We start from the raw sequence: 61,268 nt of genomic DNA, 5'->3' as shown, positions 1-61,268 counted from the left end.
ACATCTCACCACAAACACACTATGGCAATGCTGACAACATAATGTTGTCAGATGGCTGCTTTGTAAAAAGACCAGCTTTCCTGTTCTCGGTTATTATTCAAGCATTTAGTCAATTTTACATGTACATAAAGTGACCCGGTTTAATGCGCAAGAGTTTAAACCTTGTAACTGCAGACGACGACATAAATATATAGAACTCTGTAATGCACCAATGCGAAACCCATGGCAACTCGTATTTAGTTTCCTCCATTCGTCACTGAAAATGTGATTTATATCTCAGGATTAAGCCTTAAATCTACGTTTCTGTGTAACTAACATGCTCAATTTGGCTGGAAACCAAAACGAAAAAGTTCAAGTTGCTGCATGACCTAAAATCACACCGGTGAGATCCAATTTGAATTCAAAAGTATAGCGTTCAGTGCAAGCAAAATCTACGCTATGAAAATATGATCCCATTCCTGAAAGAAACTTCATTCATTTAGGCGTACATTTATGGTCATAAAATGACCAAAGGCAAATCTATTGACTAAAAAAATGATTAAGATTTATAATATATATATATATATATATGGAGAATACAGAATTGATTTAATGCTATCTAAAGTAGTAATTAATGGAATGTTTTTAGGAAATTCAAGCATTTATCACAAAGAGAGAGACTGGCCGTAAGCAACAGCTGAGGAAGCATTCTTAAACGCAGGAGGCTATGAAAACAACGTCTATCTCCAGTCAGAACAAACACGTGAAGTGGAAGCCAAGCTAAAGGAAGTTTCAAGTGGACTACGGTCACACAAACTTTTAGATATGCAACCAGAGTTTTTCAATTCAAACGTAAATGTAATCAGAAGCAGCAAAAAAAAAAAAAAAAAACTCTCCAGTTAATCTCATATGAGGTTTATCTGGTTTTCTTTATAGTAGTTCAGTAAAAGCCACTTTTATACATGGTACTTCAGCCCTGAAATTCCCCAAATGTTGCACATTGTGTCTTAAGGAGCAGAGCGGTGCAGCTTTGCGCCGGCCCGAAAGCTGGACGCGACATAGCAAACTCATGCATTCTGAAACATGACACGAACACTGTCTTTTTGGCATTACAATCAATACAGAGCGCGAAACAAACTAATTTCTGCACACATGCTGCCTCATAGCATCGCTAACATGTGGCCGTACCGGATAAACCGGCCACGGGAGAGACGAGATAAGCCTCTGTGGTTTGGTGGCAGCTGGAGGCCGGTCACACAGTCGTCTCATGGTCCTCCCTCTGGATCATCTGGAGGTGCTGCCGGTTTTCCAAGTACTCGGCCAACTCGAGGTCTTGAGCTCTCTCCGCGAACATCTTTGGGGTGTCACCCTGCAGGATCAAGGAAAGAAAGTTTTTTTTTAATGTAATTATTATTTTCCTATTTTTTGCCACTTTACACAAATATATGTTCATACAAATTCTGGCTGGATGGATGGATGGGTTGATGAATAAATAATGAAATTGATGGCTGGATGGATGGATGGATGGGTGGATGGATGGATGGAAGGGTAGGTGAAATGATGGATGGATAGATAGATAGATGGGTGAGTGGGTAGGTGTATGGATGGGTGGATGGATGGGTGAATAAATAATTAAATTGATGGATGGATGGTAGGTGGATAGATGGATGGGTGAATGAATAAATCATTAAATTGATGGATGGGTGGGTAGTTGATGGATGGATGGAAGGGTGGGTAGGGGTTGGATGGGTGGAAGGGTAGGTTGAAGGATGGATGGAAGGGTGGAAGGGTAGGTTGATGGATGGATGGATGGAAGGGTAGGTGGATGGATGGAAGGGTGGATGGGTGGAAGGGTAGGTGGATGGATGGAAGGGTGGATGGGTGGAAGGGTGGATGGGTGGATGGATGGAAGGATGGATGGAAGGGTGGATGGGTGGAAGGGTAGGTGGGTGAATGGGTGGAAGGGTAGGTGGATGGATGGATGGATGGATGGATGGAAGGGTGGGTGGATGGAAGGTTGGATGGGTGGAAGGGTAGGTGGATGGATGGGTGGATGGATGGATGGAAGGATGGGTAGGTTGATGGATGGATGGATGGTAGGGTAGGTGGAAGGGTGGATGGGTGGAAGGGTAGGTGGATGGAAGGTTGGATGGGTGGAAGGGAAGGTTGGATGGGTGGATGGATGGATGGAAGGATGGGTAGGTTGATGGATGGATGGTAGGGTAGGTGGGTGGATGGATGGGTGGAAGGGTAGGTGGATTGATGGGTGGAAGGGTAGGTGGATGGTGGATAGATAGATAGATAGATAGATAGATAGATAGATAGATAGATAGATAGATAGATAGATAGATAGATAGATAGATAGATAGATAGATAGATAGATAGATAGATAGATAGATAGATAGATAGATAGATAGATAGATAGATAGATAGATAGATAGGTGAGTGGGTAGGTGTATGGATGGGTGGAAGGGTAGGTGGATTGATGGGTGGAAGGGTAGGTGGATGGTGGATAGATAGATAGATAGATAGATAGATAGATAGATAGATAGATAGATAGATAGATAGATAGATAGATAGATATATAGATAGATAGATAGATAGATAGATATATAGATAGATAGATAGATAGATAGATAGATAGATAGATAGATAGATAGATAGATGGGTGAGTGGGTAGGTGTATGGATGGATGGATGGGTGAATAAATAATTCGATGGATGGATGGGTAGTGGATGGAAGGAAGGATGGATGGTAGGTGGATGGATGGATAGGTGAATTAATAAATCATTAAATTGATGGATGGATGGATGGATGGATGGATGGATGGATGGATGGATGGATGGATGGATGGATAGATAGATAGATAGATAGATGGGTGGATGAATGAATGAATAAATAAATAATTAAATAAAATAAATGGATGGATGGATGGATACATTTATGAATAAATAAATGGATGAATGAATGAATGATGAATAAATAACATCTATAATATAATTACATTTTTGCCTTTATACATTTCTCTTATGTAATGTATTTATTATTTAATTAATTTATACGTTTGAATTCTTATTCTTTTATTTATACACATGCTTTCTGATATATCTGATACTATAATATAAATGACCATTTTGCAATTATAGATAAAACAAAAACAATAAAAAAATGTAATGTTCTGCAGTGGAAATGGCCTCCCCTTAGATGTGGAGTGTGTGGAGTATTGGAAATGAAAGGGAATGATAGTGAGGTCTGCGGTCCATGTGCATGTTCTGACCTGTAGATCGGTCTTCATGAGGGACGCCCCGGCCTCCACCAGATAACAGCAGATGGTCCTCAGGCGCAGCGCGGCTGCCTTGTGCAGGGCCGTCTCCCCTCTGCGGTCAGAACACAGAGACACGTTATCATGCTGACTGTGGTTGCTTCAAATCAAAACTTAAAGTAAAAAGAGTAAAAGTGTCTACTTACGTTGATTTCTCCGTCACATCCAGGATGCAGACAGGAGCTGTTCCCCAAAAACAGCCATTAGAAACACGACCAAAGTCAATGTCAAAGACTGAAGTCCAACCAACTCACCATTATCAGTGATGAACTTCACGATATTTTTGCTGCCTGAAGCGACTGCGTAATGGAGGAGGGTGCAGCCGAAACGGTCCTGGACCAACAGACTCACCCCTTCTTCGTGCATCTGTACCAGCTGAGAAACAGTCCATCAGCTCTGGCAATGCACAGCACTCATGTATGATATCGCTTCAAGAGGTTATTTTATGAATACCTTTTCAATGTTGTCACACTTCACGGCATCAAAGAGCAAATTTATTGATTCTGAAAGAAATGGGGAAAAAACATAAGCACTTTTATTGTACTAAATTGGTTTGGTTAATGATAGAAAATCTATGAATATATACACCGATCAGGCATAACATTATGACAGGTGAAGTGAATAACACTGATGATCTCTTCATCACAGCACCTGTTAGTGGGTGGGATATTTTAGGCAGCAAGTGAACATGTTGTCCTCAAAGTTGATGTGTTAGAAGCAGGAAAAATGGCCAAGCGTAAGGATTTGAGCGAGTTTGACAAGGGCCAGATTGTGATGGCTAGACGACTGGGTCAGAAAATCTCCAAAACTGCAGCTCTTGTGGGGTGTTCCCGGTCTGCAGTGGTCAGTCTCTATCAAAAGTGGTCCAAGGAAGGAACAGTGGTGAACCGGCGACAGGCTCATGGGCGGCCAAGGCTCATTGATGCACGTGGGGAGCGAAGGGGCCAACAGTGGGCATGTGAGCGTCAGAACTGAACCACGGAGCAAGAAGGTGGCCTGGTCTGATGAATCAGGTTTTCTTTTACATCACGTGGATGGCCGTGTGCGTGTGCGTCGCTTATCCGGGAAACACATGGCACCAGGATGCACTATGGGAAGAAGGCAAGCCGGCGGAGGCAGTGTGATGCTCTGGGCAATGTGCTGCTGGGAAACCTTGGGTCCTGCCATCCATGCGGATGTTACTTTGACATGTAACACCTACCTAAGCATTGTTGCAGACCATGCACACCCTTTCATGGAAACGGTGTTCCCTGGTGGCTGTGGCTCTTTCAGCAGATAATGCGCCGCCACAAAGCAAAAATGCTTCAAGAATGGTTTGAGGAGCACAACGAGTTTGAGGTGTTGACTTGGCCTCCAAATTCCCCAGATCTCAAACCAATCGAGCATCTGTGGGATGTGCTGAACAAACAAGTGCGATCCATGGAGGTCCCACCTCGCAATTTTTCAGGACTTAAAGGATCTGCTGCTAACATCTTGGTGCCAGATACCATAGCACACCTTCAGGGGTCTAGTGGAGTCCATGCCTCGACGGGTCAGGGCTGTTTTGGCAGCAAAATGGGGACCAACACAATATTAGGTCATAATGTTATGCCTGATCAGTGTATAATCTAGTTCTAGTTGCATGTAAATGTATGAATGCGTTATAGATATATACAGTATATATATATGTACCTTGATCACTGTCATTCCAGGCAGGATCTAGCCTGTGAAATGAAAATGAAATATTAATACCACAATTCGTAAACAAAACCAACTACATGTGTGTGTCTCATCGGCGATAATGCTGAAATATTGTGTGTACCTTAGCACATTCCTCCCTGAGTCCTCATCAACTGTGTCTGAACGACTCATATTCATAATTTTTGCTCCTCTCCTTCAAGATGAAAGACATTGGGCAAAAACAAGCTTATGTAAGATATTCATGTGAAAATGGATATCTTCTGCTCTCACGAACAACAAATGACACTATCATGGTGCAATGCAGACGTATGAATATGGTAGTCATTCAGTACCACAGTATGTATCAAAGCACCGTGGTATTTATTGTACCGCCACAGTACGTTTCTGTAAGGGCTGGTGCAGTCTCAACAAAGCACATGGACAACTTTGTCAGCTTAGTAATGATGCTATAAAAAGACCATGGCATAATGTAACACATATAGTGTCTATGGTTCTCATGGAAACAATCAAAGCTTGAGACTTGAAGGTCTGAATGAAAGCCAGAAGCTCTCGGTTTGAGCTGTACCTGCACAGGCCTGGCTTTGTGGATGTCTCTGGATCACTATCCGGGTTCACACTTTCCACTTGGCCTTCAGCATGCGTCTGATGGACCCTGCGAGAGCATGATGGGATGGACAGACAACAGAGAGGACGATGACCCGTTGTCAATGCGTTAACAATGCTGTCCTCCCGAGCGGGGGGCGGGGAAACTCATTGTTTGTGAGATGTGTATAATTTACTGTAACAGAACAAGCGCTACAATGAGGTCTGACAGATGGGGTGTGTTTTTTCAGCGATCTGCTGTGTGTCAGGCAGGGGGAGGGTGAGTGTAAACACGGATAAATGAGTGTTTAATAGCAGGGGCCTTTATGAGGGGCTGTCCTGGATGGACTCGCATTTTAGTAACACACAGATACGTGCATGCTCACAGTAGACTTTGGCACAAAAACGTCGCTGTCTTTCACTCTCTCTGTCTCGCCATCAGATGCGCACGCAAATACACAGACAAAAAGACTTCCCCTCAGGGAATAGACTCAAGCTGAAGAGCAACTGTCATTCTTCGCTTTCAAACAGGAAGGAACGCGTTCGGTTCAGTCTAGTGTTGCACGTTTACTGCACACACACACACACACACACACACACGCTTCTCTGTATATGTATATATTTAGGACATATCAAGTACTAAAACATTCCGAAATTCATGTCAGTTAAACATATTACTCAAATTGTTATACTAATGTTATTTTATACATCTTAAACTGAACTAAAATAGATATTATAAAATATATTTTAATGTTTAAATAATTTATTATAATTCATTTTTTATATTTATAGTAGTAATAATAATAGGAATGTACTTTTTCATATAAATAAATTAATAATGTATGTATGTGTATATATATATATATATATATATATATATATATATATATATATATATATATATATATATATATATATATATATATATGTGTATATGTATATACATTTATAGATAGTTATTTATAGATATTCGAAAAAATATATTAATATAACAAATATAACAAATATAATTATTATCATAAACATATAATTATCATATAATATCAATTCAACTGTTTAATCAAATTGTTATACTAATATTAATGTATATATAAAACAATATATTTATAAATAATTTAAAATAATTTATTATTTTTTATATTTATAATAGTTTACTGTATTAATATTAACATGATTTCATATAAATAAATTGATATATTATTATAACAAATTAATATATATATATATATATATATATATATATATATATATATATATATATATATATATATATATATATATATATTATATCACATTTATTAGAAAATGGTTTAATTAATACAATGAACTATTCCAAATATAAAAATATCATTTAAATATATTCCGTTATATAATGTCAGTTACAAAGATTTATGCAAATCATTATTCTAAAATATTTTACATATAAAATAGATAATAAAATAAAATATATTTTCATATGTAAAGAATTTAAAATAAATTGTTATGCTAAAAATAGTTTTACATATAAAATACATTATATAAAACAGATAATAAAATTAAATATATTTTCACTTGTAAAGAATTAAAAAAATATATATTATAATTGGTAATTTGTATATGTATAATGATTTATTGTATTAATATTAACAAATTTTCAAAATATATCCATATATAAATAAATGATAAAAAATATATATGAATAATTGCTCATTGTATTATTATATTTTTTATATTTTATATATATATATTTATATATATATATATATATATATATATATATATATATATATATATATATATATATATATATATATATATATATATATATATATATATATATATATATATATATATATATATATATATATAATGTAATAATTCATTTAAAATATATTACATTAAAATGTATTAAATTATAAAATAATGCCAAATTAATTTCTTGTTTTTTTTCAAGTGGTCGCAGACATTTAGACCCCACTATATATTATTTTACTGTATATTATGATTGTGGACTTCCTACACTTACAAGAAAGTATTGTGATAGGACCACAGTGATGGTAATATCATGGTACTGTAAAATTAGCATATTCATACACCATGCCAAAATGAATTCGAATTTAATATGAAGACATTTCTATTTCTTTTGTGTGCATGCCTTCACAAGGGGTTTAGTGAGCTTTGCCGTTCTTCTGGGGACATTTTCAGAAATTTCCACGGGCGAAGCAAAACCTGCCCACGCATGTACTGTGCTAGACTACAGTGTTAAAATCATCTGCCAAAGTAAAAAGCGACATAAAATTGCACCTTGAAGCACTGCAAAAGCTGTTTGCAGCCCTAACAACATGAGTTGATTAAGTTGAACCACGCATTTTGTCATCGAAAGTGACTCGTTTCAATCTACCTGCACAGAGGAGAAGGCCCGGGAGAGCAGGCAGGAAAAGCAAACTGGTCTGAGCTGTTGGAACATCCCCCAACAGTTTCCATCGCCCCTGGCATTCCGGGCGACGTGCCCACCGTCTCCTTGGTGACCAGCTCCGGGTCCAAGATGAAAAGCTCATCCTGGGAGATCTCCGTCACATAGTTGAGATGCTCCTGCAGAGATATGCAATGCTGTAGGGTAAAAAGGCACAGTGTGACATGTAACACAGATGTAAAACGTCAAAGTTCCCTTTTGTAGGTACCTGACCGCGGTCTATTCTGTAGAAACGGTCAGCAGTCGTAGCTGTAATCAAACCAAAGAGGGAAAAATGTGATTATAGGGTATGTAAACATCACACTTAAAAGTTTTCGGAAACCGTTTTAAGACCAGTGATTCTCTCAAATATGACTCAACACAGAAAGCCCAAGTTATATTCTATACTATTGTTTCGAAAAGCTTGAAATGCTCTACTTACAGTCCAGGAAGCACCATTTTGGTGAAAGTTTTGGCATGTGCAGTGTATCTGTATTTATACCATCCCCCTCCTAAAGAGAGAGAGACAGGGAGAGGAAAAACACACTGAGAAAGTGCAAGTGAAAAATGGCTCCTGTCCAAAACGGCCTCACTGTGTGAGTTCAATTAGTCACAACGTGTTTTTCTGACTGTAATTGAACAGGAAGTCAACGTGCAATGGGTTTCACATGCACAACATCACATGGCCTGAATGGCTGTAATTATAATGGAAACTAGTGACTCTTAAAGGTAAAACACATCATTTGTGTCGCCACAGGAAACCGATTTCAAGCTAAATTAAATAAAAATGAACATTTACACAGAAGTATTCTAATATTTAGCCAGGAATGACGATGTTAAAGTCGCATAGCAACTCTTGACATATTCCTGAATGAAGAAGTATTTTCATAAACTAAAAAACTGCGGGACTGGATTTGTATCATGAAAGGAAAAAATGTGAAATGCCAAATGGGTGTTAAAGTGGAGCAGGAAATTCATTTTAGAGGTGGAGCAGGTTATTATATTTAAAAAAAAATGTAAAGACTCTTTTTATTTCATTTTGACTTGAAGCCAAACTTTGACATTTCGGATCCTCCCCTTTACTTTTGGTTGTTGCCAAATCGACATGTTGGCACATTTCTAACCAGCATTCAACAAGCTGAAAAGCACCTCATGTAGCTTCTCGATATGCAGCCGACATGTCTCCAAATCACTGTTCCCGGGAACTGTAATTATCCCCATAGGAATCGCTGAGAAGGTGAAAGAAAAGAGGAAACACAAGTTAAGATTGGTTTAAATTAAGTCGTATTTGAAAAGCGGAAGCTTTTTCAGGAGTGCATGAGAAGGTTCTTTTTAGAGCTGTGAAAAAGAGAAAGAAGAGAAGAGATACTCACAGGCCTCCCTGAGCTGCTCCTTATCATAATGAAGAGCTTCATAATCACACATGCTGATACGGTTCACCTGGATCTGCACTATCTCTGTGATGGGCTGCTGACTATATCCATAAGGAGAAGAAAAAACTGTCAGATTTCCTATAGGATTGAATGCAATTTGGATGGATGGATGGAACGACAGACAGACAGATAGATAGATAGATAGATAGACAGACAGACAGACAGACAGACAGACAGACAGACAGACAGACAGACAGACAGACAGACAGACAGATAGATAGATAGATAGATAGATAGATAGATAGATAGATAGACGGATGTAACGACAGACAGACAGATAGATAGCTAGATAGACGGATGGATAGATGAATGGATGGAACGACAGACATACAGACAGATAGATATATAGATAGAACGACAGACAGATAGATAGAAAGATAGACAGATATAGATAGACAGATGGATGGACGGATGGATGGAACGACAGACAGACATACAGACAGATAGATAGATATATAGATAGAACGACAGACAGACAGACAGACAGACAGATAGATAGATAGACAGACAGACAGATAGAACGACAGACAGATAGAAAGACACAGACAGACAGACAGAAAGATAGATAGATAGATGGATGGAACGACAGACAGATAGATAGATATAATGACAGAGAGACAGACGGATGGAACGACAGACAGACAGATAGATAGCTAGATAGACGGATGGATAGATGGATGAATGGAACAACAGACATACAGACAGATAGATATATAGATAGAACGACAGATAGAAAGACAGACAGACATACAAATAGATAGATAGAAAGACAGACAGATAGACAGACAGACAGACAGACAGATAGATAGATGGATGGAACGACAGACATAAAGACAGATAGACAGATAGATAGATAGATAGATTTAAAGAACGACAGACAGACAGATAGACAGACAGATGGATGGACGGATGGATGGATGGAATGACAAACATACAGACAGATAGATAGATATATAGATAGAACGACAGACAGACAGACAGACAGACAGATAGACAGATAGACAGATAGATAGATAGATAGATAGATAGATAGATAGATAGATAGATAGATAGATAGATAGATAGATAGATAGATAGATAGATAGATAGATAGATAGATAGATAGATAGATAGATAGATAGATAGATAGATAGATAGATAGATCTGTGGTTTGGATTGTACTGACTCGTACAGTTGTGGCAGAGAGATTCTTCTCTTGGTCTTCTGCAGCATGTTGGCCTGGTTCCTGGGGGTGATGCGTATGATGGATGGAGCCAGTCTGCAGGGTTCCCCGTCCACCTGCACAGGAATGGGTTTGAATGTGGTCAGGATCACCTCCTGACACTGATGAAGCCTCTCGCCGTGTCCTCCAACCTGCAGGGTTGCCTACAGAAAGAGAGCAGCAACATTCGGATGCATTCATGGATTCATGTCTAACAAATTCAGCAAGGAGCTACAGCCAAAACTCACCAGAGAGGTCATGGTGAAGCCGATGACCTCGATGAGCCCGTCGTCATGTTTCTGTGGCCCAAAGTCATTGTGCTCACTTGGGTTCCCCCATGGCATCGTACCAGCACAATATCTACCGAACATAATGCCGAGCTCAGTCAGGATAATCTTATTTTAATGAACTCTAGTCTAGTTTCTCATGTCTAGATTATATTTTATCCTGGAATAAACATCATTTGGAACTTGGAATCTCTTTTTGTAATGAGGTTTTCAGTCCGAGTTTCCGGTCATGGTTTGACGGTATAACATTTTGATTAAATTTCAAGACCAAACATGTCAAAAAAAAGAGGATCTATATCAAATAGCACATAAAATAATACTAGGATGTTCATAATGTTCTCTTATAGTTACATAATATTTGTGCACAGTTCCGTTCCAGGTCAGTTTACCTGGGGATGTTGAGGAACAGGAGGCACTGCAGTTTCATATCCTGCACTTTACTGGTTAGGTCAGTTCCATCACACTGGACAAGAAATGAGAAACAAAGCATGTGAGGGAACATTGTAAGTATATACGTATATGCACACCGATCAGGCATAACATGACTAATATTGTATTGGTCCCCCTTTTGCTGCCAAAACTGCCCTGACCCATTGCGGCATGGACTCCACTAGACCCCTGAAGGTGTGCTGTGGTGTGTAGTGTGTCCCACAGATGCTCGATTGGATTGAGATCTGGGGAATTTGGAGGCCAAGTCAACACCTCAAACTCGTTGTTGTGCTCCTCAAACCATTCCTGAACCATTTTTGCTTTGTGGCAGGACACATTATCTGCTGAAAGAGCCACAGCCACCAGGGAACACCGTTTGATACCCAGCCTTCGCTCCCCACGTGCATCAATGAACCATGACCCTGTTGCTGGTTCACCACTGTTCCTTCCTTGGAGCATTTTTGATAGATACTGACCACTGCAGACCGGGAACACCCCACAAGAGCTGCAGTTTTGGAGATGCTCTGACCCAGTCATCTAGCCATCACAATTTGGCCCTTGTCAAACTCGCTCAAATCCTTACGCTTGGCCATTTTTCCTGCTTCTAACACATCAACTTTGAGGACAAAATGTTCACTTGCTGCCTAATATATCCCACCCACTAACAAGTGCTGTGATGAAGAGATCATCAGTGTTATTCACTTCACCTGGTGTATATATGACAAATGGTCTTGGTGCCCAATACATTTAAATTAGACGTAATTGAGTCAGTTTCAAGCACTCGAGTCATATTACATAAAAAGTGTGTGTATAAATAAACTCAACTCACCACGACCCTGATGTGTTTGGACAGATCTTTGGAGCTGCCCATCAGAAAGTCTGAGAAGGCTGTCTGCATGTATTCGAACACACGCGTTACATTTTACACATTATTCAAAGAACGACATAAAACATCTACATGACTTTAATGGACAGACACACTCACCCCTGCATAAAACATTTTATTGCGAAGTCGACTGTTGAACCGCTCTGGTTTAGCCTCTGAGGAAACAAAAAAACATCCGTCTGAATCCTTTCCACAAACCACTGATTTTATATGTATGCAAACTTTCATTCGACAAACCATATTCAAATTACACAAGCGAGTGGACACACCTCGGGATTCGTGAAACTCCAATGTCACGTGTGCATCAAATCCGAGGCTGAAATAATTGTTGAAGACGTCAATGGGAAGCTGAAATAGACATGGAGTAGTCATTAGCTCCTCTAAATGGTCATTTTAACACAAAAAAACTTGATTTGTTGTGGAGACGCCGGAACCCAGCAAGCAATTTTGCATTTAAAAGACGTCTAATAGCCACCCAAACACAGCCCTGACGTCTAGGCTAAAACAAGGAAAAATGTGGGCTGTTAGTGAAAATCTAACCCTAGCCCAAGAATAGACTAGTCTAGAACCAAACACCTTGTAATCACTGTTGACTTTGCTTACATGATGGAATATCCAACATCTCGCAAGTTATTTTGGCAAAACCAATTCAAGGTTATTTTGGCTAGAAGTGGGTTACTCATAGCTGGACTATATCAGGTCTATAGTTAACCGAGACGGTGAAATGACGGCTATTGCTTGCTGGGAAGGATGGTGTTCTGCTGCTGAGGCCTAGCGCCCTCTACTGGTGTCAGCTGACCTTGTCGGTTTGGTGTTCATCTCTCTCCTCCTCGCTGGCCTCTAAATTGGGTTCCACGCTCAGGTTCCATCGGTCCAGCTGGACGATGTTGCCGTCTTCTACATGGGACAAGATCTTGGTCACCGGTTCATCTGTGTAGCCCTGGAGGTAAACAAATACACACATTTTCAGAAAATTTTTGTGTTAAAAAAAAAAACATGGGTACAACTGGAGACCCCTATTGGTTTCCATGCAATTTGCCTAAAATCAACACTATGAAAAAGCCTTTAGTCAGAGACTAAAAAAACCTGATAAAACAATTTCTATTGTATATTTCTATTGTATTAGGGGTCAATTTAACCCACATATTTTTATTAGCTCATCCATATTATCAATTATTTTAGTTTTTGTCATGACTACTTGTAGTGACTATTTGCACATTGAGGTGCGAACAACTACAAGTATAAATACTATTATTTAAACTGTGTATGTAGTATTTATTGCTATTCAAATATGTATATTTTTGTATATATTTCTCACACTTCTTTTCAGTGCTGCAACAACATCTTTTGACCAAATGAAACTCAACTACATAATTTTCCTTGGATAATTCACAAGACAACTCTTTAATTTTAATTTTAAGTCCTCATGTATTTCATATTTTAGTGTTTGACGAGCTATAATAACTGTTTTCAGTTTTTACTCAATGTTTTTCAAAGTGTTGACTTTTGGCAGATTGCATGGAAACCAATATGACCCCAACACAAAGGTTGTAACAACATTTGGCCAGCCTTTCCAAAACAAATCTGTGTCGAAATTTTGCATGTGTATTCATGATTCTATACGAGAAATATTCTCAAAATTTCAAAATGGAATAATTTGTTTAACCAGTGTTTCAAGCAGATCAAATAGATGTCAAATGAACACCAACACAACAGGATTAAACCACAAATCCTGTTTTTACATAGGAAAAAGTGACCTAATGCTGAAAAATGAGACATTATATTAAATTATATAGGAGGTTTATAATGTAATATACATTTACAGAGGGAGAAAAACTTCCCAATTCTCTAAAACAAGTCAATCCATTTATGAGAACATAACAACCAAGAGAATTCAGGTTCATACCCCGCCCCAGTTGAGAGTCCTGGCCAGGTCGTTTCCCGTCCCGAGGGGCAGCACGGCCACGGCGGGTTGAGGGTTCAGCTGGAGCTCATCCAGTACTGAGAGAATCCAGCCAACCTGTCCAAACAGAGCATATAGAGAACACAACACGTGACGGACCCCATGAGCTTCCTGACCAGGGTCAGCCTGATGAAAGCCATTTCAATTCAACAGATGTGTCAGTCTAGGCAATATTTGAAGGATTTGCTTGGATAAAGTGCATTTGATTCCTGCTCTTATTTTGCATCGGTATGAAATACTGCACAGCTACTTACTTACACTGTTAAAACAATATTTATGCTGCATATTTACATTAGAAAGTGGTGATAGTCATCATATCGCAAATGAAAGTGATTATTTTGCATTTTAAAGCCACAATATGTCATTTTTCGCCGCTAGAGGTCGCGTATTCAAAACAAAGGCATAGCTTGACGTAGTGTTCATTTCGTCAGACTAGACAAGACTAAATATGTTCGTCAACAACCTTTTTTTCCTTGGCGAAGACGAGACGATGACGAGATGTCCAAAAACGCTGACTAAGACTAAATTAGCATGCATTATTGTTGACGAAAAAGGACGAGACTAAAATGTTTTGCATAAAATAAGAACTAAGATAAAATCTCTCTTCATTTTCGTCTACAATCATCTCTACTTTTTCGCTTATATTATGGAGAGTGGTGGAGATGCAAAATTGTTTACATTAATGTTAATGTTTTTCTTTTATTTATTAATTGGTCACACTTATACTCTCTGGTGGTCAAATGTGACCATACACCTTAACAATTTTTAAAATAAATAGCCTATATTTTAGTTCAATAATATTTATTGAATATTTTGAGGAGAACTTTTGGTACTAAATACTATTTATGCAATAAGTATGGTCCATTAATGACCACTTAAAACATTTTTCTTCTAATATTTGTATTATTTATATTACAATTAGTGTAGTAATTAAGGTTAAAATAGAGAATTCCAATGCAAAGAGGAGAATTAAAGTCATTTTGTGGCTGGAAATACAAAATTTTCATTTGTAATGCCATTACCCACTAGGTGCCTGTATGGCTCTTAAATCAATATACTTGTAGTCTAGTTGCTCAAAAAAGTATTGTAGATCATAACTGCTTACTTATTTGTGAAATTTTAAAATGTTAATAATAGTGAATAGCAATGAATGCAAGCAAATATAATTTAACTTATTTTTCCTTATATGTACAGTAGGCTATATACATATGAATTCATACTAAATCAAGATTGAAATCGATATTTGTCCCCATCGTCTCAAGCTAATGCTGAATTTAGGCATCTACGCTGTAAATCAACCAGTTAGCTATGGTGTTGTGGCACATACATTATGCAGGTTATATATATTTTATGTAACTTATTTTGCCACAAAATATATTGAGTTTTCTTTTGACTAAAATTAGACTAAAATGACAAGACTTTTAGTCGACTAAAACTTGACTAAGAAACCTTGAGTTGTCTTTTGACTAAAATGACAAGACTTTTAGTCGACTAAAACTTGACTAAGAAACCTTGAATTGTCTTTTGACTAAAATTAGACTAAAATGACAAGACTTTTAGTCGACTAAAACTTGACTAAGATACCTTGAGTTGTCTTTTGACTAAAATGACAAGACTTTTAGTCGACTAAAACTTGACTAAGAAACCTTGAATTGTCTTTTGACTAAAATTAGACTAAAATGACAAGACTTTTAGTCGACTAAAACTTGATTAAGATACTTTGAATTGTCTTTTGACTAAAATTAGACTAAAATGACAAGACTTTTAGTCGACTAAAACTTGACTAAGAAACCTTGAGTTGTCTTTTGACTAAAATGACGAGACTTTTAGTCGACTAAAACTTGACTAAGATACCTTGAGTTGTCTTTTGACTAAAATGACGAGACTTTTAGTCAGTGGTGGTAAGTAATGAAGTAAAAATACTTTGTTACTTTACTTAAGTACTTTTTTCGGGGATCTGTACTTTACTTGAGTATGTTTTATTTGCATCTACTTTCACTCTTACTCCACTACAATATTAAAGACAAAGTTTACTTTTTACTCCAATACATTTCCCCATGCCCGCTCCAAGTATTTATTACACTTGCTTTCCAAACCAACAAAAAACGTGGGTGCAGGAGAGAATCAAGCTAGTAAACTGGTTCTCCCTGCATGCTGTCGATCGGTCATGGATGATCCAGTCGGGGCTAGACTTGGAAAAGCTGACTAGGTTTGCCACACTAACATTAGCTCAGTGTTTCCCAAACTTCTTTCTTTCGCGGCACACTATGAAAGCATCAGTAACACTTTACAATACGTGGGCAATAATATGCATTAATTCGTGCTTAACTAATGCACAGATAATCAAGAGTTAATGTATGACTCATGAAGAACTAAACCATTTATTAATGATTACTGCATCAGAAACTAATGAACATTCTAAATGATTAATAGGTTAAGTAATACATGAATTTCTATTAATTAAATATGACAATGTATTAATTCCCTAATAACATATTATATTAACTAATAAATGTAAATTAATCTGTTAATTATCACAATGGGTCAAAGCCATGTATTTCAATTTCCAGTTGTCTGCTTTAATTAATCATTAGATAACGATTTGCAAAGGTTTCATTATGTCATGACTTTACTTGTTGAGGCACATCACTATTAACTAATTGTTAAGTAATATGTCATTGTGGTTATGGCTTTTGAATTAATTTTAAATTAGTTAATAGTATCTTGCACATCTTCTGTTTGATGCAGCTAATGTTATGGAGCATGTCTATTTTAAGTTCAACCCCTATACTGTGTTAAGTTGCTTCATTGTCTCTTATGATTGCAAATCTAACAAATTCTTAATTGCAGTATCTAATCTTATCATTTGTTCAATTGAAGCATTGCATATCACTCCCAAAACAATTGATCTGCTTAATTATTGATATTTACAGTTAATTTGAATATTTACTTTTTACTTTCGGTACTTGAGTACGTTTTAAATTGGATACTTTTGTACTTTTACTCAAGTGATGTTTGAATGGAGGACTTTCTACTTTTACTGGAGTCATTTTTTATTTAGGTATATATACTTTTACTCGAGTATAACTTTTGAGTACTTTTACCACCCCTGCTTTTAGTCGACTAAAACTTGACTAAGATACTTTGAATTGTCTTTTGACTAAAATTAGACTAAAATGACAAGACTTTTAGTCGACTAAAACTTGATTAAGATACTTTGAATTGTCTTTTGACTAAAATTAGACTAAAATGACAAGACTTTTAGTCGACTAAAACTTGACTAAGATACCTTGAGTTGTCTTTTGACTAAAATGACGAGACTTTTAGTCGACTAAAACTTGACTAAGATACCTTGAGTTGTCTTTTGACTAAAATTAGACTAAAATGACGAGACTTTTAGTCGACTAAAACTTGACTAAGATACCTTGAGTTGTCTTTTGACTAAAATGACGAGACTTTCAGTCGACTAAAACTCGACTAAGATACCTTGAGTTGTCTTTTGACTAAAATGACGAGACTTTTAGTCGACTAAAACTTGACTAAGATACCTTGAGTTGTCTTTTGACTAAAATTAGACTAAAATGACGAGACTTTTAGTCGACTAAAACTTGACTAAGATACCTTGAGTTGTCTTTTGACTAAAATGACGAGACTTTTAGTCGACTAAAACTTGACTAAGATACCTTGAGTTGTCTTTTGACTAAAATTAGACTAAAATGACGAGACTTTTAGTCGACTAAAACTTGACTAAGATACCTTGAGTTGTCTTTTGACTAAAATGACGAGACTTTCAGTCGACTAAAACTTGACTAAGATACCTTGAGTTGTCTTTTGACTAAAATGACGAGACTTTTAGTCGACTAAAACTTGACTAAGATACCTTGAGTTGTCTTTTGACTAAAATTAGACTAAAATGACGAGACTTTTAGTCGACTAAAACTTGACTAAGAAACCTTGAGTTGTCTTTTGACTAAAATGACAAGACTTTTAGTCGACTAAAACTTGACTAAGATACCTTGAGTTGTCTTTTGACTAAAATGACGAGACTTTTAGTCGACTAAAACTTGACTAAGATACCTTGAGTTGTCTTTTGACTAAAATTAGACTAAAATGACGAGACTTTTAGTCGACTAAAACTTGACTAAGATACCTTGAGTTGTCTTTTGACTAAAATGACAAGACTTTCAGTCGACTAAAACTTGACTAAGATACTTTGAGTTGTCTTTTGAATTAAAATTAGACTAAAATGACGAGACTTTTAGTCAACTAAAACTTGACTAAGATACCTTGAGTTGTCTTTTGACTAAAACTAGACTAAAATGACGAGACTTTTAGTTGACTAAAACTTGACTAAGATACCTTGAGTTGTCTTTTGACTAAAATGATGAGACTTTTAGTTGACTAAAACTTGACTAAGATACCTTGAGTTGTCTTTTGACTAAAATTAGACTAAAACGACGAGACTTTTAGTCGACTAAAACTTGACTAACAAAAAAAGATATGTGAATGACTAAATATGACATTTGGCACAAGATTAAGACTAAATTAAAAATAGGTGAAAAAATTAACACTAGCTTGATGACAGCTGGATTTCGCTGAGCTTTTATAATGCTGCAGACGACACGTCCGCTTCTTCCGCTCATGTGTATGTGGGGTAACGCAGCGCTGTTTTATTATATTAGATACATTTGTTATATAATAAACATCAAGACCAAAGGTCTGCAAAGTTTAGTTTAAAGACGACAAATAAAGTTATTGGGCCCTATCATACACCCAACGTTTTACAAACAGCTATATTACACTGCAATATTCAAAAAAGCATAATTGGTGCACTATTCATGAATCATGGCTGAAGTACGTCTGCTTCATTAGTCACACTGAAGGTACTGTATAATGCACTGCATTGTGGGGAAATTTGAATACTGCGCAGATACTGCAATAAAATATTTTCAAATGTGTAACCTAATTTAATTATATATGATCATATATTAAGCTTCACCAAATAGTCTTGATGCTTAATACAATTCAATTTTATTTTAAGTCGAGTCAGTTTCAAGTAAATATTTTACATATTATATAAAAAGTGTGTATACACTTACAGACAAATTTTGGAATAATTAAGACTTTTTTATGTTTTTGAAAGTAGTCTCTTAGGTTCACCAAGACTGCATTTATTTGATATGTAAAAGCTGTAATGTTCTGATAATGAAGATCATGTTGAGAGCATGGATAATTTGCATACTGTGCACATACTGCATAAACAGTATGAGCAGCAATAATATTACCCACAATCCCATTTTACCTAGATAAAAGCATAGATATTTGACTAACCGTTCCATCTCCGCCACAAACAAGGATACGCAGGTTGGGCACTTTGCTGTACATTTCTAACCTTCAAAAGAAGAAGAGAAACTGTAAGAGGACACGCTCAGAGCGAAGAAAGAAAGAATGATCTATCATCTCTTACCCCTCTCTCGGACCTCCCTGAGTCAGGTCAAACACTTGCCGGGGGTTCAGATACCACATGAAAGAGCGGATGATTTTGGTTCCCTTCATAGTAAAGAAGAAGTGCTGTTATGTGGCTGTAAAGTAACGTTTCTATGCAATACAAACTCTGTGTGTCGGTTCCGACCTGGTTTCCGCCACTCTTCGGATTGACAAACACCAGCAGAGGCTTCATGAGCTGAGAAGGCATCGGCCTCACGACAAAGTGCTTCCATTTGCCATCATGCTGAGAGTTAAATATAAAAATCTCATCATATATATGGTATATATATGTCACTTTTAGTCAAAGTAGTTCAATGGTGTTTGCTACCTCTGTCGCTCTCTTGCTGGGTTTGGCCTTCAGAGATGTTTTCTTCTTTCTTTTACTGCTCTTTAATGATGCCTGTAAACAGTATGATGAGGTCAGATTATACAGGTTTATAGGTTCATATTCATTTATGTGTTTACATTTGAACTGCAGATGACCTATTTTCACTTTGATAAAAACATAAAACTGTCTGAAAGACTTTGTCAGTCGATGCATCATAACAATACATCAAAATGACATCACTATTAGCACTTTGGATCTTTATTTGTAGGATATAAATACACTATATTGCCAAAAGTTTTGGGACGCCTGCCTTTACATGTACATGAACTTTAATGACATCCCATTCTTAATCCGTAGGGTTAAATATGGAGTTGACACGCGCTTTGCAGCTTCAACTCTTCTGGGAAGGCTTTCCTCAAGGTTCAGGAGTGTGTTTATGTATTTTTGACCATTTTTCTAGAAGCTCATTTGTGAGGTCAGGCACTGATGTTGGATGAGAAGGCCTGGCTCGCAGTCTCCGCTCTAATTCATCCCAACTTTGTGTAGGCCAGTCAAGTTCCTCCACACCAAACTCGCTCATCCATGTCTTTATGGACCGACGCTTTGAGCACTGGTGTGCAGTCATGTTGGAACAGGAAGGGGCCATCCCCAAACTGTTCCCACAAAGTTGGGAGCACGAAATTGTCCAAAATGTCTTGGTATGCTGAAGCATTAAGAGTTCCTTTCACTGGAACCAAGGGGCCAAGCCCAACCCCTGAAAAACAACCCCACACCATAATCCCCCCTCCACCAAACTTTACACATGGCACAATGCAGTCAGGCAAGTACCATTATCCTGTCAACCACCAAACCCAGACTCGTACACGAATGGACTTATTACACAGATGTAAACCGATCACGGTACCACGCTTGAATACACTGAGTTCCTGAGAGCGACCCATTCTTTCACAAATGTTTGTAGAAGTGTCTGCATGCCTAGTGCTTGATTTTATACACCTGTGGCCATGGAAGTGATTGAAAAACATGAATTCAATGATTTGGAATGGTGTACCAATACTTTTGGCAATATAGTGTATATAGGCATACCGTTCAAAAGTTTGAGGTCGGTAAGATTTTTAAATGTATTTGAAGTATCATACTGTTTTAAAAATACAGTAAAAACTGTAATACTGTGAAATAATATTACAATTTACAATAACTGTTTTCTATTTGAATATATTTTAAAATGTAATTTATTCCTGTGATGGCAAAGCTGAATTTTCCGCATCATTACTCCAGTCTTCAGTGTCACATGATCCTTCAGAAATCATGATTTGCTGCTCAAGAAACATTTATTATTATTATCATTGCTGAAAAGAGTTGTGCTGCTTAATATTTTTGAGGAAACCACACGTTTATCCACATTTTTTTATGAATAGAAAGTTTTAAAAAACAGCATTTATTTGCATTCACTTTTGACCAATTTAAGTTTATTGTTCCAATTGCTTTGCTGATATTTATGTTAACATATTTTGTCTTTAATTTGTCAGAAGCAATCAAAAGTCCATGTAAACTACCATTCAAAAGTTTAGAGTTTGTTTAAAGGTTGTTTTTTCACATTAATATTGTAAACATTGAAAAATTTAGATTGAGGTCCTAATAGGACCAGAATATAACAAACACCACTTCCAGACAAAACGGAGTCATGTGTCTTTTGAATGGGTCTTTTATTATTAATATTGTTATTATTACTTTTATTGTTAGCATTGTCATTATTACATTTATTATCAGCATTGTTATTATTACTACTGGGTTTTTTTTTTCTTCTAAAAAGCCTCTCGTGGACAGGTGTTGAAAATTAAAACACTCAAGCAAATGCATATGGTTCATCCAATGTAATTGTGATGTTCATATCCTAAATTTTTTTTATAAATAAACAAATAAAGCCAGCTCTCTTCCGGTCAGATGGTACCTGCTGTCTGCGGACTCTGATGATCCAAGTTGGAGGGATGATGACAGCCGCGTGTGCGCCGAGAGAACACGTCTCATCGATTTTCTGCAGCATGAAGCAGGTCACCTTGTTGTGATACTGTAAGACACATATCAAAGTGCATTAAAATACATTTTATTATATTTGAAAATGTGTCAACATTTTATATACTACCATTCAAACGTTTGGAAGAAGTTGGTAATTTATTCAATCAAAAACACGATTAAAAAGTAATATTGTGATTGTGAAATATTATCACAATTGAAAAATAACTGTTTTCTATCTAACATATTTTAAAATGTAATTCATTCCTGTGATGCAAAGCTGAATTTTCAGACGCTCTGGTCTTCAGTGTCACATGATCCTTCAGAAATCATTCTAATATGCTGATTTTGGTACTCAAGAAACATTTTCTTATTATTTTATTAATGTTGATGTATTAATGTAATATTTTTCTCTCAGAATTCTTTGATTTGACTTGTAACAATGAAAGGTTTTAATGTCACTTTTGATCAATTTTATGCATCCTTGCTGAATTAAACTATTAATATCTTTAAAAACACCAAACTTTTGAATGGTAGTATACTTGTATATACCAACCATTTTAGAAAACTGATTTCAGATCAGATGTGCAACACTTACTGCCTGCTTACACCATGAGCAGCTGATGGCCACAATATCTTTACTGTGGAAGGAGAATTTCTGCTGGAAACCCTGAGGAAGGAGACTGAAATTAGGCCACAAATGCTTTCTGGATGATTACACGTTTCATATTTTATGAGTGTGGCACTGACCTTTCCGCATTGCCGGCATTTTCCTTCTTGCCGTCTCCTGTGGACCCAGTGATGTCTCATGTTTGGAGTCTGAAACACAAACTATCTCAGTTGTTTAACAAAATAATACAATGAAGCTTGTTTTTAAGGGACAAAAAGTCTTACCTCTCTGACATTTTTCATCCCTGGATCTTTAAATGATGGCTTACACCTGAAGTTAATCTGTGGACAGTAATTTCCTTTGTTGAGATACATATTTTTTTAATACATGGTAATTTTTAATCAGTTTTGCAACAGACGTCTAACCTTCTCCAGCTGATCCATGCATACAGTGTGAACAGCTATTTTGCAGGATGCACATTTGTGCCGTGGAAGAGATTTTTGCTGGGAAAAAGAAAATGAAACAATTGGCGATAGTACCAATGCATCTGAATATGTGCATACAACATCTGACCAGTAGAGGGAGCTCGTATGCTGGATTATAGAGGCACACTAGTATAAACAACTCATTTTGCTGTATGTTTTAAGAATAAAAAGATGGGTCATCTACCAGGGACTTTGCAAAACAATACGTCTCCCCCACGTAACAGAAATCTCCAGATGGACTGGTCTCAAACCACACGTGTTGACCAAACTGGGCATTTTCCTGTGGAAGACAATTAACCAGTAAGAAGTGACAAAAGATGAATGATTATGTGATATGAGTTGGAAAGGGGAGTTTACTGCCAACCGCCACACAGACGGATGAGAAATCTAATGGAAAAGTTTTGGGAACTTTGCCTTCAAAAGTGTTGCCTTTAACGGGAACTTGTTAAAATACAGGTTAGTAACTCACTGTCCAATCCACGGTGTTGCAGATCTCTTTGTTGGGTTCACATTTGGCAGGTATTAAGGCGCCGGATTGGGCCGCGTTATCCTGCACACCAGCCTTGGCAATGGCTTTCCTGGGAAAAAACACAATGACAGTGACATTAAAGACTGAACACACTGCAAGTCTTAACCAAGTCAAATAGAGCACTGATCAAAAAGGATAAAATGTGCAGCATTTACCCTGAAAGGCTGGCATTTTCCAACCATAATGCCTTGGGGTCTCTTTAAATTGCATCTGTTTAATTCCATATCAATCAATATGACTATTTTCACCAGCCACCTACACAAAGAATTATGGAGCATGGCTTGGAAATCTCTAGGTTTTTCTTGCCTTTAATCGGTTTTCTCTACTACCACATGAATGCGTAGCCTACATGATTTAGCTCACCAAATTTGCAAGATTCACCACACACTTTTATACTAAACAAAACTAACTCAATGTAACTGTTTAATACACCTCTATTTTGAATCTGAGCGCGCTATCAATACATCAACGTTAATGCTAAATGCTAACAAAATAGAGGAGCAGAAACATCAACGTTCATGCTAACATGCTAGACAAGAGAAGAAACAGATGTTGCCTCTCATTGTACAGGAACTCTGATGCAAGTACTACACAAGTCATTTTTCAATAACGTTTATGCAAAGAAAACAGGAAATGCCTTTATGAAGGCAGATAGCCACATATTTAACTTTGGGTGGGGCATTTCCAAGGTTTTTTGTAATCCTTTTGTAATCAAAATCTTGCTCGCCCTGACCTTTGTGTCCTAATCCCTACAGAGCGATTCAGTGAAGCTTAGCAACCTGTTGATTAGAAGCCCACTGGGTGATCAGTAGTGTTGGTGAGTCACATTACCTCGCTATGGTAGTAGCTGTGCTAATGAGCGAGCACCATGGAGCTCGTATCCACGGGACGGAGAATGAGAAGGTCAATGCGATGAAAAGCTGCATGGGAACTACCTGCTCTTGCATGCATTCAATGTAAATGTTTGTCTGCTTGAGAAATTACTAAAGATATTGCCTTGAAAGGGTTGTAAGTGGAGAATAATAGGCTAACATAGTTTCTAATCAACAAGCCTGTACATTGTGTCACATTTATTTGGTCTTCATTACAATATGAACTCTTTAGGGGCGTTCACACTGACAGCATTTTGCAGTGGCAAAGTGGCCGGATGTCATTCATCTTTAACCTTCATCCTTCCCTCGCACCCTGGAACAAATCCTTCACGCTGCGGGTCAAAATGACCCAAAGCCCTACAATTATACTTTAAATTGTCCCGTGAGGGCAGGATTTGTGACAACCACATAAACTCCTCGAATCCAGTCAATTTTTTTGTGTGTATTCGTGGTGCAAGTGCGACAAAAGCCCTGACTCCGACGAACACTCGATTTTTCAAATCTTTTGTGTCAAAATGACCTGAGGGAAGGAATAAGAGTGCAAAAACAACAGTTGAGCAGAGTTCAGGTTCAAGCAATTGTACAATCACATGATTCAGCAACTTCTTGACCTTCAGCGATATAGTCACTGTCGTTGTGAATGCACCCTTCATGTTACAAGCCTAAACCAACTACTTAACCAACTTTAACTGCATTTGTAACAGAAACCGTCTTCTCATAATGTACCCAAACAAAGCATTCATCTGGGTTCCTCAAATCCAGTCCTGGATGGCCACTGCCCTGCAGATTTTCGCTCAAACCCTGATCATCTACTTGTCAGTTTCCAGTAAACTGTGAATTAGCTTACTCGGATGTCTTTGATTGGGGTTGGAGCTGAACCCTTGGGCAGTGGCCCTCAAGGGCCAGATTTAAGGACCTAGGTCATGATCAGTTTCTTTGGCTATGGTTTGTAAAAACAGAGGTATTTGAAAACGATGGTGAATGTTTAGTCATGTGACGCATATTGTACCGATAGATATTCATGTTTATACCGGTATTGTGCCTGTTGTGTGCTATTTCACACAGTTGCTAAAATGTTACTTGTACACTCTTCATATCGCAGTCCTGCAAAGATGACCAAATTCACTCGCATTTGCTGTCCTGTGGCAAAACATGAGAGCAGTTGCGTTTTAGGCCAAACAGTAGTGAGTGAGTGCGACCTGGGCGCATCAGTGAATGGTGAGATATTTTTCTAAATAAAATGATCCCGCCAGAAGAATTGCCCGATAACTTTCTTGTATATTGTTCCATCTGTATCATCTCGGTGAGGTTTTACACATGTGCAGTAAGGTGAATTTAGCGTTTTCAGACATTTCAGTGTGGACGAGCAACTTTTGAAAAACGCTTGAAAATGCTAGTGTGGACGGAGAGCTTTTGGAAACGAAACCGTCGTTTTAAAATGTATGCAGATTGATGTAGACTGAGATACCTTCATCTGAATGATGACATCTCACTATATTGGTCTTTCAATTCCATGGCAGTTGAGCTAAAAATAAAGATAGCATCTGAAAGTTGTGGTTGGCAGGCCGTGACAGTTTGTGTGTAAATGTTTGTTTTAACCAACCTTTTCAACTTTTTTTATTTCATATCTATAGTGAGAAATTAGTATTGTAGTAATTAAATACTTGCTCAGGCGCTTTATACTTCAGACCATTATGCTGCCTCTGGAGCCCATCTGAAAGCAGTTTCGTGAGGTACCTTTGAATGCAAACGCTGCCTGCAAAGTCATTTGACTGATTGGCAGCGAGGCAACAAGTCAGCAAGCTGCCTACATTTTTGGATGCAGCCTTTGTGTTTTAAAGGGGTCATGAACTGAGAAATCAAATTTTCCTTGAGCATATTAAGTGGTCATCATACTATAAGAATATCCTTTAAGTTTCAGAACTAAAAACTTCTTGTTAGTCCAAAAACAGCTTTTATTGTAACCAAGCAGAGAGAACTACTCACTGTGGAATGTGCCTTTCTATGATAGGTAAAAGCAGAAGAAAATCAATGCCTACTTCATCATTGCAACTTTGGCCCCGCCCACTGGCGTGTTAGTGAGATGACGAGGAGAGATGAACGGACTAAAAATAACATTACCTTCCAAAAGATCCTAATGCTAGGAAGGTGGGTATTCATTTGCAACAATGTGAATGTCTCTGTTTACCATTATTTATTTGTATTTGGTACATTTCACTGTGGATTCTTTGGTAAATCAGTCACAATTATGGCTTTGCAAACAGATTTTTACGATATGGACTCAACAGTAATGCCACACCATGCAAATAACCGTGTGTTAATCCTAATGCCTGATCTGAGACCAGTGATTTCTGATATGTAATGATTCATCTTTGTCTGTGTCAGTAAATCAAACTTGTGACTAAACTCTCAATACATTGTATCTCTTAGTAGGGTAAAAATAATCTGTTATTTAAACCGTGATTCAATTTAATCTAGAAAGTGATCAAAGAACACTCTCCCTTTGCAATCGATGGAGCTGTCAATCAAACAGAGCGAGTTTATCTGTGACGGTGAGTTCTAGACTCAAAAGCAAAACTAACATTATAATAAACTAATCTTTATTTACATTGTGTTTGCACTGTAAGTTATGAAAAAAAGCATTCGTTAGTGTGAAATCAAGTTGCAATGACCAGATCACTGCATTCACTGCGCTCAACATGTCTGTGACTGAATGCTATAATCAACAGTTGATTAGTTAGTTAGTTGGTTAGTTAGTTAGTTAACCTTGAGAGCTGTAATAGTAAAAAGTAGTGATGTCTAATGTGTCGTTCATGAACGATTCGTTCATTTTGAACAAATCTTTAATATGACTCGAGAACAACGGGTTGTCTCAGAGAGCGATTCGTTCATTTTGTGTTGACTGCGCATTCGCAACCTCCCATATGTTCTGTACAGGAAACAGAAATGATTAGTTCATCTCTCGAGTCTCGGTTCGAGTGATTCGTTCATCAAGTCCCTGTCCCATAGGCAAGGCTATGCAGTCACCGGAAACAGAAAAGATTAGTTCATCTCTCGAGTCTTCTCGTTCAAATCGTTCGTTCAAGTCCCCATAGGCTGAATGCAGAAACAGCTCATCTCTCGAGTCTCGTTCTTTTGTCACGTGACGTGACAGCCGCGTTGGATACAGAAATGAGTTAATTCCTTTACAGTCTATGGTTAATTCACAATTCCTTGCAAACAAGTGAGTCGTTTTTTTGTTTGTTTATTTCAGTTTTTTAGCTAGTATAATAATTTATTTTCCTATGAAGCCTGGACACAATTGGTTGTTTAGAACGGATAGGCATAACAAAGGTTTATTGCACATATATTCTGATGATTTCATAATAATAAACATATTACAAGATGCAGTCAATAATACGACTGTAATGTATATGTTGTGAGACACTGAACCAGGAAGCGTCAAGTGAAAAAAGAACGAGACTCGAATGAGAAGACTCGAGAGATGAACTAATCTTTTCTGTTTCTGCATTCAGCCTATGGGGACTTGACCGAATGACTCGAACGAGAAGACTTGAAAGATGAACAAATTTTTTCTGTTTCTGCATTCAGCCTATGGGGACTTGAACGAACGACTCGAACGAGAAGACTCGAAAGATGAACTAATTTTTTCTGTTTCCGGTTACTGCATAGCCTATGGGGCTGGGACTTGATGAACGAATGACTCGAACCGAGACTCGAAAGATGAACTAATCTTTTCTGTTTCCGGATACATGTATTAATTTACATATGAGGCTGTCACGGTGACAAAAGAAAGGACGATTTGGACGATTTAATTTTTTATTCCAAAAGTTCTAAATGTGTTGAAAAATGTAACATGTAACATTTTAATTAGATTCCGCTGAAATGAACGAAATTAACGAAATTACGTTCCTTTTGCTGAACGAGATTCAAAGATCCGAGTCAGTAAAATGATCCGAACTTCCCACTACTAGTAAAAAGTGCTAAAAGTTTTCGAGAGAGTTCCACGTGTAATACTAGCTATTTCATATGGAAAGATGTCAGCCAATCACAGCAGTGGGCGTTTACACTGAAGTCTCACAGCAGCCAATCACAGCAGTAGGCGTATACACTGAAGTCTCACAGCAGCCAATCACAGCAGTGGGCGTTTACACTGAAGTCTCACAGCAGCCAATCACAGCAGTGGGCGTTTACACTGAAGTCTCGCAGCAGCCAATCACAGCAGTGGGCGTTTACACTGAAGTCTCACAGCAGACATGCCCCTTCAAACAGAGCGTTCAAATCAGAGGGCTAAAATCAGGGTAGTAAAAATGCCTTTTATATCTAAATTATGATTTTTTTAAATGTAAAAATCTTAGGGAAACACTATAAAACAATGCAGTTCATGACCCCTTTAATGGATGTTTTTGTTATTGTACGAAAATGTTATGAAATCCTACAGAAAAATGTCCTAATGTCATCTAATTTGTGAGCACAACATGATATAATTACAATTAGACCCAACAACAGAAAATATTTTTTCTGCATTTTCTGTGAAGCTGCTTTGAAACGATATGTATCGTGAAAAGCGCTATACAAATAAATTTGAATTGAATTGAATTGAATTTTACATACGACAAGAATCCAGTCCAAGACTCCAGACTGGGATCGTAATAAGCTCCCAAGAGAGGAGTGAGAGTCGCCTGAGCCCTGTTGCAGGTGGAGCTTCTTCGGTTAGGCAGCGGCAGGCCTCTTCCTGGCCAGGGGCTTCCCGCTTTCGAGATGGTGGAGACCCGACGGCGGCGCCTCCTCTGGCTGCTGCGGCAGTAGCGGACGTGCTGGCCCGTCTCGGCGTGGCCATAATGTGACGAGTTCCTCCTGAGGCAGCGTGGGACTCTCATCAGCGGGTGGGCCTGGATACGCTCTGCCACCACAGCCAGAGGAAGACAGTCCTGCTGGCACAAGACAGAGGACTCCTTGATCTCCCAGTCTGACACACTGGCCTCCTCCTGGTGGCCCTTGCGCAGCCCTGAGAGGTGACTCTCATCCGAGTGCCCGCTGGAGTCATCGCTGTCACTGTCGCCCTCTAAAAAAAGCACATCCGTGTGACTCCTGAACTTCTGGCAGCTGCCCTTGAGTTCCACCTGCCCCGGGAGTGGACTACGACCCTCCTCGTCCTCTTCCTCCTCTTCTGTCATCTGAATCAGGCTGGCCAGCAGCATGGAAGGGCCCAGGAGGTGTGTGTCTATATTGCGGAGCTTGCCTACTTTTTTCCGGCGTACGGCAAAGCGAGGATTGGCCTTCGGGGTGGTGGTGCTGGAGCGGCGCCTTCCACTGCTTTTCTGTACCGGTTGACTGCTAGCGATTCGGGGTAATGCCTGAAGTTGGACACTGGATCGGCGTCGCTGGGACAACGCAGAGGACGGAAGGCCAACGCTGGAGCGCCGACGGGCACGGCTGGTTGGCACTGCAATGCTCGGCCTCCGGTGTCGACAGGGTTCAGGTACATGCCCATCGTGCACGGCTTCTCCTGCCTCCTTCCTCTTAAAATGTCGTCTGAAAAAAGTGTCCATGGTGGCTGGAAGGTGGCTACAGTTCCCTTTCTAATGTTCCCCCTGAGGCTGTTGATTGAAAATGTAGCCTGTCAGCATAGATTAAGCAAGTTCTGAAACTACAGAAAGCTTGTCACACTGACCTCCATTGACCAAGATTTAAAGCTAATCCTTAAAATCGAGATAATCTAGCTCGCCCCAATACAAGCCAATGCTTCCCAACATCATCAAATTTAGGAAATGACATTGCTAAAACACCTCATCAACAACACGACTTAATATAGCATGAATAGCAGCTAGTGAATCTGGTCTACCAAGGATGTCTTTTTGGTTGGCTTAGTTAAAAAGCCTGATGGCGACTCCAGCATCCACAGCACATCACACACTATGCCGGTTCTTTCAGAAGGAACGACTAGACGTGAGTCATTAACACTGTTATGAATGCAGAAAGCTAACTCCGCCTGTCCTAGCACAGATTTTCCAGGGGTTTACGCCAGGACAATTTGCCTTCCAAATCGTGTTAATACTAGCAAAGCCAGTAGTCCACAAAGGTGCATTGTGAATCCACGGGCGATGACATCATGCCATAATGACGTGAAAGGCACTCAAGGAAATGAAGCTCTGCGCAGCTCATGAACGCCCTGATTATCACACGGGGATGTCCGGGGCAGATTATAAGGACTTTCTGACCCTTCAGTAGTGACTGCCTGTCCTAATTATAGCAACGTAACTAGTCTCATCTCATTTAGAGGCGGATATGACCTAGACAAAACTCTCAGGGTAAGGAATGATACTGCTTTTCTCAAGTACTGTACACTAAACATGGTATTGTACTACAGTAGGGGTGACAGTACATTGCAGTAGAAATATTTTGACATGAATAAATCATTGTAATTTGTACTAAAACGAACGTGTGTCTGCACCAAACACGTCTCCATAGAAAAAACTGCTGTTCTTGCTCATCAGGCAGGGTAAGGAAGTTAGACTCAATCAAGACTAATTACATTCAGCATCATCTTTAGCAATCATATGTAAATAATGAAGTGGGTTCATTTAGTAACAAAAGATGCACTTAAACCCAAAGTCTGAGTTTGATTATCTCCAACGAAATCTTAAAAAGAGGGACAATAATATCACGATTGTTCGTCACTGATTACATGATGATTAGGTTCTGTTTGTTTACGTGGCAACAGATTTAATTAAAAAGCACAGCCTTAGACTATTTTAAATATTTCTAATAAGAATTAAAATTTAAGGGAGATTATATATATATATATATATATATATATATATATATATATATATATATATATATATATATATATATATATATATATATATATACATATATAAAATTGACTATTATATATAGTAATTTACTATTCCATATATATATATATATATATATATATATATATATATATATATATATATATATATATATATATATATATATATATATATATATATATATAATAATTCATTTATAAATATAATATTACTTCTCAATATAAGATCATATAAAATTACTATTTTATTTAATATTTCTTCTGTTTTATTATTATTATTTTAATTACATTACTATATTTACTTCTTAATAGTATTCATAATAACGTAAATATTAGATTTGTAAAATTATAATAATATTTTTCAATATAGTTAAGAATTTGCACTACTCAGTTGTACATATCACTTTACCATTATATCTGCTACATTTAAATAGATTTATAATAATTTAAATTCATAATTTATATAAATTATAATTTACATATAATAATAATTAATTTATAATATAATATGATTTCGATAATGATGATGACAATATCTTTTATTTGTATTAATATATTATTTTATTTTATTACATACATTACTATATTTACTTTTTAATAGTATTCATAATAAAATAAATATTTCTCAATATAATTAAGAATTTGCACTACTCAGTTGTACATATCATTTCACTATTATATCTGCTACATTTAAATAGATTTATAATAATTTAAATAAATTATAATTTACATATAATAATAATTCATTTATAATATATTATTTCTCAATATAAAAATAATAATATAAAATTACTATTTTATTTACTATATTTTATTTGTATAAATATTATTTTATTTTATTTAATTACATTACTATATTTACTTTTTAATAGTATTCAAAATAAAAAAATATTACATTTGCAAATTTATAATACTATTTCTCAATATAATTAAGAATTTGCACTACTCAGTACATATCATTTTACTATTATATCTGCTACATTTAAATAGATTTACAATACACAAAGCTTTATGCAAAGAAAGTGAGTACTCAATATAAGAACAACAACTGAGCTCACTCACTGCTAAATGTCCACATACAACAAATACAAAACAGTACAAACAAAAGTTCTAAAGCTTAACTCTGAGCTTCTCTCCAAGTATTAGTCAACATACGACAACAACAACAAAAAGACATTATACGACCTGAGAGTTTAGCTCCCGTCTCCTTCCCTGACCGTCTCCTCACAGTGAACTGACAGAGAAAGTCCAAGAGATGAACAGGTGAGACAGCCTCCCCCAACACACACACACACACACACACACACACAAACAACAACAACACAGCACACAGACGGAGATGAACTACACACAACTCAAGCCTACAGGAAGAGAAACATCCACCCACAAACAACCCGGCTCTGGGAAGCAGCAGCACACATCACAGAGGAAAGAGCCATCGACTAGGCAGGAGGTAGACGGTAGGAGGGAATGCAGGGTGCATCGAAGCCTCCGGTTTAAAATAATGACCAATTATCAGCTTAACCCTGGGAGTTTGTGCAAGACATACACGAGCACAGACGTCTCCTGCCACGATCACTTTCTAGAGCCCTCGATCATGTCACACAGTCTTCCTGGCACATATGGGGGCAGACGCCAGGTGCACATTACAGGAACACAATTAATGCTTTTATGATAATGATCTCCCTCGTGAACATTTTGCAAAGCTGCTTCCGGTTTAAAATAAACCGTTATGCTTATTGCTCAAGAAAAAGAGGACATAGCACCCATACTGGCGCAAAACGACCTGCGACATGCAACACCCACAGCTGTGAATATGAGCTATGAGGTTTAACCCATGAAAGCAGTATCGGGTTTAAACAGCACAGCGTTTTTTTAACCATTGTAAAGCTAATCATAAAGATGATGGCTTTAGTGAGGACACCTTGTGTCTATTCAGGTCCCCTAATAGGACGACGCGGCGATGCCACTCCACCCCAAAAGCACAATACGTGTCATTTCCATTTCAAGGCCCTTGTGCTGTTGCATTATGGATCAGCGCAAGAGAACATGGGTGAGGGGTGAATGCGCTTGAATATCAATTCAACCTATAACAAACATCACAGTTTTGTTCGTATATTATCAGTCTTACTTTAAATACTGAGTGTCAATATGAGCCACTTGATCGTGCCCCTTGTTCTTGGGAGCACTTCTGAGCTGGCGACTGTGTGGAAGTAATTACTGTCTTTTAAGTGATGGGGGAGAGAGATCTGCTGGCCGTTACCATGGAGTGGGACATCATGGCAACCAAACCTGCCTGGATGTCCCTTAGTCACTGCGAACTTCGCCTGATGTACACTCTAAAAAAAAAAAGGTTCTATATTGCACCAAAAATGGTTCTTGGCTCGTAATCATAGGGGAACCTTTTTTAGTGCTATATAGCACCAATTTTGGTGCTTCAGTGGTTCTTCAGCGGTTCTTCAGAGGTTCTTCACCGGTTCTTTGACTAAGGTGCTATATAGCACCTCTGAAGAACCGCTGAAGAACCACTTTTTTTGTGTAGAAACACACCCCAGCTTTATATGAATTATTTACTAATTTGTCTTTTGATTGACATTTTATTGCTAAACAAATTATTGTAGGGAACACCCCGTTGTTAAAGTCAACATGATATCAAAATAAAACCTCATTTACAACACTTTCTTAAAAATTCTGTCGTTAATTACTCGTGTCGTTACAAACCCATGAGACTTTTGCTCATCTTCGGAACACAAATTAAGATCTTTTTGATGAAAAAAAGAGCCAAGAGCCAATGAGGTTCATTCTCGTGTTACGCATCACGTTTGAGCTTCTGCAAGAGCCAATGAGGTTCATTCTCGTGTTACGCATCACGTTTGAGCTTCTACAAGAGCCAATGAGGTTCATTCTCGTGTTACGCATCACGTTTGAGCTTCTGCAAGAACCAATAAGGTTCATTCCTGGTTACGCATCACGTTTGAGCTTCTGCAAGAACCAATGAGGTTCATTCAAATGTTACGCATCACGTTTGAGCTTCTGCAAGAGCCAATGAGGTTCATTCTCGTGTTACGCATCATGTTTGAGCTTCTGCAAGAGCCAATGAGGTTCATTCCTGGTTACGCATCACGTTTGAGCTTCCTCAAGAACCAATGAGGTTCATTCTTGTGTTACGCAGCACGTTTGAGCTTCTGCAAGAACCAATGAGGTTCATTCTCGTGTTACACAACACGTTTGAGCTTCTGCAAGAGCCAATGAGGTTCATTCTCGTGTTACGCATCACGTTTGAGCTTCTGCAAGAGCCAATGAGGTTCATTCTTGTGTTACGCAGCACGTTTGAGCTTCTGCAAGAACCAATGAGGTTCATTCTCGTGTTACGCATCACGTTTGAGCTTCTGCAAGAGCCAATGAGGTTCATTCCTGGTTACGCATCACGTTTGAGCTTCCTCAAGAACCAATGAGGTTCATTCTTGTGTTACGCAGCACGTTTGAGCTTCCACAAAAACCAATGAGGTTCATTCTCGTGTTACGCAGCACGTTTGAGCTTCTGCAAGAACCAATGAGGTTCATTCTCGTGTTACGCATCACGTTTGAGCTTCTGCAAGAGCCAATGAGGTTCATTCCTGGTTACGCAGCACGTTTGAGCTTCTTCAAGAACCAATGAGGTTCATTCTTGTGTTACGCAGCACGTTTGAGCTTCCACAAAAACCAATGAGGTTCATTCTCGTGTTACGCAGCACGTTTGAGCTTCTGCAAGAACCAATGAGGTTCATTCTCGTGTTACGCAGCACGTTTGAGCTTCTGCAAGAACCAATGAGGTTCATTCTCGTGTTACGCAGCACGTTTGATCTCTTTATGAAATTATTGAAGCATCAAAGTGTCCATTGCGCAGCTGTCAGTGAAGGCACAGATAACTCTCAAATTTCATCAAAAAGATCTTCATATGTGTTCTGAAGATTAATGAAAGTTTGGAAGGACATGAGGGTGAGTAAATAATGACAGCATTTTTATTTTTGAGTGAACTATCCCTTTAATGCATGTTAATGGTCTTAATTAATCAGTGCGCATCAATGATAATCACATCAAGTTTGTCCTCGTAATCTTTTATTCTAGGCCACAATGTCCTCTATTATAAGTTTACACTACCATTCAAAAGTTTGGGGTCAGTACGATTTTTTTTTTAAAAGCGAAATGTATACTTTCATTCAGAAAGGATGCATGAAATTGATAAAAGGTGACAGTACATACATTTTAATGTCATAAAATATTTATATTTCAAATAAAAATATAAGTTCTTTTGAACTTTCTATTCATCAAATAATAATAAAGACATGTATCCTCATAATTAAGAATGATTTCTGAAGGATCATGTGACACTGAAGACTGGAGTAATGATGCTGAAAATTCAGCTTTGATCACAGGAATAAATTACATTTTAAATTATATTCAAATAGAAAACACTTACATTTATTTGATCAAATAAATGCAGCCTTGGTGAGCAAAAGAAAGTTCTTTCAAAAAATCTTACCAACTCCACACTTTTGAATAGCAATGTACATCTATTTATTTGTCAAAAGCACAATTAATTTCCTTAACAGTGGAAAAAATACATCTGTTTCATGTTTGGAGAAAAAAGGTGATAACTAATGGATCAATCCATAAAGGATTTGAACCATCCATCTCAAATCTTTAAGTCTATAACAATTAAGCTACAGTCCACCAACATTATTATTATTAGAGATAGAGAGACATTTAGCATAATAAGAAGAGAAAAACAAAGTTTAGTCAACGTGAAATCAAAATTGACCCCATTTACATGCACATTCATGGTCTCATTGCATCCGATTTATCAGTCTATATTATTTCAAGCAACTCCCTCTTACTTTTCCCATCTTTCTGAGCAATCCTCTGATGTTGCAGGAAAGGTGATTGTTAGATCAGTGCGCATCAATGATAATCACATCAAGTTTGTCCTCGTAATCTTTTATTCTAGGCCACAATGTCCTCTATTATAAGTTTACACTACCATTCAAAAGTTTGGGGTCAGTACGATTTTTTTTTTAAAAGCGAAATGTATACTTTCATTCAGAAAGGATGCATGAAATTGATAAAAGGTGACAGTACATACATTTTAATGTCATAAAATATTTATATTTCAAATAAAAATATAAGTTCTTTTGAACTTTCTATTCATCAAATAATAATAAAGACATGTATCCTCATAATTAAGAATGATTTCTGAAGGATCATGTGACACTGAAGACTGGAGTAATGATGCTGAAAATTCAGCTTTGATCACAGGAATAAATTACATTTTAAATTATATTCAAATAGAAAACACTTACATTTATTTGATCAAATAAATGCAGCCTTGGTGAGCAAAAGAAAGTTCTTTCAAAAAATCTTACCAACTCCACACTTTTGAATAGCAATGTACATCTATTTATTTGTCAAAAGCACAATTAATTTCCTTAACAGTGGAAAAAATACATCTGTTTCATGTTTGGAGAAAAAAGGTGATAACTAATGGATCAATCCATAAAGGATTTGAACCATCCATCTCAAATCTTTAAGTCTATAACAATTAAGCTACAGTCCACCAACATTATTATTATTAGAGATAGAGAGACATTTAGCATAATAAGAAGAGAAAAACAAAGTTTAGTCAACGTGAAATCAAAATTGACCCCATTTACATGCACATTCATGGTCTCATTGCATCCGATTTATCAGTCTATATTATTTCAAGCAACTCCCTCTTACTTTTCCCATCTTTCTGAGCAATCCTCTGATGTTGCAGGAAAGGTGATTGTTAGATTGAAGGGAAAAAGGATGGCAATGCCACCACCTGCTGGATAGGAAACATTGAGACCACCATTAAATCTAAAGACTAAACACTTCTCAGACATTTATATAATCCTAGCAGAATATGAATTAAAAAGAGAGATTATAGGAATTGCATTTTGTTTTATATTTAGTACTATTCACATATATTTCACATGACAAAACCTCAAGTTTATACACCCTTTGTTTCCTAATGTTTTGTGTCACCACCTCATGCGCAATGACCGATTTCTGGATTCTGAGATTTTTGATTAGTGCAAATGTTGTAATTGTTTTGTCTTATTATTTTTGTTAAAGAAACTAAACATCTTAAAGATCCTGCAAGGGGAATGTGAATATGATCACAGTTGTATGTGGATAAAAGAATCCATGGCCACACAAAAGAATGACAAATGGTATTTGCACTCATGTCATCTGCTTTTGCAACATACTACAAATATTGTGCAAATTGCAAATGCCAACAATCGTGCCATTCTACTGATGATCACATAAAAATCCCTGATTTTGTCAAGGGTCTTTTTCCATTCCATCTTTGTTCTGCAAAATCGATCAGTTCCTATGACTGCACTTCCTCCACCACAACGGTCCGACCGCAGACACAACACAACATCTGTATGTCTCGCCAGAGAGCGCTTCACGAGCAGGAACACAGCATTTACTGTATGAGCCGAAGGGCCGTCTTTGCAACATTATACCGGTTATTTTTAGAGCCTATTTCAAATTCCAGACTAATTCCAGGTGTACGACATCATTTCCTGTCAGTCTTTCAAAGGGAAAAATCATAATCATGACTATTTTGGTCAATAATCGCAATTATTTAAGATAATTAGGAGTGGGTGATAATGACCAAAATCTTTTATGACTTTTTTATAATAGTGATATATATCAAGGCTATATTTTGGCAGAAACCAGTGAAATTTCACCATTTTCTATAGGCTACACATTTCAAAACCACAGCCAGAAGCTAAAAAAGTCCTCAAACAATTACTGAAGGCAAGTACACAATAAAAACAAGTACGCACATTACAACAGGACAAAAAAAGTCACAGAGAGCATGTAGGCTATATTAGGCTGCGGTCTCTTTAAGTGTGGATCCAATATAGTACTGATACACATCTGATTTCCTGTTTACGTTCACCTATGACAAACGACTATGTGAATACTCACAATTTATAGTATACTTTGCATAGAATATCCATGTCCGTCTCTTCTCTTTTAATCACACTTTTTTTCACAAGCACGTCCCGCAGTAGACTGCATGTTATGACAGTCATGTTACATGGTTTAAATTATTTTAAGTTCGGGTTTTTAGGAGGGGCGAAAGTGCTCAGCTGTAAGGAATATGGCACAATAATCATTTATATCTCATATATATATCTCGTTTATCGTGTTTTTATAATCGTTGGTACTTGGTAGTCGAGAAAACGATCTGGCATTTCACTAACGGTCTAATGCTGCTTTCACATGTTTTCGTTATTATTGTAAATACAAGATTCCTAGTTTAGAAAATGGACACTTAAAGGGTTTTTAACACTGGAAAGCTTGAGGATCATTTTGATACCCAAGTTCACAAGATGGGCATACACTTTTAACTTCCTCGCGGGTCAAAATGACCCGAAGCCCTAAAATTATACTTTTATTCCATATTTTGTCCAGAAAGCTGATATGATTAAATTTTTTTTAAATATTTTTTTCTATTTTTTAATGCATTTTTTAAGAGATATTTAATTTAATTTAAATTATATTAAATATTAAATTACTAGGTTTTATCAATAATTGAATTTAATAATATAATCTAAGAACATTCACATTGTAAAAGTGTTCAAATCATATCTGTGTGCAGTCTGCATTGTGACTGATAAATATTTATTTGAAAAAATAAAAAAACAACGAACAAAAAAACACAATTTCCTTCATTATATGACCCTCTATTCATTTGAATGGGAATTCCTAGGTGCGTGTGTGTTCTGCATTGGGGATATTCTATAGTCTCATGCCTTCATTTGCAAGTGTGTTTGTTCTAGATTGTGCCAGATTTTACAAAAAAAAAAAAGAAATGTCATAAATAAATAAAAATATTTTATTTTATTAAAACAAATAAAAAATAAAACCCTCACATTCCAATAATTCCTATGGGGGTCAAATTACCCTGCGAGGGACGGATTTGCTACTATTTTTATTACAACCACATAAACTTCTCGAATCCAGTCAGTTTTTTGTGTGTATTCCAAGTTCAATTCGACAAAAGTCCTGAAGTCTTGGACCACTCAGATAAACACAAAATTTTTAATTAAAAAAAATTAAAAAACACTATTTCGGGTCAAAATGACCCGAGTGGAGGATGAGGGTTTTAACAGAGGGGAGAATGATTGCTGCTATGACTGTTCTTTATTCGTTTTTTCCACAGCTACTTCGCCTTTTCTTGTCATTTAAGTGCATATTTACAAATATGAATAATCATTTGAAGCGTAGGCTATTGTATGTTTTACACACAGCGAAAATAGCCTATATTTGACCAAAATTCCAGAATCATCCGCAAGTCGGCTCTCAAGATAGTGTAGTGAATGTTTATATGGTTTTCAATGAATGGGACGCTAAACATAATTTTTGGCTTTAATAAGATTTTCCCAAAACATAAGCAAGAATCCTCCCCGAATCCTGTCCTTTCTGACAACAAAGCACTTGAATGTGACGAGCTCATAATCAAGACTTCAGAAGTGGGAAGTAGGAAATTTCCAAAAGCACAAGAAGACAGCAATACACACACATTCACTTTCACGCACGCATTCAGTCACCCACATATGCCTAGAGATCTCCATTAGCCCACCTTGAGACTCTGACCCTGATACATACTTAGCTCCAGCATAGAAGAGACGTTAAAGATAGCTGCAGAAATGGGCCTGTTCCTCCACGGGGCGGAACAGCGCAGCCATGCAAATGAAGTCGTGCGAGACAGGCCGCTGGGTGTGAGTGTGTTCAAGGAAACCTGTGTCTGCCTATGACCTGAAAAAAAGCAGTTGTTTGATGCAATCTGCACTTTTAAATGGCCGTTTGGATGCACAGAACTTCCTGGCCCTAGGAATCCAGTCGGAACTCTGTGTACCGCAGTGATACACAACCTGTGTGCCTCAGGTGTCCTAGCCGTGTATGGCATTATCAGATTACACACATCAACACAGCCGCGAACAGGTGCATCATCAGCACACAGAACAGGTGGAGTACACACACACACACACACTTCGATGGATGGGGGACTGGCTGATGGAGAAATAGTCATTTATTTTTAAGTCAATATTAACTTTATTTACACTTTATACTTTCAAACCAGATATTGTAGTGTGATTGTAGTATGATTTGACTACAAGTAAAAACAAATTTTTTTGAAGAACTGATGCTTGCCCATGCAAAATTCACCCACAGTGCTCAGATTGTTGGTGGTTGCTAGGATGTTGGTTCCTAAAATGAGTGGAGTTGTTTCTATGTGGTTGCTAGGATGTTCTGGGTGGTTTTACAGGTGATTACTAATTAAACCAACCCTAAAAGAGCCCCTCCAACAAGTCTCAATGATATTCTTGACTGTAGATGGTTTGGGTCCCTCTGTTCAATTCAAGCATCTTTTTTATTTATGCAGCACAAACATACCCCCCCCCCAAAAAAAGTAATGTGCCAAATTTTAATACTTAAAGGCAGTGTTCATCCAGAAATTAAAGGAACACCCCACTATTTTTGAAAATAGGCTCATTTTCCTACTCCCCTAGAGTTTAACAGTTGAGTTTCACCGCTTTCGAATCCATTCAGCCGATCTCCGGGTCTGGCGTTAGCACTTTTAGCATAGCTTAGCATAGATCATTGAATCTCATTAGACCGTTAGCATCTCGCTCAAAAATTACCAAAGAGTTTTGATATTTTTCCTATTTAAAGGGTTAGTTCACCCAAAAATGAAAATTCTGTCATTAATTACTTACCCTCATGTCGTTGGACACCCGTAAGACCTTCGGAACACAAATGAAGATATTTTAGTTGATATCCGATGGCTCAGAAAGGCCTCCATTGGCACAATGCACTTTACACTCTCAAGACCCATAAAAGGTACTAAAGACGTCGCTACAAAGTCCATCTCACTACAGTGGTTCTACAATAACTTTATGAAGCGACGAGAATAGTTTTTGAGCACAAAAAAACCTAAATAACGACTTATATAGTGATGACAGATTTCAAAACACGGCATCATGAAGCTTCGAAGCGTGATGATTCAGTTAGTCGATTCAGCGGTTTGGCGGTTTGAGACGCGATCCGAATCATGATTTGACTCACTGATTACCATAACGCTTCAAAGCTTCATAATGCATAATGTTTTGAAATCGGTCATCACTATATAAGTCCTTATTTAGGTTTTTTTTGCATACAAAAACTATTCTCGTCGCTTCATAAAGTTATTGTAGAACCACTGTTGTGAGATGGACTTTGTAACGACGTCTTTAGTCCCTTTTATGGGTCTTGAGAGTGTAAAGTGCATTGTGCAAATGGAGGCCTTTCAGAGCCATCGGATTTCAACTAAAATATCTTCATTAGTGTTCCGAAGATGAACGTAGGTCTTACGGGTGTCGAACGACAGGGTAAGTAATTAATGACAGAATTTTCATTTTTGGGTGAACTAACCTTTTAAAACTTGACTCTTCTGTAGTTACATTGTGTACTAAGACCGACGGAAAATGAAAAACTATACTCTCATTCCTGCGTAATGATAAAGGAACTGTGCTGCCGTCCCATGAGTGCAGCGGCGCAATGATATTAGCGCCTGCAAATAGGCTAACTTCCGTCAACATAACCAACGTGACAACCTGCTTGCACAGGGAGCGTGCCTTATAACCATGGAGACATTTGTGAGAGACGATTCAGAAGATATTTACATTGGTGCAGATCCTGAACCGTATCTATTTGAACAGGAATACCTGCAACTACACAAACTTTGGAAGTTACCTAGCTGGGGACTATTCTCAGGCGCTGCGTAATATCATTGCGCCGCTGCACCCATGGGACGGCAGCAAAGTTCCTTGATTATTACGCAGGAATCAGAGTATAGTTCGGCCTAGAACTTTTTATTTTCCGTCGATCTTAGTACACGATGTAAATACAGAAGAGTCAAGTTTTAAATAGGAAAAATATCAAAACTATTTGGTAATTTTTGAGCGAGATGCTAACGGTCTAATCAGATTCAATGATCTATGCTAAGCTATGCTAAAAGTGCAACCGCCTGACCCGGAGATCGGCTGAATGGATTCGAAAATGGTAAAACTCAATTGTTTAACTCTATGGGGAGTTGGAAAATGAGCCTATTTTCAGAAAATGCGGAGTGTTCCTTTAAAGTTCTGTCATCATTTACTCGCCTTCATGTTGTTACAAACCTGCATTACTTTCTTCTGTGGAACACAAAAGAAGATATTTTGTACACATAATACTGTTTTTGTCCATATAATGAATGTCAGTGTGGTCCGAAACAACACTGCCCCCATTGACTTTCATATAGTCGTATATGAGCAATAGCAACTGATGCTTGACTATATAAACGAAAGCGAATAAAAAAAACTCAACTACATGACTGAAGCCCTCATGAAACCAGACTATAGGTGCATTCTTCTTGAACTCTCACTTGGAAAAACTGGTTTTTCATGCTCAAAAATAGAGCAACGGAGATTCCATTGTTTGTAGTGGAATAAAAGCCAACTGCAAAACCTGCAAAAACATTCCAAAGTCACACGTGCAGAGTTCTGTGATGTGTCTGATAGGATACTCGTCTAATCAAGTTTTGTTTCATAGTGGAGAGCAGAAAAGCAGGATCTGCAAAAAGTTGTATTTAATCTTAGTTCAAATTTCTGGTAGGGCACGCAGTTCAAGATGTTTGTAAAGAACTGATTTGAAGAAATGTAGTGATTAAACAGCAAATGACGTAGATCCGCAATCCTGAGGCTGACGGTTGAACTTTTCTCTGCCGCCAACCCAAAACTACACATGCAAATTAATCAATCCAACTTTGAAATATTCTAGATAAAGTTTCTTTATTGGCAGCTGTGGTTGCATGAAGAACCTTTAACATCCATAGAACCTTTCCAGTGGACAAAAAGTTCTTTATAGTGGATTTTTCGATTGTTAAAATGTTTTTAACATCAACAAAAAACGGTTCTTTTAAGAACTATTTACTGAAAGGTGATTTGGGGAATCCTAAATGATTTGCAGCATTGCTGCAAAAACCATTTTGGCACTTTTATTTTTAAGGGTGTAAAGGTGAATGTATTAAAGTGTGTTCACACTTGTAATTCGGTTTGCCCCTTTGTCCTGGTCCGCTTAGCATTCACATTGGCATATTTAACACTAAACCTAAAGACAGAGATATGTTCGCAACCTGATTAGTCGGCTTCTAATAGGTATAGTCCACGATGGAACATCTCATTGAACATCCAAAAAAATGCTAAATGCGCTCGTTGTATGTTCATAGCCTACATACTGTATGATGGTATTTAGACCAACTCATGAAGAGCTTATAAAGTGTGCAAAGGAGTCAAAAACAGCGGCAGGAATCCCTCCGTCACACACACAAACCAAGATCTGCTGTGAGGAGAAGCGGTTCTGATGCCTGTACACCTGTAACGTATTGGTTCCAATGAAGATGAAGATGATTCAGAATCAAAGACAAGGTTTCATTTATTAAATTAAATCCACACGGTACAAACAAAACAAACCAAAATGAGGTACTTAGGCCACATCCATACGAAGCAAGAGCTTTCTCTAACCAATCTTTTTTTCCCCTCATCTCAAGAAATATCTGCGTACACACGAAACCACTGAAACTGACTCAAAACGATGTAATATACATACCAGACCAGTATGTGGCGCTGTAATTCTGCCACAGAAATATACTAAAAACTGAGAAGAAGAGGTCGGAACGGTCGGAAGTGAGGCAAAATCTCACGATAAAATAACAATAAATACATTTGTTACTTACCAGATTGTGCTTTATTAACACCTACATCTACCCCAACCCTAAACCTACCCTTACAATAATGCAGATACTGTAATTAAATGACGCAATATTGATGTGCCCTTCTAGTCTTTCCCATGGGACGTGGTGTAATGACATCACCGTTTCACAAAATATACGGATTGGCTGTACACACGAAAACGCAAGGGTGTCGGTTTCAGATTTATCCACTCCGAGACCCGGTTTAAAAAAATACCGGTTTCATGCTCCTAAAACGCCGGATCTGACTGAAACGAAATGCTGATACGATACAACATTTTAACGTATACAGCTAAACGCGTCTCTGTGTGGTCAGGGCCTTAAAAACACAGAGATAATGAACAGAACGCAAACAGGTGCGATCGTTAAATCAAATACCATGGTGACAAACTTTTGGCGGGAAAATGAGACCAAAGGAAACCAAAAGCAAAATAAGAGTCCTTGAAAATGAAAACCAAACACAATGAAATTGTGACAGTACCGAACACTGATGGGCATCATCGTGACTATGATGAGAAGCTTGAGCGTTCTGTCCTTTGTAGGGTCGCATCTTGTAACATCGTTTTTGGTTTTTGGTTCGTTTAGATGTCGTTTGTGCGTGTTGCGTTCATATTTCAGTTGAACCGCACCAGAGTTTGTTTGGAAGAGGGCTTTTCAGCGCCTCAATCTGCTTGTTTGGAGCGCATCAAATGAACCGCACTAACGGAGCAATCGCACCAGGGTTCGTTTTAATCGAACCAAACATGCTAAGTATAAACACACCCTTAATCTAATTTAGGTCAAGGGCTTTGAAAGATGAACAGAATCAAACCAACAACAAAATCTGGATGTTCAGAGGTCAATGCAGGTCATATAATAAGGCTGATTAGCCAGTGCAAAATGCATTATAGACTAACTTTAATTTTAAGGTGACAATTTTGAACTATGCAAAAATGCAAACCATATCAGAATCACCATCAACCATGACAAGATAGTAGTGAGAGGAAAAGATACAAAAAAAACGCACTTCTGCTATTTCATATCCTCATGTTATTAATGCCTTGTCTCCATTTTTTCACAGGTACACACACAAGGTAAAACAGGTTAAAATCACACAGATCAAGGTGCACGAGGTCAGGAGTGCGGAGCGCAGGTATACGCTGTTCTCCCAACAGGTCGGACAATTATAGTGCGTAATTAATTGCTTCTCCATTCCATTAAAGGCGTCTATTTCCAGATAACCACATGAGATCGTAGGATTAATTTAGACGCCTGATGAAATTTCGAAAGCGCACATCACCTGAGGTGATGTCATGGGAGTTAGGAATTAACGTTTTTAAGTAGAAATGGTTACAATGAAGGTTTGGAACTGTGTTTCACAAAGTGTTTCCTAGAAAGATGAAGCAGGTGGTGCCTTTTACCACAGGGCTGGTCCAAGCAAAACACAAGTTTAAATTGCAAATACATCATACGTGCAGTTTCAGTCACGAACGCTCAATGTAAAGGGAGGGAAGAGACACCTCAAGTTTCAAATACGTATAATATTTGCCTTTAAAGTTGGTCAAAAAATATTATTATGTTAAATTCAACATTGAATTCAGAGTCCATAAAATAAAGTAAAAAGCCTATAGGTCAAATGAAATGAAATAGCCCATTTTGGCCATTATAGTTGGTCAAAAAATGCTATTATTTTGGTAACGCGTTAGTTTAAGGTCCGATTCTCACTATTAACTATTTGCTTATTAGCATGTTACTAGCATTTAGGCTGTTTATTAGTACTTATAAAGCACATTTTAATGCCTTGCCAATACCTAAACTTCAACAACTACCTTACCAACTATTAATAAGCAGTAATTAGGAGTTTATTGAGGCAAAAATCATAATTTATAGTGAGAATTGGACACTAAAGTGGGACCTTATTTTTAATTTACATTGAAATCGAGTCAATAAAATAATAAAATAAAAAATAAAATACCTAAAATACCATAAAATAAGAAAATACCTCAAATAAAACAAAGAAAAGAAAATAGCCTATAAATAAAGTAAAAAATCCTACAAATAGCCGATAATTAAAATAAAAAGAAAATACCTCAAATAAAATAAGAAAATGTCTAAAATAAAAGAAATAAGAAAATACTTAAAATAAAAGAAATTAGAGACAATTGCCTGTAAATAAAGTAAAAAAAGCCTACAAATAAAATATCCAATAATTAAATTAAATTTAAAAAAAAACACTAAAATTAAAAAAGGTCGAAGAAAGGAGTAAAGAAAGGGAAATATAGAAATGACGAGTTTCAAGAAATTAAATTTAAAAAAAACACTAAAATTAAAAAAGGTCGAAGAAAGGAGTAAAGAAAAGGAAATATAGAAATGACGAGTTTCAAGAAACGTCAAATCTACTTTTGTACAACACTGATGTTGCAAGTCTGTTCAAGAGCTCAAACATCTCACCCACCTTCTACCAAAGATCCGCAGTCCAGAGAAGCTCTTGGTGTTGTTGGGACAAGGTTGAGCTGCAGGGGTTGTGGTGGACAGGTCAGAACAAGACGAGGAGGCTGAATCAGGACCTCCGGGGTCTTCACCGTCCAGGGGTCGGGACAGCCCCTCCACCTCTCCCTCAGGGTGAGGGTTTGACTGCTCCATCTCAGATGTGCAACCTGAATTCTCCTATCACAACTTCAGATGTGACGGTCACAGGAACCCAGTCCATTAAAGTCTCCATAGCAGATGAAAAATAAACGACGAAAAAATGCTTCAGAGGTGGTGTGAGCGAGCTCCAAAGAGTGGAAGTGCACTCCCACGGACACTACGACTTAGTCAGGCAATCTTACAGAACAACACAGCACCAGGAAGTAGATCTTGAAGTGTGGGTACAGCTTTGACAGTTAACGTCTCTTCTTTTCACGTCCATGGGCTGCAGCCAGTCGACTTCCTCCTCCTTCACGGCTCACCTACTGCAACTCAGCTGTTTGTTTGGCAAGAAGCGTCCCTCTGAGTAAACTCTCTCTCTCTCTTTCACTTTCTACACTTGAACTAGGCATGTGCGCACAATCCAGGAAGTGTCAAACAGGTGTAGGACTCCTAGACGTGTGGTTACCTGCCCGGCTCATGCTGTGCAGCCTGACTGACTCGTTGACGTTTGAACACACACTTTTATCAGGTTTCCTCTCTCTGAACACCTCCCCCGCACCACGTTCTCTCTTCACTGGTCCAGGTTAGGACAGGAGTGTGTCACCATCTATTGGCAGATCAAGGGAATTGGTGAGCGCTTTGCTGGTAAACCTCCACAGGAAGCAGTCGACACAGTACACACATTTAAATCACACTTTGCATGATGGTATTACATAACACGTTTGTACTAGGGGAAGAAGGTTGTTTCTTCAAATTCAAAGGGTCAAAATGCAAAAGAAGAGTACGACAGGAGTTTTTCGGCGTTGTATCGTCAGAGTGGGTGGTTTTGTTCACATCGGACAGTCATCATCGATGTATTTCTGCAGTTCTGTTCTAACTCTGGAACAGAAGAGCAGATCAGGCCTCCCACTCAGACTTTACATAAAGACGGTAGGAGCAAGGCCCACGCCGCGCTCACTACGCTATGCAGGGACTACATCCAGGCATCTGTTCATATACTAGCTTGTTACTCACACACACACACACACACACACACACACACACACACACACACACACACTCAAACGTCTTGAGCTGCAACTGCATTTCTCTGTCAGCTCAGTTCTTTTGTCTAAAAGGACGAAATTAAAACTTTTATTGGATTGGCGGCATCAACTGATGTCTAAATCTGTTGGCAGATTCTAATTTGATTCAAACATCTAATACAATGTGCAAAATGGAATAGATTGGCAAAGTGAAAAGTGAAAAGTGCAAGAAAACACAATATTAAAACCACATAAACACGCCTGTTGAAAAAACATGATCGTGGTTTTATTTTAGTGTTGTTATTGTAAACTAAAACTATTTAAAAAATGTTTTCCGTTATTGAAATAAAGCTGAAATTAAATATTAAATTAAATTAGAAATAATGCCTTGGTAAGATAACCTAAATAAATTTAAGTTGTAGTACTAAAATTACAAAAATTTTAATAAAAATAAATTAAAGCTATATAAAAAAAAAAAGCAATAAAATGACATAAAATATACAAATCAAACAAATTAAAATGGAAACTGAGAATATAAGCATAAAAGCGAATTCAGAATTTAATAAATACTATATATATAATTAATAAATATGTATTTAATTTTATTTGTATATAGTAAATAAAAAATGTTTTTAATAACAATACAAATATTTGCGTAAAATATATTTCTGATTAAAGGTGTCATGAACAGTTTTTTTTTTTAAATGTTATACTGTTGTCTGAGGTCAACTTATAACGTTTGTCTGGTTTTTACATTCAAAAACATCGTAATGAATAAGTAATATGCTATTTTCTGCCTTGGTTTTGAGGCTCTCTGAAAAACTGTCGGTTTTGTTTCGTTGGGTGTGCCGCACTGAAGACTTGGAAGTAACCGCCCATGGCTAGGATTGGATCAGATTTGCATATTTAATGAGCTTCAGCTCCTCTCAGTACATGTGGGAATTGTTTTGAAAGTGTGTGGGAAAACGCTCACAGGACTCGAAACATATCTTTCTCAAACAAACACAATGATTCATCTCTCATCCACCGGCGATTGATTGGAATGTTATTTCTGTAGTACTTGGCTCGCCCGATCATCAGTGAATATAACCGCGAACCGTACACACACACGCGCGCAAGAAAGGAATGTTATTTCACTACAGCCCGTCGGCAGGCCGGTGATAGCCTGTCTGAAAAACACATAGCCCCGGGACTTTGGGCTTTGCGAGCTGGCATTACAAGTCCGAGTCTGATCACGAATGAACCAATAACACCTTCTCCAGCCTGTGACAACGTGCTAAGGTATGTAATCAATATATATCAAATGATCTGTAACAATGCAATACTAACACATAAAAAACATGTTTTACTCACATAAGTGGGAGTTGCACCGTTCCTGTCAGATCCAATATAGAAGGCACACTGGCACAGCATCGTGTTTTAATCTCAATATGGCTGCAAATCCAGTCTCGACCTGTATCTTGTTTACAATCGATTCCGCGGTGAAATGAAGCGAACAAACGTGCAATGTCTTACGCACGTGAGCTGGAACCGGCATGTTTATTGCTCGGTAGCACAACCCGTTTAGCTCCACGAGTCGGTGGGCGGGCTTGAGGCGGTGCTTCTGCGTCCTATGACGTCAGTGATCGACATATTCTGAGATCTCTCGTTTTCTGGGCCTGGTGTCTATAAAAGCTTTTTTTTTGACTAACAAGGACGTTTTCAGCTCTGAAACGTACAGGATGTTCTTATATCACGATTAACTTTTTTTATTTAATAGGCTCAAAGTAAAGTTGATTTCTCAATTCATCACCCCTTTAAATATGTGTTTTTGCATTGTGGTACTATATGACAGTTAAACACATTTCTGACCAAACTCTCATTCTTATCTAATTCTTATTACCATGCAAAAATATATTATTTATTGTATAATACATTATTATAATATAATACATTATCCATTGTATATTATTTATAATTTTAAGGTATTTAAACATTTGCTTTACTTCAATTTATATATTTTTTTAATTTCATGTAATTTTTATTTTTATTTATGCCAAAATGATTGTTTCCAGATAGACTGTATTACATTAATTAAAATCTAATGAGAAATCCAACTCAAAATAAAACATCTGGATAAATAGTAAAGAGTTTTTTACTAGGGTGAAATATGACTCAGGGATGCTCTTTAACTGAAGAAAATAGTGCTGGCAGAGCAGCTGAAATATTCCTGTGGAATTTTGAGTGAGGACACAGCAGTGATAACTTTGTCCTAGTTCCTGAGAGGTTAAAGTTCACCACATTTCACACATGTTCTGATCTGCACCGGCAGAAGAGGACAAGAGAAGAGCTCTTCTGCTATGCACCATCCACAGAGATGATATTCATATAAGCACATGGATATAATCCCCTCCTACACACTGGGTTCAGTTAGATAACATACTGGGCTGCTCAGGTAGGGAAAAATAGACAAAAAGTGGGTGGAGAAAAAGAAAGAAAGAAAGAAAGAGGACGAAAAAGGAAGGAAAAGGTAGAAAGGAAGGATAAAAAGGATATAAAGTCAGAATTGCGAGATATAAAGTCAGAATTGCGAGATATAAAGTCAGAATTGCGAGTTATAAAGTCAGAATTGCGAGATATATAGTCATAATTGCGTGATATAAAGTCAAAAATGCAAGTTATAAAGTCATAATTGCGAGTTATAAAGTCATTATTGCGAGATATAAAGTCAGAATTGCGTGATATAAAGTCAGAACTGCGAGTTATAAAGTCAGAATTGCGAGATATAAAGTCAGAATTGTGAGTTATAAAGTCAGAATTGCGAGATATAAAGTCAGAATTGCGAGTTATAAAGTCAGAATTGCGAGATATAAAGTCAGAATTGCTAGATATAAAGTCAGAATTGCGTGACAAAGTCATAATTGCGAGTTATAAAGTCATAATTGCGAGATATTAAGACAGAAGTGCGACTTATAAAGTCAGAATTGTAGTTATAAAGTCAGAATTGCGAGATATAAAGTCAGAATTGCGTGACAAAGTTATAATTGCGAGTTATAAAGTCATAATTGCGAGATATTAAGACAGAAGTGCGACTTATAAAGTCAGAATTGTAGTTATAAAGTCAGAATTGCGCGATATAAAGTCAGAAATGCGAGTTATCAAGTCAGAATTGCGAGATATAAAGTAAGAATTGCGAGTTATAAAGTCAGAATTGCGAGATATAAAGTCAGAATTGCGAGATATAAAGTCAGAATTGCGTGATATAAAGTCAGAACTGCGAGTTATAAAGTCAGAATTGCGAGATATAAAGTCAGAATTGTGAGTTATAAAGTCAGAATTGCGAGATATAAAGTCAGAATTGCGAGTTATAAAGTCAGAATTGCGAGATATAAAGTCAGAATTGCTAGATATAAAGTCAGAATTGCGTGACAAAGTCATAATTGCGAGTTATAAAGTCATAATTGCGAGATATTAAGACAGAAGTGCGACTTATAAAGTCAGAATTGTAGTTATAAAGTCAGAATTGCGAGATATAAAGTCAGAATTGCGTGACAAAGTTATAATTGCGAGTTATAAAGTCATAATTGCGAGATATTAAGACAGAAGTGCGACTTATAAAGTCAGAATTGTAGTTATAAAGTCAGAATTGCGCGATATAAAGTCAGAAATGCGAGTTATCAAGTCAGAATTGCGAGATATAAAGTAAGAATTGCGAGTTATAAAGTCAGAATTGCGAGATATAAAGTCAGAATTGCGTGATATAAAGTCAGAAATGCGAGTTATAAAGTCATAATTGCGAGGTATAAAGTCATAATTGCGAGCTATAAAGTCAGAATTGCGTGATATAAAGTCAGAACTGCAAGTTATAAAGTCATAATTGCGAGATTTAAAGTCATAATTGCGAGTTATAAAGTCATAATTGCGAGATATAAAGTCATAATTGCGAGTTATAAAGTCATAATTGCGAGATATAAAGTCATAATTGTGTGACATAAAGTCATAATTGCGAGTTATAAAGTCAGAATTGTGAGATATAAAGTCAGAAGTGCGAGTTATAAAGTCAGAATTGGAGTTATAAAGTCAGAATTGCGAGATATAAAGTCAGAATTGCAAGATATAAAGTCAGAATTGCGAGTTATAAAGTCTGAATTGCGAGTTATAAAGTCAGAATTGCGAGATATAAAGTCAGAATTGCGAGATATAAAGTCAGAATTGCGAGTTATAAAGTCTGAATTGCGAGTTATAAAGTCAGAATTGCGGGATATAAAGTCACAATTGCGAGTTATAAAGTCAGAATTGCGAGATATAAAGTCATAATTGCGAGTTATAAAGTCATAATTGCGAGATATAAAGTCAGAATTGCGTGACATAAAGTCATAATTGCGAGTTATAAAGTCAGAATTGCGAGATATAAAGTCAGAAGTGCGAGTTATAAAGTCAGAATTGCGAGTTATAAAGTCAGAATTGGAGTTATAAAGTCAGAATTGCGAGATATAAAGTCAGAATTGCGAGTTATAAAGTCAGAATTGCGAGATATAAAGTCAGAATTGCGAGTTATAAAGTCAGAATTGCGAGATATAAAGTCAGAATTGTGAGTTATAAAGTCTGAATTGCGAGTTATAAAGTCAGAATTGCGAGATATAAAGTCAGAATTGCGAGTTATAAAGTCAGAATTGCGAGTCAATTCTGACTTCTTTTCTCACAAGAGTTTATATCACGCAATTCTAACTTTACACTCTAAAAAAACAAGGTTCTATATGGCACCAAAAATGGTTCTTGGCTCGTAATCATAGGGAAACCTTTTTTAGTGCCGTATAGCACCAATTTTGGTTCTTCAGCGGTTCTTCGACTAAGGTGCTATATAGCACCTCTGAAGAACCACTGAAGCACCAAAATTGGTGCTATATAGCACTAAAAAAGGTTCCCCTATGATTACGAGCCAAGAACCATTTTTGGTGCCATATAGAACCTTTTTTTTTTTAGAGCTCGCAATTCTGACTTTATAACTCGCAATTCTGATTTTATAACTCGCAATTCTGACTTTATATCTCGCAATTCTGACTTTATAACTCACAATTCTGACACTACAACTCGCAATTCTGATTTTATAACTCGCAATTCTGACTTTATAACTCACAATTCTGACACTACAACTCGCAATTCTGACTTTATAACTCGCAATTCTGACTTTATATCTCACAATTCTGACTTTATAACTCACAATTCTGACACTACAACTCGCAATTCTGACTTTATATCTCGCAATTCTGACTTTATAACTCACAATTCTGACACTACAACTCGCAATTCTGACTTTATAACTCGCAATTCTGACTTTATATCTCGCAATTCTGACTTTATAACTCACAATTCTGACACTACAACTCGCAATTCTGACTTTATATCTCGCAATTCTGACTTTACAACTCACAATTCTGACACTACAACTCGCAATTCTGACTTTATATCTCGCAATTCTGACTTTACAACTCACAATTCTGACACTACAACTCGCAATTACAAGAATTACAAGTAAAAAGTCAGAATTGTGAGATTATTAGCAATTAGCTTTACCTTTTTTATTCTGTTGCGGAAACAAGCTCCCATAAGAATCGGTGTCGGGCCATCGGTGAGAGAGAGATCTCTGATTGGCTGTTCAGCTTAGCGAACGAGTCAGTGCACGAGAATAAGAGCAAAAGTGATGAAAGCGAGTCAGAATTGAACAGACAGATGGCTGATATCATTTTACATCATCTTATGCAGGGATGGGCAATTCCAGTCCTCGAAGGCCACTGCCCTGCAGAGTTTAGCTCCAACCCTGAAACGTACCTGCCTGTAGCCTTCTATGAATCCTGAAGACGTTGATTAGCTGGTTCAGGTGTGTTTGATTAGGGTTGGAGCTGAACTCTGCAGGACAGTGGCCCTCCAGGCCTGGAATTTCCCACCCCTGATCTTACCTGAGCAACACTACAAATAACATAATAACATAGTGACACAACTCCAGAGTGGAGTAAAGAACGTGATCAGCGTGATTGATATTCAAAACGGTAAGCATGCGCTGCTTTGTTTATGGTTTGCATACCTGCAGTCTTAGTTTCGCTTTCCTTTTTTGAAAGATGATTATATAGATGATTACATCTGCTTAAATAGATCGTTATCTCCTTCACACGCAGGCGCAAAACGCACGCCGTACTACTTGACAATCGCATGTAGTCCTTTTGGTGTGTACAAGTGCTGTTTTTTTCCCCCCGACGCAAGCGACACGAGGCGACAACACAGTCAGCTTTTATCAGCGCTAGTTCTTTGGCGTCGGTTTGGTGTGTCCCTATACCTTTAGGTTAGGACTGTTATTGGACAGGAATGTTGTTCCAGGATCAACAAAATATGTTGATTTAGTAGCTGTTGTAGGACCGCCTCCCACGCCGATGACCACGGTTCGAAATCCCGCTCGAGCGGGTTGAGTAGAAACAGTTAAATTTGGTGCCGTGACCCGGATGGGAGTGGGGTTTAGTGTGAGTTAATGTGAGTGTAACAGACGTAGGCCAGTAAGAGCTGTGTGTGTAAACCTCACTCCCCTGATCTCAAGAGATACTCTAGCGGCTGACACGGTGTTTGGTGTCCTTAGAGAGCCCGCCTCCCACATCAGAGACAACGGTTCGAATCCCACACTGAGCGGGTAGAGAACCGGTTACACAAGAACATGTCTTAATTGGCAAAATCATGTTGACCCCCTCGACCAGAGGCAGGGTTATGTTAGAAATTTTCCAAGATCAACATATTTTGTTGATCCCGGAACATTCCTGATCTGGAAATTAGGTCCTAACTAGGGCTGGGCGATATATCGCATGACATTGTTAGGCGCATCTCGTCAGTAAAGCCGGTTCCTTGATTAGTAGTAAATCGCCATCACCTGCTTTCAGATAGAGCGGCATTTACTACACAGAGCGAGCCATATCGCATTAATTAATACGTCCTAACCCTATAACTACCCCTAAACCTACCCATAACTTATCCCTAAAATAAGAGGGAAATGATAGGTAAATAACACAGATGTAGAAGCACCTAACCCTGGTTCTAAGCCTTAAACTTGACAAAAACTGTAAACTTGTCCCTCAAATCTAATTGGTTAATTGGAATGTTGATCCGGGATCATGTTGTACTTGGTGAAATCTTGTTCACCCCAGTGTGTGTCCAAAATCTCGTAGTATTCAGAGCTCTCATTCGTTTAAGTGTACAATGAAACAACACATCATGTGAAGAATTCCTTGTCACTTAATGTGATTGCAGCTGTTTTAGCTTAAATTTGAGATTAAAACCCCGGTAAAACCTCACAGAGCAGAACGGGTCGGCGTTTCCTGAAACACACCCGTACTTTCACCAAACGACTCCGTCAGTGTGTTATTTTTTAAACTGCTATTGATACCTAACAATGCGGGATGACTGATGCGGGGGAGCTATACGATACAGACCGTGACACATATGTTATGTTTTCCAGAGGTGAGCGTTGTCGCACAATATGACATCTAAAATAGCTCAAGGGAGTTTCAGAGCATCATTCCCCATAAAGGGGAACTCAAAACACGGCGAGTCACATGATATTCATAACACAATGCATTCTATGTGTATTTGTGATTATAAGGAACCTTGGCAACTTAAACCAAACCTAGAACCCACTTAAACCTAAAATCAGTACAGATGAATATCAATTAGGTAGCACATAAATATAAATAATTGTAAAAATGTACAAATTGATACAAAAATAATAAAAAATTATAATAAATTGCAATAAAATATATCCAAATGTGATGCTATACAAATTATAAGGTGAGTCCTTACATACAAAAATATAATTTTATAAATATTTTATTGTAAAGGTATTGCCTCTTGAATAGAATATAGATTCTCATTCAAATTAAAGGGGCCATTATATTCTTTGCTTCCAAAAATGAATTAATGATGCATTTATAAAAAAATGTGAATGACACTAATATGTATCGCTCGAAATTCATCTCTTATGCTCACAAAGGCTGTGTTTATTTGATAAAGTCAAAACAGTAATATTGTGGAATATTGTGTTTTAAAATGTAATTTATTCCTGTGATGAAAGCTGAATTTTCAGCATCATTCCTCCAGTCTTCAGTGTCACATGATCCTTCAGAAATCCTTCTAATATGCTGATTTGCTGCTCAAGAAACATTTATGATTATTATCAATGTTGAAAACAGCTGTGCTGCTAAATATTTTTTGTGGTAGCCATGCCATACACTTTTAATCAAATGAATGCATCATTGCTGAATAAAAATATTACTGACCACAAACTTTTGCATGTTTTGAATGTTATCTGAGGTGACTTTGAATTCAACACAATATTAAATCAGGTAGTAAAGAATTCATCCAAGGGCACTTATACTTAAGTGGTTCTGCTGGTGTCATTTTCTTCTTTGGTCAAAAATTACAGAATTTTTTTTTAATGTATTTTTCTTCATCGGAATGGGATGATACTTGGTGACTTTTGTCGCATTAGCAATGTGAACACACAAAAAATGTTAAAGGGTTGGAAAAAATTGTCACAGTTGGCTTCTTCATGGTCAGAAATGACAGACAGGAAATTAATGGGAAATACGCAAAGATGTTTTGGTGATGCAAACCACAAATCAGCCATGATGCAGAAAATGAAGGGGTGACACTCTAAAATATCAAGAGTGTAAAATAGACACAACCCCACCCCACCCCCATATATATATACAGTATATGAACTAGCGCGACTATAAAACAGCACATTTTTGCAAATGTGTGAAATAAAATCAATAATTCAGCCACGACGCAGTAAAAAAAAAAACAGCAAGGAAGAGGTTACACTCTAAAACATCAAGATTTCAAAAGACACACACACTCAAACACATACTCAAGTAAACACACTCACAGACAACACACAAACCACAAAATTATACACACACAAATTAACTGGTGTGGCTATAACAATAAGGTAAAATTGCACCAAAAGACTCAAATAAGAGGTTAAAATCAGATCAGATCCAGATTTATTAAGCTGTGATTAAACAGCCTATTCATTTTTGTTAAAGTTTTATAGAAAAGTAATGTAATGTGTAACAAAATGTCCTCCTCTTTGTTCAGGTTTGAATGTTGTAAAATGAATGCAAAAACTGACACTTCAAATCAACATTTCAAACCAAAAAATCTAAACCTTGACAAAAAGTAGTCTTTGAGAATGTCTAAGTATAAATACAAATCCACAACTTAATAAAAATAAGTCTTACTAAAATTACTAGAGACTTTATATAGGAACTATATAGGAATCTAGTGGTAACAGCTTGGCATTGCATATGTCTTTCTTGTTTTTACTCCCACCAGATGGCACTAATCTACCTTCAAAAAATTGGATTTTAAAGGTCCCATTTTTCCTGTTTTTTTGAAGCTTTGATTGTGTTTACAGTGTGCAATATAACATGTGTTCATGTTTCGCGTGTAAAAAAACTGTATTTTTCACACAATTTACTTATCTGTATACCGCTGTTTTCACTGTCCTAAAAACGGCTTGAGGATTTCCTTATTCTATGAAGTCCCTCCTTCAGAAATACGTAACGAGTTCTGATTGTGCCAGCGGTTCCCGTGTTGTGATTCACAACAGCTTAGCGCACGTTCCCCGGGAAAGGTCACGCCTCTTACCATAACGGGGAGATGCATGCGCTCAAAGTACAGCGTCCCTGAAGGCCAAACAAAGGTGATTTGACTCCAGGATGAAAATAACAGCGTCTCGACGACAAACACACTACAAACGCAACACTTCCTCTTCTCCATGAGGGAGAGCAACAAGACCACGCCCCCTTTTTTGCATATTCTTGTGGGCGGAGGTTAGTCAACAAACTGTTCTACTGACGTCATTAAAGCAGGATGTACAGGGATGTGGTCCAAACCGGCCGTTCGCTGTAGGCTTTGAAAGGGAACTTCTGTTAAATAAAATATCTCGCTTGGCATTGAACTTTGAGCTTTATAATTTTACAGGTATTATTTATGCTCTTACAGCAACATTAACTAACTAAAGTTTGAAAAATGGGGTCATGAAGAACAGGACCTTTAAATACACTCTCTATTTTAACATGGAATACTGCTTTAATTTAAAAATAATTTAAAAAATATATTGGAAAAAAGTGTATTTTTTCAATATTTTTCAAAATAGCTATTAGAAATTGTATAAATATTGCATAGTATCATAAAATCCCCTCAAAATTCTAAATAATAATCAAAAAATATTATTGAACAAATATATATTACATTGGTTTTCCTGAGGGAAACAAGACTTCAATTTTAAGGCTTCGGTCACTTTTGACCGCAAAAGAGCCAAGTGTGACCCCTAAACAAAGAGGACCATAGTGTTAAATCAATAATGGGTCGTTTTGACCAAACTGCCTTACATCTTACATTCATACAGCTTCTGCTACAGCACTAGAGACGATGATATATTTATGGTCAAAATGTTCTCGTCAGTCACAAGCTGTTTTAGGCAGGTGGAGAGATGTGCAGATCTGATTCTAAAAGCAACTATGGATCGGCCCAACCTTAATATGCTTGCGCATGTGATAGTAGCAGTAGGTTTAATCGTGAAACTAACTACTGTCCACAACAGACCAAAGCAGAGTCCATGAGCCACAGCTCATTTCCTTTTATGCGTCAGCTTTCATGTTAGTCCGCTTTGAGGTTTGGCTGAGCCAGGACACTAACCCGATCCTGCCTGATGAATTCAAAGTTATTTAGAGACGCAGGTTTTGATGTAGCAGAACAGGTGTTGCAGGAAAACGCTTTGTTCTGACAAAACATCCTCCCTACACACACAACCAGGCACAAGCAGACCACTCGCTCTCAAACGACATATGGGAAGTGAGCGACGTGACTAAGCGATCACGTTATGCCTGAGGATACACTTTCCTATCTATCTATCTATCTATCTATCTATCTATCTATCTATCTATCTATCTATCTATCTATCTATCTATCTATCTATCTATCTATCTATCTATCTATCTATCTATCTATCTATCTATCTATCTATCTATCTATCTCATAGAGCTCTGCTCAATGTAAGCCTATGTGTCACGGCTACAACAAAATTATACTACAAAGCAAGAACTCTGGGATCTCATTTGGCCTGAAAGGCTGGTCTAATGTCATTTGATGCTTTTGATTGTGTGCTGATCGCAGTGACCTGTTTAGATTCATCAAAAACATCAAGAGGCGAGAGAGAGAAAAGAGAGAAGCTGTTTGATTGTGTGTCCATTACAATTAAACCACAGAAACAACAGATGGGCACAAAACAGGCATCAGCAGGTCATTCAAGCTAGATCTGAAACAAATGTTTGCAAATCCGTTTTAGGTCGGATTAGTCCTTAGGCCTTTAAATACAGACTTGTTTCCTACAATGCAACTGGTTGGCAATGTATTATGATACGTTTTAGTATTCTCTTCTCTCATACACCTGATGAAAACTCAAAGTCAATGTGAAGTTTCAGGAAGGTTATATAGGCTACTTCTTTGTAAAGACTGCTTGAGGTATGCTTTTTAGCATGATATCCTTTCTAAAGTAAGTAAGCCCACAAAGTTAATATCATGGCTTTCAATACTTTAAACAGCTGTTATCTTTATAAAAGCCCCAATTATGATAAAGATATCTTCATCCTCTGACAGTCGTGAAATGTCAGAATTCATAAATCAATGCTTTTGCAGAGACATCCATTTGACTGACTATAGATTTCCATAAGAGTACATCGCTTTAGATAATGATATAGTCTCACACAATGCACTTCTATACGCCACACTGATGCTGAATGTGTTTTATTAGACTACAGTTAAAGGGATAGTTCAGCCACAAATGAAAATGTCATCATTTCCTCGCCCAAACCTGTATGAGTTTCTTTCTTCTGCTGAACACAAAAGAAGATATTTTGAAGAATGTCGGTTGATGGACCCCACTGACTTCCATAGTATTTTTTTCCTCCATACTATGGAATGGGATCCATCAACTGTTTGGTCACACATATTCTTCCGCATATGTTATTTTGTGTTCAGCAGAACAAAGAAAGTCATACAGGTTTGGAACAACTTGAGGGTGAGTAAATGATGACAGAATTCTCCATTTTGGGTGAATTATCCCTTTAAAGGTGGTCTACAATTCTGGTTTATTTTGCGTTGAGGGTTTACCGAGATTAACTTATGCTGCCTAAAGTTTCTCCATGTTTTGAGGCATTTAAAAAATTGTTATCCAATCTAGCCTGACAAGCCAGACCCACATCAAGATGTTGGGTCTGGGAACTCACCATTGGCAGGGCTCAATCCGAGGGGCGTCTTTCAGATTCCCTCTGCACGCAATAGGATAGTGCTACAACCAACCAGAGCAATGAAGAAAGTGAAGCGGAGCTAGTTGATAGATTACACTTTCGCCGTATCCGGTCGGCAAAACTCCGAACACATCTTCCTTTTTTAAGAATGACTTCAGTGCCATTCTTTGTTCTTTTCTCAAAGAAAAGATGAACTCCAAGTCTTCCAGAGTCGCGGCCAAAGCCGATTCGAAAGACCGCTGTTCGCCAGCTTCTTTGCTTACAAGTAGCACGCGGAACAGCGTCAACTATGCCTTCATTATGTTAAGCCCTTCCACCGACTCTATACACAAGTGATTGGCCTGACTAGAGTTAGGTTTTTCCAGCTCGCAAGCCAACGGAGAGTTGCTAGACAACCCTGGCTGCAAATTAGATTTGCTGCCGCTAGGGTGTGTCTAGATTTCTAGGCTATATCCAATCCTTAAAACAATTTAAAAAGAGAAGTGCCTTAAAGGGTTAATCACCCAAAAATGAAAATAATGTCATTTATTCCTCCGTTCCACACCTGTAAGACCTCTGTTCATCTTCGGAACACAAATGAAGATATTTTTGTTGAAATCCGAAGCCTCAGTGAGGCCTCCATAGCCAGCAATGACATTTCCTCTCTCAAGATCCATTAATGAACTAAAAACATATTTAAATCAGTTCATGTGAGTACAGTGGTTCAATATTAATATTATAAAGCGACTAGAATATTTAAAAAAAACCCGCAATAACTTATTTAGTGATGGCCGATTTCAAAACACTGCTTCATGAAGCTTCGGAGCGTATCTAATCAGCGAGTCAAATCATGATTTGGATCGTGTGTCAAACCGCCAAACTGCTGAAATCACGTGACTTTGGCGCTCAAAGCCGCTGATTCGATTCGCTCCAAAGCTTCATGAAGCAGTGTTTTGAAATCGGCCATCACTATACAAGTCGTTATTTAGTTTTTTTTGGCGGACGAAAAATATTCTCGTCGCTTTATAATATTAATATTGAACCACTGTACTCACACGGACTGATTTAAATATGGTTTTAGTACATTAATGGATCTTGAGAGAGGAAATGTCATTGCTACCTACGCAGGCCTCAC

At 37.5% G+C, this 61,268-nt stretch overlaps 1 protein-coding gene across 1 annotated transcript; it reads right to left on the bottom strand.

Moving 5' to 3' along the window:
* Positions 1 to 890: 890 nt before the first annotated feature.
* On the bottom strand, positions 891 to 32,809 carry dgkzb (diacylglycerol kinase, zeta b). Its single transcript, XM_079808735.1, has 34 exons — positions 32,523 to 32,809; positions 29,132 to 30,117; positions 23,586 to 23,694; positions 23,301 to 23,396; positions 23,057 to 23,134; positions 22,916 to 22,972; positions 22,772 to 22,840; positions 22,620 to 22,691; positions 21,960 to 22,076; positions 20,009 to 20,080; positions 19,826 to 19,924; positions 19,661 to 19,743; positions 19,525 to 19,585; positions 14,137 to 14,250; positions 13,030 to 13,170; positions 12,500 to 12,578; positions 12,330 to 12,385; positions 12,174 to 12,236; positions 11,305 to 11,378; positions 10,877 to 10,988; positions 10,593 to 10,792; positions 9,368 to 9,468; positions 9,144 to 9,223; positions 8,437 to 8,506; positions 8,224 to 8,264; positions 7,944 to 8,134; positions 5,547 to 5,633; positions 5,103 to 5,174; positions 4,973 to 5,004; positions 3,755 to 3,804; positions 3,556 to 3,676; positions 3,448 to 3,484; positions 3,257 to 3,356; positions 891 to 1,348 (listed from the first exon to the last, which is right to left on the bottom strand). Exons 2-34 carry the CDS (start codon positions 30,067 to 30,069, stop codon positions 1,232 to 1,234), a joined length of 3,789 nt encoding a protein of 1,262 aa, XP_079664861.1. The 5' UTR covers positions 30,070 to 30,117; positions 32,523 to 32,809; the 3' UTR covers positions 891 to 1,231.
* Positions 32,810 to 61,268: the final 28,459 nt, after the last annotated feature.

Source organism: Gobio gobio (genome assembly GCF_949357685.1).
Source record: "Gobio gobio genome assembly, chromosome: 25".
NCBI classification, from domain to species: Eukaryota; Metazoa; Chordata; class Actinopteri; order Cypriniformes; family Gobionidae; genus Gobio; species Gobio gobio.
Note: the sequence above shows the minus strand (reverse complement) of the source record. Positions and strands in the feature narration are given on the sequence as shown.

Bases quoted from the DNA above. Each gene is read 5' to 3' on its own strand.
- dgkzb (XM_079808735.1), bottom strand. From the start codon at position 30,069: ATGGACACTTTTTTCAGACGACATTTTAAGAGGAAGGAGGCAGGAGAA. The intron at 12,579-13,029 runs GTCAGCTGACAC...TGTCTATTTCAG, and splicing joins ATGAACACCAAACCGACAAG to CTTCCCATTGACGTCTTCAA. The intron at 8,265-8,436 runs GTAAGTAGAGCA...GTTTGATTACAG, and splicing joins AAAATGGTGCTTCCTGGACT to CTACGACTGCTGACCGTTTC.